General features: G+C 35.3%; 2 protein-coding genes across 4 annotated transcripts; both read right to left on the bottom strand.

Moving 5' to 3' along the window:
* Positions 1-25166: 25166 nt before the first annotated feature.
* Positions 25167-28726, bottom strand: LOC132635810 (probable glycosyltransferase At3g07620). Its single transcript, XM_060352347.1, has 5 exons — positions 28247-28726; positions 27210-27790; positions 26967-27097; positions 26096-26444; positions 25167-25888 (listed from the first exon to the last, which is right to left on the bottom strand). Exons 2-5 carry the CDS (start codon positions 27765-27767, stop codon positions 25235-25237), a joined length of 1692 nt encoding a protein of 563 aa, XP_060208330.1. The 5' UTR covers positions 27768-27790; positions 28247-28726; the 3' UTR covers positions 25167-25234.
* Positions 28727-29601: 875 nt separating this feature from the next.
* Positions 29602-33769, bottom strand: LOC132635809 (xylogalacturonan beta-1,3-xylosyltransferase-like). Of its 3 annotated transcripts, XM_060352345.1 has the most exons (6): positions 33602-33768; positions 33353-33466; positions 31703-32670; positions 31455-31585; positions 30960-31308; positions 29602-30471 (listed from the first exon to the last, which is right to left on the bottom strand). In XM_060352345.1, the coding sequence occupies exons 3-6, from the start codon at positions 32627-32629 to the stop codon at positions 29818-29820; spliced, it is 2061 nt and encodes a 686-aa protein (XP_060208328.1). In that variant the 5' UTR covers positions 32630-32670; positions 33353-33466; positions 33602-33768; the 3' UTR covers positions 29602-29817. The 3 variants fall into 3 exon arrangements, with proteins under 3 accessions (XP_060208328.1, XP_060208329.1, XP_060208327.1); XM_060352346.1 differs by lacking the exon at positions 33353-33466 and having other exon boundaries at positions 33602-33769; XM_060352344.1 differs by lacking the exon at positions 33602-33768 and having other exon boundaries at positions 33353-33595.
* Between the last annotated feature and the right edge of the window lie 38320 nt (positions 33770-72089).

The raw sequence follows: 72089 nt of genomic DNA, 5'->3' as shown, positions 1-72089 counted from the left end.
CATTAGTATTACTCATGCCTTACATACTCAGTACTTTGCTCGTACTGACGTCCTTTTCTTTTTGGACGCTGTATTTATGCCCACAGGTAGACAGGGGGATGAACCAGATCCTTAGGAGCATATTCAGCAGATACACAGGAGCACCCCTTTATTCTGGAGGTGCAGTTTTGACGTATTCTTTTGTGTAAATATTCGGACATGACGGGGTCCTGTCCCGTCCTAATGTTCAGTACTTCAGTTAGAGGCTCGTAGATACATACATGTGGGTAGTAGTTGATATGTGACTTCTTAGTGTATATCTTGTATATCATTTTCATAGCCATAAGGGCCTACGTATATATATGTATAGATATATGTATATATATATATATATATATACATAATATATATCTATATATATCTATATGTATGTATATATGTATATCTATGTATATATATATATATACACACATATATATAGATATGTATATATGTATATATATATACATAATATAATCTTACAAGATATACATATATCTATACATATATATACATATATATGTATACATATATCTATATGTATGTATGTATATATATATATGTATATGTATGTATGTATATATATATATATATATATATATATATATATATATATATATATATATATATATATATATATATATATATATATATATATATATATATATATATATATATATATATGTATATATGTCTTGGAAGTAATTCATGAGCAGTTTGTTATAGGTATTACCTTGAAGTTTATTTGCGTACAGGTTGAGTATTATAGTCAGTATGATAGGTGGTGTTCGGTAGCCAGTTCCGGGTACCAGTCATGGCCCTTCAGTTGGGTCGTGACAGGCCCAAATAATTTGCACAAAAATTGTGGCCTCAGGCCCAAGCAATACGTATGCATAAACTATGGCCTAGGGCCCAAAAATAGAGATACAGATATTCCACATTAAACAATTTATAAGACTGAGATTGGCTATAGCTGATAACATGATAACTGTTTCCTATTATGGAACTTAATCCAATATCTGATTATACACTGACTGAGACTCATGCAATGTCAATACACAAGTCTATAATGATTGTGTACTGAGTTCATGACATTCAAAATGATCACCATGAATGAATTATGAAACCATAACCCTAGAAGATAGCAGTTCTACAATTATTCAAGAAACTAAGGCTAAACTATATTCTGAGTCAAATTACTGATAAGCATGTAGAATGAGGCGTAGGGAGAATCATGAACATTCCCTAACGAAGATAGTTAGCCCCACATACTTGTATATGCTCCAAAATTTGCAAGAAGGGTTTGAACTTTGAGAAAAATCCCAAAAGCCCAAGTCTTGAACCCTTATATGGGTTTTCTTGAAATTCCTAGGTTAATAACAATGAATTCTTGCTTAATGTTCATAGATATATGTTAGAATCCATTTGGAACATGTTATGATTGCTTACCTTAGTGTTCTTGGTGATGGGGAATGAGAGCAGGTCATCCTCCTAGGGTTCAAGAATTTGAAAAAAAAAAGAAAAAAAAACTGAGTTTGCATATTTATATTGTTCACTGAAGCAGATGAAGCACAAGCGCCAAGTACGTCTCGTACTTTGAAGTACGGGCAGCACCTTGGGGCCTGTACCTGGAATGCCAAATTTCAGTGCGTAACTAATTTTCCTGGTGAAGTATGGGACAGAAGCACATCACGTCCTTCCAAGTGCGTCTCGCATTTGGATCCCGTACTTTGAAGTACGGCCCGTACTTTGACCTGTAAATTCCAATTTGCAGCTCCAACACTTTTGTTTGATTTTCTAAGTCTAGAATCATGGTCAAAGCTTAAGTTAAAGGTCTGAGCGGTTACATTATGTGAGGAGTTAAGGAGTAGCTAAATTCTTGAAATAACATGTAACACCTCATACCTTTGGGCTAAGGTTCGAGTCGTAAGATGATGATATAAAGAAACCAAGATAGAAGGTGTAGAAAGTGTTTTGAAAACTAATCAAGTGTGTTACATCCCGTATCACAGAACAAAGGTTAGACTTGTAGGGTTGGAGTTTAGTGAAGAATTTAAAAGTTTGTGCGTTTTGCGAAAATAGTCGACAAACCTACTTTTGGGCACCCATAACCCCTTGATTCGTTGAGAATTTGAGAAAACTTAAAACATAAAAGTTGTATCCCTTTGAAATATCTTTCCAACAGTATCTTGTGAAGCTCAAACGGAGCTCTGTACTAAGAGTTATTCTTGTTTTACTAATGCTGGTCAAAGCAGAATTTTTAGATTTTGGGTTACGTTTTGAGCCTTTTCCTACTCGAATTGGGACTCCTTATTTTATTAATTCATGAAGAAAAAAACGTCTCTAACAATATTCTAAACCCTAAGAGACAATGAAATGGAGAATGCTACTAATACAGAATCTGAAGCCAAGGCATTGCTTGAAGCTGCAAAGTATTGCTTATCTCAACATGTATATTCCTTCATATTGGAAACTGATTCACTCTTGATGAAGAACATTTTGGATAGGGAATGGAAGCCACCTTGGAACATTACCTTTGTGGTTGAAGAATTACTGGAAATTATTGAAAATGCAAATGTTCAGGTTTTGCATATCATGAGAGAGGGTAATCAATTAGTTGATCACTTGGCTAATTATGCTCTTGATCATGGGGAGGTGATTGTGAATTCCTTTGTAGAACTGGACCCAAACGGAAGAAAGATTCTGAATAGTGACAAGTTACAATGTCCCTATTTGAGAATAAGAACTCAGAAAAGATATTGATGTTGGTTCTTTAAAGTGGAAGAGTCCTTGCAATCTTACTCAAGTCCTATGGGAGGAGAGTAGGGTAGTATATCTTCCTACTTACCTATTTTTCTGTTTTTATGATAACCATGAAAGGAAGAGTAGGAGCAGCAGTTTAATTTTCACTATTATGTGTTGTGCTAATGATCTATGTCTCAATGGAAATGATTTGGTACAACAGTGGCTCAATAATGGTTCTATCATCTGTTTCTTTGATCCTTGCACAGAAAATGATATGAGAACAGTTAACATGGTGCAATTCAAGGTGTACAGGCTACTTTTAACTTCAGAGGTAGTTTTGACAAAAGCTGCAGATTGGAGTCTAATACTGATTACAACTGGATATTCTAGTGATTGCTATGACACAAGGAATGCAAATACTCAGATCTTTATTTGTGCCTTTGATCCTGTATCTGGATATGATTTGGTGCAAGTTTGGCTGCTGTTGAATTCTGGTGTGGTGCTGAGAAAGGATATATACCATTATGCTCAAATGGAGGAGGGCATAATGGTTTTATTTAATGCTAGAGTCATCAGGAAAAGGACCGAGGGAACATTTGGAAAGTTTGTGCAAATATGGTTGATGTTGGTTGTTAACTGTGAAGTCAGTGGTTAGTGTGTAGCAATGATCCAATTTTTGGAAATGATTTGGTGCATACCTGGAATTTAAAGACAGTTATAATTGCCATCAAGTTTGGTTGTTGCTGATGGCTAATGATTGGTTTATGCAAAAGTGGTTGTTGTTGGTGTCTGTTTGGTTTGCAAGTTACATTAGCTCCTTTGTGTTGAATGAAGCTTGGGATACATGGAAACATAGGCATACCATCAGTCTTGTTTAGTTGCTAGTGTTGACATCAGGGTGCTTCAAGATTTGGCTTATAATATTGGATCTGCTAGTTACAAATATTGTGCAGCATACTACTGTGCAGTACGATACAACTATCAAGATTTGTAAGGGGTCTCAACTAGTGAGATATGAGTTGGTATTATTCTAGTTCATTTGCTTCTATTCCATTGATTCCATAGAAAATGATAAGGGATGGGGCTTGGTGATAGGAAATGCTATATGGAGACATAAGGACATCAGATGGCCATGTAATGGTTTTTGGTTACTGATGTGAAAACAGGAGGTTTGAACTCAAGTATTGGTAAGAAATATGTGCAAAGATGAGAAAAAGATATGGTACAAGGCTGAATATAATAAGCAGTTCATTGATCCAAAGTCAGGAAGTGATATGACTGATATATGTTCTTCACTTAGGATATTGGTGCAGATGAGATTTGGTGGATGTTGGTTCTTGGTTGGTTTGAATATATCAGCCTTGAACACACCGGGGGAAAGGAAATATTGGGTAGACATGGTTTCTTTTTGGCTGCTGGTGTAGAGCAAACTTGGTGGCTGCTATTTTTGATAAAGGATCACTGCCATCATACTCAAATCCTCTGGGAGGAGAGTCTGGTGGTATTTCTTTACACTAACACAATTTTTTTTTTTTTGCAGGTTACACTAATTTGGAAAACATGGCCATCAGGATTGCTAATTGGAGATATGCTGAGAATGTTACTGATCCTAACCATGTAGGAAATGATGTGATACAAATATGGTCATACAAACTATGCTAAGGATAGTTGGAGCAAATTTACAGCTGACATATTACAGTTGTACATCATGGTTTACAATTTAATATGGACAGGTGGGGACAAGGTTGGTGTTACTGATCCTACTAAAATAGGAAATGATGTGACACAACAAAATTTTCTTAAAGACATGAAGACTAAATCTGAAATTTACTAATGTTCCATTGATTAAATCAACTGAACATGATATAGGACATAGCTGGTTTTTACAGTTACTGCTAAGGACTACCATTGATACTAGAGCATACATGAACTATTTATTTGTCTTATTTAAGTGGGTGGTATTAGTACCAAGTACTCATTCCTACTGAGGAAGTACCAGTGGATAGGAAGTGTAGTGACTCTAGTTTGGACAAGAATTTGATAGCAGGATTTGGTCTTTTACTCAAAATACAGAATATACAATTTTAGAACAGTGCAGCAGGTCATTTGAACTGTTGATGGGTTGTTGCTAAAATTTCAGTGCATCATAATGGCACTATGTTATTGGTACTAATGATAAATGCAGGTATACAAGTACAATCATGAATTGACAAAAGGAACAACACCATATGGATGTGCAGGCTTGATGATATCAACAATTTATTTTTTCAAGTTTTAGTTATTTGCCACTTTCATAATTTAGCAATTTGTAGCACCAACTTAGGACATCATATAAGTCTTAAGTTGGTCATTAGTTTATTTCGGGATTTTTTATTAGCTACAGTTGTAAAGACTTTATTTTTTTGCTTTTGAGAAAAATTTATAAAATTAGCCCTAGGCACACAGCCTAGTGGACTTTATTTAATAAAAAAAAACCCTAAGAGACTATTTGTTCTCCCTCTACCTCCATCTCTAAAGAACCTATGCACTCCAATCCTTCAAGAACCGAAAGAAACTCATTCTTGCAATCAAGAAAAATCAAGAAAAACCGTCAAGAGTTTGGTTTGACAATCTAGTTTCCTAAGGTTTCTCCAAGGTAAATCTTTCAATCAAGAACCTTTGAATTCTACAAGGTTACATCGTTTCTAAACACTAGAATAAATCCATCCACCCCGGTACCCTATAAATTCAAAAGTTGTAAAGAGTTAGAGAAAAACCCTAGTATTTTTCTGTTGACTTTCACTCCAACTAGCCATATTCAATTGGTGTTTGCTAATAATACAACCGTTGGATCGAGCCCAAATTTTAACTAAGTATTCATAACATATAAGTATAAAATCTGAATGGTAGAGATTGGATGTGGAGTTCCGGAGCAGTGCCCTTTAAGCCATGAACAGTAGCTACAAAAATCAGTGAAAAGTCAACTTTGGAGTTGTTTCATCAAGCTCGTTGCTTTAATATGTTTTTGCAGCAAACGAGGTATGTAGACGCTATCCACGTATGGGAACATCCTTGTTCTTCCCCATGCTTCAGTATTCCATGTTTACACACACTACGTTTAGGGTTCTAGGTATATTCATGATAAACCCTAGACACTTGAACCATGATATATTATATTGTCAGTTATAATTTCGTTTGATTAGTCTTAATTTACTATTTTGGTGATTGAGACTCAGTCCGTAATCTATGAAAAACCCATAACTTGCATCCCATGGGTTCTATAACACACGATATGAGATATTAGGCTTATTTCCATGAAAAGCTTGTATATATGTATTTGTTGTCATGTCTTCATGTATTCATGTTCATGTTAAGAATTATAAATCATGTCTTCAGTTATCTTTCATGTTCGGGAGTTGTATTAATATCGAGATGGCTCAGATAGCCTGAAACTATGTATGCCAACGGTAGGATAAGGATCGCTCCGTCCAGTTAGGACGATTCCTTCATGTTTTCCCCATTGAGGGATTTTGGATCCATTCATGTCATGTTCATGTCTTGTACCCTATCAAGGTACGAGATAGCTAATATCAGACTCCACGTTTCTCCCTGTGGTGGTTCATGGCGGTATTACAGTAACTATTATGTTTTGATCTTAGTTATAGATTATTTCATGCTTATAGTACTCATGTTCATGTTCAGTTTCAGTTTCAATTTCATGTCTATGTATCATGTGCCTACTTATTCTTTTATGTGTTTACATACCAGTACATTCAAAGTACTGACGTCCCCATTTTTTGCCTTGGGGGCCTGCATTTCATGATGCAGATACAAACTTACAGGACGACGCAGCTGCTCGCTAGGATCACTCGTATCAGCCCACTTGAGTGAGCCCCATTTCATTCAGGGCGAAGTTAGCCTTATTTATTTCATGTCATGTCTAGTTAGTTCAGTTTAAGGTATGACAGGGCTTTTGTCCTGGTAAACAGTTCAGTACTTAGTTGTCATGCTAGAGGTTTGATAGACTATCACAACAGTTATGTCATGTCAGATATTTCTCAGTTTGTAACCGTTTTGGCTCAGTACTATTATTATGGTTATTTCAGACTTACTTCGGCTTTATAAATCAGACTTCATGTTTTAGTATTCAGTTTATGTATGCTTTATGATGCCCATGCTGATTCAGAAAGTCATGTAGTTCGCTCGGTCACATGAAGCCAGGCACCGAGTGTCGTGTTACGCCCAGGCGATGGTTCGGGGCGTGACAAAATAGGGGCATAGTGACAAACTCCATAGTGCAAACTGTTACGAGAAGATGTTGAATTTATTATTAATGAAAGTAGTGAATGTTTGTAGTAACCGGGACATAGTAGTTAATTTCACCTATTGAATATTGAAGTGTTGCTGCTTCAAGCAAGATTTAAAGGGTTGTCTTGTAAGTATTCATGAAATCAGGACTAGCACGTGTCTATAAACGCATTAAAGCAATTAGTGGGTTTTCTAAGCTACTAAATAATATTATATATGTCATATTTGCGGTTTTGGCACAAGGAGTTGTGGTTAAAATCTTTAAAGATACCAATAATTTTATCAGAATTTTAAAGTATTCTCACTGATGGAAGGGTCAAATCTAGTATAAGATACTCTCCTGCATGCATAATATAATGAGAAATATTACAATCTAGTGGGGGATTGTTAGATAATGTATAATTTATAGATGTCTTAAATTGAGTAGACACATCTTTTTGTAAAAGGGCATGATTATTCTGAAAAGTCATCTCTTAAGTTTTATGAATATAAAGACACTCTTAAAGTAACATAAGAAAACTTTACAGGTATAAACATGGTATTTGTCATATCATGACCGAAATTACTTGTATTTTCCCCAATTTGTATATGGGTCAATGTCTTTTTAAGGAAAGTCGACTCTTCATGCCTCAAAGCCATTTCTGCTTCAATTATGGTTTCCTATTTTTCTAACAGTTTTCACCTCTAATAATAGTGGTGGTGACCCCTTTTCCACTTAGTTTCTGCAATCTTGTTTGCAATTTCCTATCTCCATTACATACTTTAAGATTTACTCTTTAGTTACACATTGAAGATAAACACTAACAACATATACAAAAATCAAATTGCACCCTCACCGGAAGATTAGAATAATAATAAACTCAATCTGGGCATCATCAAAGTGGCCGCTCAAAGGTGGTCATGTCTGCTGTTGAAGGGCAAACTCTGACATGAAGGTATTAATGGGTATGATTGTCGTAATGCCAGAATAAAATTTGAGGGCTCTCTGAAAAGGCTTGAAGTAAGTGATAGAGTGTTCGACCCTTAGAGTAGCTAAAGAACAAAAAGTCTCGTCACCACCTATTGGCTCGTTTATGGCGAGCCCAATTGCTATTGCTAGTGACTGTAATCCTAATTGTCACACCTTCTTAATTATTGTTGAGAGGTTGTACCATTTGAAAGATGGTGTATGTGTGGAGGTTCAAAAAGGGAAAATCCATCAGAGATAACGATCCCAAGAACATGTGAAAGATCGTCAATGGGGGCATTCATTGATTTCTTTGATTACTATAGAAGATCTTCCAACATATCGCTTTAGGCCTCTTGACAATACACTCTCATTATTATCATTGTAGAGATGGAGTTATATGTGGTGTTGATGGTAAAGTGCATATGTATGACTTGAATGTCGATGCAGACTACACACACAAAAATTTGAACAAGGACTTCCATTCATTTAAGAGTTTGCTTCTTCATTTTATCAACCTTATGTCATTACCAACTGAAGTGGTGCCTCCACCACGTACACTTGAGTGTTTATAACCCTCCTGTCTTTTGGAGCGCCAATCAAAGAGTTCTCTTTGTAAACATTAAGTCAAGGATCACGAGGCAACATCTTGGACATAGTAAACAAAAAAATGAAGATTCATTTATTCGCTTTCTTATGGATTTCGAATTATTTGGCCCAACTCACATTTACTCTTTAAAGCCCAAATAGCTTCTCACTAATTCGGTGGATACCATACAAACGAACTTAAAAAATGTAGCCTATTTGCATTTAGTTAGGCCTCCCAACAAACCTTCTTGCCAATTTTATTTACCACTTTCTTCTTTGAACAAATCTCCAATTCTCCTATGATTCACCGGCTAATCCCTGCGATCTCTTTCTCCGGCAATATCGAGTCTCTGGTTTTCTTCTTTCTATATCTGCCTTAAATCTCTTCTTCTTTTTTTATAAAACAACTTAAATTTATGGGAAAATAGGAAAAAATAAATACCTTTATGTCAAGATCTTCTGTAATTACAACAACATACCCAGTATAATACCACAAGTGATTTACAACCCTCCTGTCTTTTAGTGTTTTCTTTTTTGTTTTTTCATATTTGTTATTTTAATTTACTATTCTTAAAAGACATGGAGCTTTTACTTCACATACTAAGATTGTTATTTATAATAGTAAGGATTAACTCAAGTTAGTGAGATATTAGCCGTGTGTTTTCAATACATTACCTTGGATATTGTTGTAAAAATTTTATACATTAATATGAAGATTTGGGAGTTTAGTTCAAAGTTCTAGAATATTTTTGTTAAAATGATAAGTGACCGATATTGATCAAACTATGGCACAATTGGAGACAATGGCGGAAGAAAAAAGAGAAGACTATGCGGCTTTGTATCTCAAGCAAGACATTGATGTCATAGAAAAATTGTGTATTGTGAATATTTTAAAATTTAACTATGTAATTTGCGTGTAACTTAAAACCTATTTAGGAATCTAAAATTTTTGGTTTTTCGGTAAATAGAAATTCTTGAGTTAATAATGCTTATGACGTATTCTTCAATTTGTAGCATCATGGCTAACCAAAATTATGGTTATACGTTGTCACCTTTCGTAGCAAAATTTTAAAGATAAAATTAGCTATGATTTTATGTATTTTGTGGTAAAAAAAATGAATTCTTAGCTTCGTACAAAATTGTTTGTGGTAAATACTTCAATTCATAGCTATGGATTTCGAACTCGTAGCTAAATACACTATTATTATCACGAGACTAAAATATAAAGTAGCCACAAAGTTTGAATTTTCATAGCAAACAAATCAAGTCTTTTGCCACAATAGAATATATTGTGGCTACAATATAAAGATTGCCATAAATTTTATTTGTCGTGGCAAAAGAGAAACTATTTGCTACAAGTATATATTTCGTGGCAAGAATTGTTTACTATCACAGCTATAACTCAAAAAACAATTCGTAGAAATAAATATTAGTTCTTAGTCACGGACCATGTAAAGTTTGGAGCTAACTCTTAGTTACGCAACTTCTAGCTATGAATGCTACGGAAAAACAATTGTAGCTAAGTCACAAAAAAATTCATATTTAGCTACAATGTATTTCATAGATATATATATACTTTTAAAAGTAATAATTTTTTTTCTTTTTTTAATTACAAATTTTATACTTTTTTAACCATCTTCAATACTGTCTAAGAAAAAATAAAATCATAAAATTCATCATTAAAATATTTTGGGGCCTAAAACAAAAATTTTACTAGTCACACCCTTAATCCACCCCTAACCTCTATTCCAACAACAACTTGTCAAATTCAAACATCCCCATTGATCCATTTCATATCACGATTTTGTGATCTCAAAGGCATTGCTGAAAATATTTACAAAATCAACAAGGGTTGTGGTGTAGTGGCTGGTATTACTCCATCCTTAACTAAGAGGTCTCGTGTAATAGTCTCAAAGAATTACACTATTTTTTTGGGACAATTTTGGTTTATACTGATAACAGCTCGAAATTCTAATTACAAGAAGTAAAAGACAGAATTGAAATTACTAATACTACTAGTAGACTACTCCCAAATTATAACCGAGCTCCAAATATATTGATACCTGGAAGAGAGAAAAAAAAAAGTGTGAGGAAAAAGATAGATGAATAGAGATGAAAAAGAAGAATAAGGAAGTAGTGGGGAAGAAGAGAAGTAGAAGGAGAGAGAGAGATACCCAAAAATTAGTTGTCATGTGCTCTGCCAGGAGTTTGTTATAGCAACAGTTGCTTAAATCGTGGCCTTCCATCTTCATTAAAAGAGTATGGATCTGGAGCATCCACTTGCACTGCCACGTGTTATAATTTCTTTCGTTGCTTATTTATTCCTTCTTTAACCAATTCTTCAGCTTATGACATTCCCGGCTGCTTGAAACAACCTTTGACCTCAAGGATTATCTCTAAAATCAGGAAATTTATTAAGCAAATCAGTGTAATCCTCCCAAGTTGCATCCTCTGGTGGAAGATTTGTCCATTGCACAATACTTTCACAGCAGCCATGTTCCCACACTTCACCATTTATCTTTGAAGAATGGCTAATGGACTAACCAAAAGCTTTCCATCAGCATTAGTAATTGGTAGTTCAGTCTGTGCTAGTACTCTATTACCTACTTTTCTCTTTAGTAATGAAACATGAAAGACATGATGAATTCTACATTATGGGGGCAATGCTAGTTTATATGCTACTGCACCAATTTTCTCCAACACTGTAAAAGGACCATAAAACTTTGAACTTAACTTTAAATTTCTTCTCAGAGCTAAGGATGGCTGCCTATAAGGTTGAAGTTTAAGGAACACCTTATCACCAACTGCAAATTCCCTTTCGCTTCTATTTTGATCAGCATACATTTTCATTCTCTCTTGAGCCTGTACTATGATCCTTGAGAAGTTGTTGTAGTTGTCGCCTCTACATAAACAAGTCTTCCGCAGCAGTAACTATAGTCTCCAGCATAGGCCCTAGTGAAATATGAGGTGGAGTAAACCCATAGAGAGCCTCAAATGGAGTAAACTGAAGGCTGCATAGGTAGTTTGTATTGTACCACCACTCAGCTAGGGGCAACCATTGCTTTCATTGGACAAGTCTGTTCGATGTCATGCACCTTAAATATGTTTCCACACACCTATTGACCCTCTCAGTCTGGCCATCGGTTTGAGGGTGGTATGCAGTGCTAAACTTAAGCTGAGTTCCTACCAGCTTGAAGAACTCTTGCCAAAAATTACTTAAGAAAATCATATCCCTATCTGAGACAATGGATTTAGGAAATCCATAGAGAGTGTGCACCTTCTTTAAGAATTTTCTAGCCACCTATATAGCAGTGAAGGGATGTGACAATCTCATAAAATGGGCAAACTTGGTCATTCTGTCTACCACCACAAATATGACATCCTTCCCCTTAGATTTGGGAAATCCTTCTATAAAATCCATACAAATATGCCGCCAAGCTTGATCTGGAATAGGTAGGGACTGGAGAAGACCAGGATGTTGAACATTTTCATCTTTATTTCTTTGACATGCTTCACAACTAGCTACATAAGCATTTACCATTTCCTTCATTTTTGGCGGAAAAAAAACTTGAGACAACTTTTTTAGAGTACCTTGTTGGCCTGAATGACCTCCAATAGATGAATCATGGAAGGTTTGGAGCAGCTGTTTTCTTAAATTTCCAGCTTCCCCCACTACTATTTTTCCTTTCCTTCTGAGCACCCTTGAATTATAAATGTACAGGCTTGGACCTTGCTGATTGATAGTGAGTTGACCCATAAGTTCATTGATCATTGAGTCACCTTCATAACTTGAGTGTATATCTGTTACCCAACTAGGTATCACAGTGCTAATAGCCATTATAGTAGTATCCTGAGAAGTACCAAAAGTTGTATCCTCAAACTTCCTTGAGAGAGCATCTGCAACCCTATTCTCAGTCCCTTTCTTGAACTGCACCTCATAGTCAAGCCCGAATAGTTTGGTCAGACCCTTTTGTTGAATAGTAGTTGTCATTTTCTGCTCCTATAGATACTTAAGGCTATGGTGATCAGTCCTTACAATGAAATGTTTGTATTGAAGGTAATGCCTCCAATTATCAATGGTACTCAGTAATGCTAAAAACACTTTTTCATATATAGACTTGGCCCAATGTCTAGGAGAAGTACCTTGCTAAAATAAGTAATAGGCCTGCCCTGTTGCATGAGTACTCCTCCAATCCCAGTTTGGCTAGCATCAGTCTCTACAATGAGGGCCTGAGAATAATCAGGTAAATCTTTAAGTTGTTCAAAAGCAACATCAGCATCACTATTCTAGAGAAATGCATCTTTTTTAAGCAAGGCTGTTAAAGGCTTGCATATGACCCCATAACTAATAACATACTTCCTATAATACCTTGTGAGTCCCAAAAAAATCCTAAGTGCCTTGAGAGTTTTGGGAGTGGGCCAATCAACCATAGCTTGCACTTTACTGGGATCTGTGGCAACCCCTAGTGCATTGATTACATATCCTAAGTACTCTACTTGTGGCTGTCCAAAAGACCACTTAGATCTTTTGCTAGTAACCTCTGATCTCTCAATATGTCAAACACTGCCTCTAAGTGATGCAAGTGATCAATCATAGTTTTGCTATAAATAAGAATGTCATCAAAAAAGACTAAAACAAACCTCCTGAGTAGTGGCTGAAACAGTTGGTTCATCAATGCTTGGAAGGTGGCTGGAGCATTTGTGAGCTCAAATGGCATTACTCTGAACTCATAGTGGCCCATATGAGTCCTGAATGCTATCTTGTACACATCCTACGGTCTCATCTGAATTTAATGATAACCAGCTCTCAAGTCTATCTTTGAAAAAATTATTGCACCAGGAAGTTCATCCAATAGGCCATCCATAATTGGAATAGGGTATTTGTCCTTCATAGTAATTTCATTCAACCCTCTATAATCTATGCAAAACCTCCACGTCCCATCTTTTTTATTTACCAAAAGAGCAGGAGAAGAGAATGGGGACTAGCTGTGCTGGATAATGCCAGTGCCTAACATTTCTCTAACCTGTTTTGCCATTTCTTCTTTTTGGTCATGGTTATACCTATAAGGTCTCAAACTTACAGGATGAGCTCCTGGTTTTAAGGGAATACCATGGTCTAGAGCTCTAGTTGGGGGTAATGATTTAGGTTCAGCAAAAATGTCATCATATATTTGTAAAAGAGACAGCAGAGATTTATCTAACTCCTTCTGTTGGTGATTAATAGTTGTGGTTACCATAAATAGGTGAGCCATGATGCCTTGCCCTTTCTTTAGAAGTTTACCTATGGAACTGCTTGTAATCAAGTTAATTTTACCTTCTCTAGAGATGCCCTTCAACACCACCTTGGACCCTTTCCTACCAATGGTTACACACTGCTTCTCATGATCAAACTTAACTGGATTATATTTCTTCACCCAGTTGTTGCCCAGAACTATGTCAAACCCTCCCAAGTTAATGATTCCCAAATCTTCCCGAAATGTCTTTCCCTGCATAGTCCAATTAATTCCTTGGAAATGAAAGGTGCAATACATGTAATTACCATCAGCTACTGTAACCTTTATAGGAGGTGTATAAGTATGTTTGAAACCAGTTTCCTTGACAGTATTTGCGTCAATGAAACTGTGTGTGTTGCCAGAATCAATCATTATTGTAAGTGTCCTATTCTTGGTCTTGCCCTTGACCAGTATAGTATTTACCCCTTGGTTATCACCAGACAGTGCATTAAGAGAAATTGCCTCTTGCATCTCAGTTTCACCCCCTACAATTAGTGCTAATTCATCAGTTCCCTCTTGCATTTCCTGCAATTCATCTTGTTATCCAATGGTTTCACCAGTTTCACCCACAATACAATTCAACTGTCTAAACAGACATTGGTGCCCTGATACATATTTCTCTCCACACCTATAACATAATCGGTTGGCCCTTCTATAGTCATAGACCTCTTGACTAATTCTATAAGTGACCGGCTGGTTTGAGATTAGCATTCTTACCAGCAGTCACTGTAGGATTGAACTTGGTGATTGCCTGACTTCCTGATGTTTACCCACTCTTGGCTTCTGATTTATTTCTCTTATCCACAGCCTTCAGTGCTTTCTTTTGCATTCTAGCCTGTTCTATAGCAGCCTTCAAGCTTTGAGGCTTGAGCAACTTAATAGTGGCCTTAATTTCATCTTTAAGGAATCCAATAAAACTGGAAAGGAAGTGAGAATCATTGAGGGTAGGGTTACGGATCAGCATCCTAGCCTTCAACACTTCAAATTTTTCTAAGAATTCATCAACTGTTCCAACTAGCCTTAGCCTATTGAAACTTTCAATACCATCTTCTGATGGCTCATTGTTGAACCTATCACAAATTTCCTCCTTAAGCACCTCCCACCTATTCATTCCTTCCTCCAAATAATTGGACTGGTACCATGATTCAGCTGTGTCAATCAAATGAGCAGCTGCTATCTCCACCCTTTGCACCTCACTGATGTGAAAAACCTTGAAAAATTTCTCACATCTGCGCACCCACAGTTTTGGGTCCTTACCTCCAAACAATGGAAACTCAAACTTAGTAACGGGAATCTGCCAACCTTGTTGTCTATTACCACGACCTCCTTGAACCACTGCTGGTGGTGGTTCAACATCACCATCACCCCCTGGTTGTTGATTAACCCTCCTATTTTGCCTTGGAATTGGTAATAACCCATCACCCAACCTATTTTCTCGGATCTCTTGTTGTTGTTGACCTCCCATGGCTTCCAATCTCTCATTAATGCGATCCAGTGATTGAGTCACTACCGCGTGGTCTCTTGTCAAATTTATCTGAGACGCAGCGACTTCCCCCAATTTAGTGATCAATTCCTCTAGTATTTCACCATGTTTGACTATAGTTTCTTCGTTACGTGTGACTCATTCCTCTATTACCTTTGATCTAGTTCCTTCGTTTACCGTCATTAACCTTCCTACAGTCGCAGAATCATAACTCTGATGCCAATTTGTAATAGTCTCAAAGAATTACACTATTTTTTTGGGACAATTTTCGTTTATATTGATAACAGCTCAAAATTCAAATTAAAGGAGTAAAAGACAAAATTGAAATTACTACTACTACTACTAGTAGACTACTCCCGAATTATAACCGAGCTCCGAAGATATTGATACCTGGAAGAGAAAAAAAAAAGTGTGAGTAAGAAGATAGATGAACAGAGATGAAGAAGAAGAATAAGGAAGGAGGGGGGAAGAAGAGAAGTAGAAGGAGAGAGAGATACCCAAAAATTAGTTGTCATGTGCTCTGCTATGAGTTTGTTATAGCAACAGCTGCTTAAATCGTGGCCTTCCATCTTCATTAAAGGAGAATGGATCTGGAGCGTCCACTTGTACTGCCACGCGTTATAATTGCATTTGTGGCTTATTTATTCCTTCTTTAACCAATTCTTCAGCTTATGACATCTCGAGTTCGAGCTCCCTTGGGTACGGAGTCACCATTGTTAGGGAGTGATTTGTCCCCTAATGTGGGACTACCTGGCACAAATTCAGATTTAGTCGGGCCCAGTGCGGGTACCAGACATCAGATGGGAAACCGAAAAAAAAAATCTTTATAGAGTCTAATGTTGGACAATCTGCAGCACTCAAAATAATACTGTGGTGGGAGAAATGGATTTTTGGTCCTTTTCAAACTTTTTTTAGTTTTATGACCTTTTTATAGAAATCTTCATTTTTTACACATAAGAGATCTGAAAATAACACATAAGAGATTTGAAAAAGATATTTTCTTCTATTCAAATTGTAAGAGGTCAAGAGATCTTATTTCCTCAGTTAACGATGGGATATCTCACCTTATCCCATTAATCTTGAGATTATTTTATCCCACCTTTTAGATGAGATAAATTAATCTCAGGATTATAATACCTAGATAATTTGTCCGCGTACCAAACGATCATATCAGTGATAAATGAGTGACTTCAGGATTATAATACCTAGCTAATTTGTCCGCATACCAAACGACCCTATCAGTGATAAACGAGTGACTTGTGGGTAGTCACTGTAGTATTTAACCTTATTCTGTTATTAAGGGCCCGTTTGGCCATGAAAATTTTTCACTTTTTTCCTGAAAAAGTTTTCACTTTATTTGGAAATCAACATTTGGCCATGGAAATTCCAAATGCAACTTGAAGTTGTATTTGGAATTTGAAAACACCAAAAAACTTATTTTCACTTTCAATACATTCAAACAACCAAATATTTTTTGCAAAAACTATAACTAAACATAACTCCAACTCCAAAATACCAAATAAAGTGAAAAATATTTGGTTTTTATGACCAAATGCCTACTAAAAATGTTCAGAATTATATTTAAAGGACACAAATAAATCTACTCCCCATAAATAAAAGACAGGTGCTAAAGCTCTTTTCATTTGCATTCATTTGATTTGATTGAAGCTTCAAGAGTTGCAGAGGTGATAATTACTAGGCCCCACGATTCAATGCAGAATTTACACAAGAGTTGCACGCCGGAAGAATGAAACAATCACGCCTGTTTAATTGTTCAAAAATTTAGTCGGATGGATAAATTTGCATGTTATTCAATTGTTCACAGGTATTGTCAAGATCTAAAATTTGGTACTGTATAAATTTTACTTATCTTGTTAAATCATTACAAGTTTTGTCGGATGAAGAAAATTTGGTACTATTTTCACTCTACATATCTACCGTATTGACTTAGCCTACTGATGTTTAAGAATTTCAGTCGCAGTTTTAGTACTCAGATTTAGACTCGAATAATTAAATATTATTAATTATGTTGACCTTTCTAGTTAAAATAGACAATTGTGTCAAGTTATCTTACAATCAATTAGTTATAGGGGTTCTCTAGACGGTCTATTAGAGTCGGGTGTTAATCACATCCTACCCAATTTTGACGTCGTGACAAATATTTCTCTTTTACTTAAGTTAGAATATAATTTGTTTGCTCTTATTTCTTATTTCCTTTATAATTTTGCAAATACATGAGTAGATTGGCATAAAGTAGGGGTGTCAAATGGGCGGGTTGGGTTGAAATTGGTCCAATCAAAATGGGTTGGGTTAACATTGGCCCAAAAGTTACTTGGGCTGAATTGGGCTAAAAATGGGCTGGGTTATGACCCACCCAACTTGATCCAGTTTTTTTGAAGGGTCTATTTTCTAGAAAAATATTTTTCGCGAAAAATAGTTTTGAGGAAAACATTTTCCGTGGTAAATATTTTCGAGAAAAACATTTTTCGTGAAAAATATTTCCCTTCATATTAAACATATTTTCGTGAAAAATATTTCCCTTCATATTAAACAGACCATAAACTTGTAAGATACATGATACAAGAAAAGTGTATACATAAAAAAAATAAAGTAAATTTCAAACAATAAACCCAAATTTAAGTAAATCTTAAAAATGAGCTAGAATTGGGCTAAGATGGAGATTACTTTAAAATGAACTATGTTGGTTAGGCTAAAATCAGCCCAATATGAAATTATCTTAAGCCCAACCCATAAAATTTTAGGCGAATTGGGCGGGTCATCACCTTTTGGGCCAAATTTGACACCCCTAGCATGAAGTATGAACTCGCTGTAATTGAGGGTCCTATGCAAGCTGATATATTTGATTCCAACCATCTTACGCCCTCTTTTGGACTTTATATTTAGAGTGAAGCCCGCTTTACCTCTTTAACATATTGAGTTTGGGAAACAATACTCTTTTCACATCTAGAATGTGACAATAAACCCCCTTGATCTTAAATCAATGGCTAGAAATGAGTTAAACTATTTCATATATTTTTTAAATGTCAAAAACAACCTTCAATTAATATGAACTATAATATGTACTCTTTTAAATGATTAAAAGATTTAAGCACTAACATTGTATAAAAAATAAATTTCATACCCCTTTGTTTTTAAATCTTTTTCTTTTGATATTTAAAGTCTCATTTTGTTGCATGATTTTTTTATTTTTATTTTTGTAGACCTCCAAATTATCTTGACCATTTTATTTACTATTACTAGTATTGAAAACTTTATTTTATTGGACCAAAAAGAAAGAAAACTTTATTTCAACTATTCAATTTGTAAAGAAAGGTATTCTATTTTCATATCATTCTTCCATATCATAAGCCTAATAATTTTTTAAAAAATATATATAATATCCAAAATAACTTTCAATTTATAATAGACTTTTATACATTTTTCAAATCAAGAATGAACTATTACCAAATTAATATTCATCAAAATTGTATATAAGTGTATAAATTTTATTTAATAATCCTAAAAATTTGAGATGAGAAAATAATACCTCGTTCATCTCTTGTATTATGAAATAAAAAACTTATTTGAGTTAATATTTCAAGTACTTGCCAAAAAGAAAAAATTAAATATAATATCAGTTATTAACTATATGTATATTAGAGATTATTAGTTTTTATTCAAGGTATTAACAATAAAATACTTTACAAAATAATTAGACTATGAGTATGTAAGTATACATGAAAATAGAAAAATGTTTTACAAAAATTTAGTTGTTGTAGTAATTTAAATATTGATTATAATATAAATAACGAAATATATCAAGACATTTTTAAAATTTGAGCTCTAAAATAAAATAAATATACGATGAAGGCTAATGGAAGGGTTTTAAAAACCAAAAGGAAAAAAAAGGATGTATAAATTAAGTTATAAAATACCATTACTTAAATGTCTTAATTACTGAAAAATATGTCACAATTTATACCACTGAGGGTCATTTTTTGACATCTAAAAAATATATGAAATAATTCAATTCATTTTAGTCGTTGATTTAAGATCGGAGGTTTATTATCCCATTCAAAATATGAAGGGGTTATTGTTTTCCAAACTCAATATGTTAAGGACTTCACTGTATCAAGTCAAATCTCAAATATAAGACCATATCGATAAACTTTTAGGGGTCGTTTGGTAGTTGGTTAGGATTATGCAGGTACTCGCAATGCAGGTACTCGCAATGTAGGTATTAGTTATGCAGGTATTAGTAATGTAGGTATTAGTTATGCAGATATTAGTTATATAGGTATTAGTTATGTAGGGTTTACTTATGCATGGTTTAGTTATGCATAAATTCTTTTTGAATGTTGGTTTGTTATATCAAAAGTTAATAAATATTATATATTTTTTAACATTAAAATATTTGTTTACAATTAAAATTAAAATATTATATATTTTTTACAAAATATTAAAATATTATATTAAAAATTATATAAAAATATTTGTTTAGAATATTTAAGTGGGAAGTGATAAGGGTAATGTAGTCATTTCAACTTTTTATTCATGTATTAGTTATTCCATCTTCTATCCCACATAAAATAATACATAGATTCCCTCATTACTTATACTTGTATTACTTATGCGGATTTCGAAATTGCAAACCAAACGTCGTACTAATTTTATACATAAATAACTTACTTCCTAACTAGCTACCAAACGCAATATAAGTATGCAGAAATTAATATATGAATAAATAAGGTGGCATCTACTAGCTACCAAAGGTCGTATTAGTTATGCAGAGAGTAATACATGAATAAGTGCTCTCTTAACCAACTACCAAATGACCGCCTATTGGTTGACATTCCATACATGATACACCATACTCCTTTTTTTCTGGCCAGAATGAACACAAGCTGAAGATAGAATTTGAACTTTGAAGCTTTAATCAACTCAAGAGCATATATTCTGTCATGAAAGTTACAGTAATATTGTCTAGAGAATGAAAGGGACAGAAGCATTAATGGACTAAAGGTCAAACATTTTGTGCCAAAAGAAATTGAAATTACTTTTTGGACTATAAATACAGAACCAAGAAGAAGAAAATAGTTCCCAACTCATCTCAAGGCATTCAAGAGAAACTAAAATGTAAAGAAGAGGAGTCCGGCGCCTAAATGACACATTTTTTAAGCAAAAATTTCAAAAGGGATCCGGAGCTACGCGATAAATCAAAGCTCTCCACGAGTTACACCTAGTATTAACGGTTAACTTACCGTCTATCTCTTGGGCTTTATATTTAATAAAAAAAATTAATAACAAATCGTGTAACTCTCCACAGTTTGCTATTTGCACCTCGTGGCATTTGCACAAATAGCAAATCGTGCAACTAGCAGTGAAAAGTCATTGTTTACTAGCTAAGGATGACTTGCCTACATACCCTCCTCCCAAAAGGGTATTATTTCTTAATTTAGCAACTTTTCTTACCCTTTTGGGGTTGCTGTGCTAGGCAGTTATCCTGGCTAGCATGTTAGGCCTCTTCTCACAATTGCTTAACATATCATATTGAATTTTGATATTGTGAAAAATGACTATCATTTTGCCCAATTAAGTAGGCATTTGGAAATGTGATATGAAATCATGATTGTGATTTAAAATCATCATTTTTTTATGCAATTTGCACAAAATTTCAACTTCAACTTCATATCATGATTTCAAATCCCAGATCATCCAAAAATGCATGATGGGATTCCAAATCATGATTTCAAATTTTCTAAATGTAAAACTTGACCCATAAGTTTATATTTTGTAAAATAATATCCATAAGTTGGTAGATATATTCACCAACCATGTTTACCAACTATTTCTATCAACTATTAAAAGATCTGCAAGTTGATAGTATATTTATAACAAATTTACTCTTACCGACCATGTGGGAGGATTATATTAAAAAGTAGTTACACTACAACTCATGTTCAATTTTCTTTTTTATTGAACTAAAGCTTGATCAATTGATGTTGTATTTTTTAGAAAGGCCTTCTAGTAGCGTATTAATTTTGTTATGAACTATGATTTGCTCATTTGATAAGTTTGTATAAGAATTGGAAAAAATTTGATGGTTTTCACAACCTGTGGCTTTTTAGTTCTCTGAGAAAAATTACAACTAAAGAAATTAAAATTGTATGTCCAAACAAAACTTCAAATTCAAATCATCATGATTTCAAATCACTGATTTCATATCATGATTTCAAATCATGTCCAAACAACTCTAAGTGTACAAACTTCATACATATAATAGGTCAATGAGAGGGGGCAAAGCAAGTGATCCTATGTCTTTCCCTGTTGTTTTTTATATTGCTTCTCTTTTTTAGCTAAATAAGAGATAGATACTGTAAATCATAATAGAGCCAGCGTCACTATAAAAAATGGGTAATATGCGGAGGTTAAAACCTACGCGAATTGTAATTTTCAACTCCGCTAGTTGCTAGAGAAGGCTAAAACCTACGCGAATTGTAATTTTCAACTCCGCAAATTACCCATTATTTTGTAGTGTGTGGTGGAACATAAATTAAGAACATAGCTTAATTTAGTTATTGTTATTTAAATGTGTATTGGAAATTATCTTTTCTGCTCATGGTAACCTCTAAACCTGAAAGACTGAGAGAATCCAAGAGTCTTCTAGCATGTGCCTACGGTAAAGATATACTAGCTCAGATTGAAGAAGTCACGTGCAGTATATATTTATATATGGCCAAAATAGCAAACTGGGAGATAATTGAATTTTGATTAATTACTTATATATGGGCCACATTAAAATCTCCCAAGGAGACGTAATTTCTAAAAATAGATGCATGCAGATCCGAGTTTCAGGTTTTGTTCAACTGGTCTACAGGCTACAATAGTTCCATGGTGCCACATTGACAAGATTAAAAACCACGGATGAAGTCTTTAGACATCACCGATCTGCTGGTTACTTCGAATGAAAGATAATCATAATTTATATAATTTTCAAAAAAATTTAGCCTGCCTGAATTAGATAAGAGTCGTTCACGTCATTGACAATGTTAAAGCTTGAGTCAAGAATGTTATATGTAAGACAAATAACAAAAGGTGCTATAAGATGGAAAATTTGCCGAACGTTATGACTAATTAAGAGTTACCAAAATCTACCAATTCAACTCTTTAAAATTGTGTGTTCTTAGTTTCCAGTAGGGCAAGTTACCCCCTAGGAGCAGTAGTCTATATGGTCAAAAGGGCTAGAAATTGCACCGGAAAACAACCAACATTTTGCTTATTTTCAATAACAAAATGTGATTATCATGCAATTAGAAGGAGAAAATAAACAAAAAGGGAAAAGAAGTTGTTCTTTTGCGTTGAGTGATTCAAAAACTTGTTGTACCTAATGCAAGAGTAATGATTTTCAACAATTTCATATTAGAACTTTCACAAGAGAGATATGGCGTAGTTAGCTAGAAGCATACAAATGTGGCTGATGTTTGAAGTTGGCAAAGCGTTTGATATACCTTTGAAGAATTCATCTACTAGACAACTTTTTATGAAAAGGGTCAAAATTGCCCCTCAACTATTGAAAAGAGAAATTATACCCTCCGTTTGATTTTGGTATAAAATTACCCAAGCCACTAACATATTGGCTCAGATCTGTCCCTGAAAAGTGAAAACTAACAGACTTCCATGCGTGATTTTAAGCCATTTAAAAATATTTATTTCCTGAGATGGCTATCCAAAATCAATGGCTAGGTATATTTTTTTATTTTAAAATAAGGCCACATGATGATGGTACTTTTATACAGATCCAATAGAGGGGCAGTTTTGGCCCTTTTTAGGATATTAAATCATCAAATTCATGCAACTCTTAATAAAATCATTCTAAAACAAAATAACAATATAAATAACAACAATAAGTACAGGCATTGTTGAAATGCGGATAATGGGAACAAAAACAAGGTATATGGTAGAGTTAAATAAATTGTTAGGATAAAGAGTAAAATATTAGTATTAAATAATAAGTAACCCCTATAATGGCTGAAGAACAATAAGGTAACAACGCAATCACATCAAATCAGTTGTTATATAAAAAGAATTTTTTCATCGTCGACGGATTTCACAGTATAATACGATAAATTTTAAATAACATCCAACACATACATTTATCTAAAGTAACAATACAATACACCATGTAGTCATGAGGCCGCAAACTTATTTTTGATAAATCCTTGGATCAAGATACTATTCTAAGGCCTATTAAATTGATGGTGGCGCGGTGATTTGATATAGAAAACACCACATTACAGTATTTGATTATCTTAATAAATTTGAAAAGTTACAAAAGTCATACAAAAAATATAATATTATCAGACGTTCCCTGTTTATCTCAAACAAACACATTTTTCAGTTTAGAAAATTCTTTTGAAAAGCTTCTAAATTCTTTTGTATAGTTTTGCAAATTCATGACCAAATTGGCGTGTGTTATAAACTGACAATTAGCTTAAAGTCGTATGCAGCAATACATCTTTGAAAGGTTCTTGATGTTCAACTTGCTATCAGGCTGGTATTTGATTCCCGACCAATTTTCATCACTTTTTGAGCTTAAGATTTGGTCAAAATCTCAGATAAAAAGCTAGTACTATATGCTAAAATCTTATTAGTTGACATTCCATACTCCCTATTTTTTGGTCAGAATGAAGCAGATAACTTTGAAGCTTAAATTCCTTGAAAGAATATATTCTTGCAGGAAGGCGACAGAACTGTGTAGAAAAGGAGACTGAAGCACTTTTTAGATTAATCAAATTGGCAATGAAAGGTCAAATACTTGGTGCCAAAATGAAGCTGAAATTCCATTTTGGGCTATAAATACAGAAACAATAAGAGAATAATTACACACAACTCATTTTAAGGCATTTCAGAGGAACTAAGATGTTAAGAAGAGAGGCCTTACCTGAAGTGAAAAGTCATTGTTTATTAGCCAAGGATGACTTGCCTACATACCCTCCTCCCAAAAGGGTATTATTGTCTTAATTTTCCTTTTGGGGTTGCTATGTTAGGCGGTTATCCTGGCTATATTGACAGGCTATTCTACATCATGTTAGGCCTTTTCTTCTCACAATTGTTCAACATATCGTACAAATTCTGATCTTATTGGTATATTGCTATATTCCTTCCACAATTTAACTTTAGACAGAGAGTAACTGAGAGGTGCAATGTAAGTAGTCCTACTTCGTCCCTCTTAGTCTCAACAAGCCTCACGGTATTGTCACTTGAGTTATGTGACATCGAGTCCAAAAACACGCGTATCATGTGAACTTGTAATTTATCTTGTATAAAACTTTACTTTTTCTCCTTTCCGGCGTGGGAACTGTCTAAAATGCCATATGCACCCCTTTTTAAGAAGTTTGTCAGCTTAGAACCCTGTCAGTCCTTCTTCTTGACCTACCCTCATATGCCTACCCCCGTCATGTGTGTCATATGTGCATCTAAGTTCAAATTGCATGAGGTGATGTTAACTTGAAATGTACTTATGATTATCAGCTCTAGCTCATGTTTTCATTTTCCACAACACAACAAAAGTTTAAATCCCACACTCCTGTTTCCTTAAGTCTTTCTCTCTCTTGGGTGTGGGGATGTGGGATAAGAGTGTAAGCAAAATCTCATTCATGATGTTTATCCCATCGCTTACTAACATGCACAGATCTATTCAAGTACACAAATATTTTAAGAATTTGTTCAACCAGACTGCAATAATCACAAGGCGGAGCATTGACGTGTGATTGTAAGAGCACCAATTTGCTGGTTATATACTACACAAGTTAAAAGTGAAGCAAAATGAATGAATATCTAATGCAAGCCATTTATTATTTTAACTTCAAGTCTACTAGTGTATATGTACATTTATCACCTCGGTCTTATTCCAAAAACTCTGTTGTGCCAAACTGAATGGAGTATCATGTGGAAAACATCATATTTAGAAGGCTTAATGTGCCAGAGAAAATGCTGCTGCACCTGCTTAACTCTACGATGCATCTGCTTATATTTCTTATCCGGAATGGACAGTAGTATCTTTTTCAAATTTGGAATGTCCTTCTCCTGGACAAATACAGCAAAAGCTTCCCAGTTTAGAGTCTCAAAGAGAGGGGGCACATAGTTATCGGATAAGATCACCGGAATACACCCATAGTAAATGGCTTCTACCACTCTAGGTGAGTTGACTTGAGAACCTCTAGCACATATGCAGTATTTGCTGCTCTTCATGTACCGTATATAGCTTGCCTTAGTTATTTCACCATAAATCCTCATGTCAGGATCTTTATTTTCCCAGTGCTTCAGTAGTATAGGGCGGAGATAACCATGCATATGTCCAGCAAAGAAAGCAAGGGTACGCCGTTTGGAAGCTGGCTTTCCTCCAAGTTCAGCAAGAGGGTTCGTCCTCAAGCGAATGTTCGGTTGTGGTAGAGACACATCTTTACCAAACTGGAAGCCACCTCTCAGGTCAGCATTGCATAAAGATCTTATGCAATTACTCATAATTTTATTCGTCTCTGCAGGTGCCTGAGATGAAAACAGCACTTATGTATAGCTGCTATTATAGAAACTCTATTTCATTCTATTATTCCAGAATCTGACATTAGAAATCATGACGTTTGCAACGAAAGAGATTTCAACGAATTATGCAAAATATGAACAAATTTAAGAAGGATGAGATGCTTCTTTAACTATTACAGGATTTTAGATAACAGGAAAGAATCAGACACATACCCAATCATGGCAGGCAACAATAAAATGGTCAGCTCCACCGGTTCTGTTCCAGAAATGATATTTTTGTGCGATCATGTCAACATAGTTATGTAAGGATTGAATCATATTGGTACGATTGTGAGAATCAGGCACGTATAAGGTCACCTTTAGTTTACGGAAACTAATAGGTAAATAAAACAGGTGAGCCTTTTTGGGATTTTTGGTGACAAATATTTTGTTTTCTTGAAGCAGCTTTATGAACCAACCCTCTGAAGCATATATTCCATCAAGAGGTCCAGAATGGAATATAGGTCTTTCCCCTTCAGCATAGATGTAAACCTTGAGAGTCTTCTCCATCAATTCATAACTCCTGCATTTGGTATTACCACATCAATAGCAAAAAACTTTGTAACATTACTTAAGAAGTTCCAAAATCTTCTTCACAGCTGTGTTGTCCATGACTCAATAGAGTACTAATAATGTAACCAACTCTTAGAAGGACATGAAATAAATAGAAAGTCCAAGTTCGTCAAAGATAAATCAATCTGTTAACCCTGATAATTTTACAGGTTATACCTCTTCTACAGTATTTTCGTTGAGATTATACAGTACCCGGTTACTCAATTGGCGATGCAAGGAAATTTATTCCAATAGTTTCACCGCATATAGCTTGCACTTTCATGGTACAGAAAACTGTAGTTAATAATGTCGAGCATTCAGAAAAGTCATAGAATTTCAATATAGGTTTGTGGAATAGCACGAAATGTGGTAAAGTGAAATGAAGAAGGTAGTAAGAGGCATCACAATGCTTGAAAAATAATTATTCTTGGAACATTTAAGCACATCAACATGAACAAAACCCACAACTGATGTATATTATGGAGTTGCTAACCTTTTAAACATGGACAGATTTCTAAATAGAGAAGCATATAGCCCAGTTTCACTTTGTAAGAGAGGCGCATTCTCTATCAGAGCTTTTGCACGTAATAGTTCTTGATCTACAACCGAGGACCATCGTGGTTTCTATGCAGAAATTTCAATCAGAAAAGAAATAGACAAGAGTAAGTTCAACGCTCTATAAACAAACTAATCAAATCATTCCCCTTAATAAAACTGAATTGAAGCACTAACATACCATTGAACAAAATGAAGTTCGACTTTGTAAATTCATTTGAGATATTGATGCCACACTTTTTCTTGCTCTGTTAGACCTTTCAATCACAACAGGAATATTCCTCAGGCAAGGGTGATTATCAACATTAAATTCAGAACCATGAGAAACCTGCGGTGGAAATAAGCTAATATTCTTTTCTAAACTCACTGCTGGCAAGTTGTTTAACACTTTTTTAGTATCCTCATTCGTGGTAATATTAGAGTCTTTAGCGGTTCCATCACTTGTCTTTGGCAGCTCAGTTTTGGCTGTTCCTTCATGAATAACATTTGTGGCAGTAGTGTTTAGAACACTAGCAAAGGTCAGGTTTCTCGACATACTAGAATTACCAGATGATTCTCCAGGTTGAAAGCTGCCTAAAAATGCTACTTGACCTTTGCTGGAAGAAAATAATGAGGGTACAACATAAACATTTGGGAATCCAAAATTCTGAATCATCAAAACCATAACAAAAATGGATGCCACTAGCCATAGCAGTCTTTTAGTCTCCAAGAAACTTGCATATCGAAGTTCAGTTCCCATGTTCAAGCAAATCACTCCATTACCTGGAAAATTTTGCAATTCCAAATTTAGCATCCAACAAAGCAGTCCTCTAAACTTCAAAGATTCACTCATTTTTTTAATGCTACTTGAGAAGTGATGCTAACTTTTCAGTACAAGAACATTGATTCAAAGTTCAATTAAAATTGTGCAGCTATATTTGAATATTCTTATTACATTAAACAAACACCAAATCTTAACAACTGAAAAAAAGGATTTTTCTAATGAATAGCATAAAGCAATTTAGATGACACTTTAAAAGTGTCACCCAAAATCAAAGCAATCACATATATAAGAAGCAAAACATCAGAATTCTTTTCTTTCTACTTCTCAAGTACAGTTGAAGCTCATAAAACTACAACACACACAAAAAAGAAGGCCAAATCCTGAGACACCATATAATTGGGAACTACTGAAGAAGGTTAAGTAAGAAACTGAAAAGAAAAAGGAAGAGATCTCACAGAAATGATCAGCTTCAGGTTTGGCTAAACTTTCTGCTCAGCTGCACTTCATTTATCACAAACTAAACACCAACTTGATATATTTTGCATGATTGATGAACAAGGCATGCTTTGTACTATGTTTTTTTTTTCTTTTCTTTTTCCTGTTAAAGCCAGTTGAGGGAGTGAGAAACAAAGACAGGAAAGGAAAAGAAAAGAAAGGTAAGGTCCCACTATTGGTTTTGTTACTAGTCATATGCAGTAATAGTTGGAAAGTGTTTCTTCATTAAATTGATAGTTTCTTATCAAATCTTCAACGTTATCATTATTTCTAAACAGTGTCTTTTGGAGTGGACTCTGTAGTATGATATCAACTGCTCTATCTTCCTATTTTATGCCCTCTTTCCCCCTAGTGTCTGCTCATTTACTTAAAATCCTAAAATAAAGGTAATACTATTATTGAACTTGGTAGAACTTCTCTTTTCATGTGGCTGTCTATAGTGTTGGAGAACATTAATGTATTTAAAGGACTATGTATACTGCAGGACAGACAAAACAAACCCAAATTTGAAAATAGAATTTACAAATTAGAAAGGTAACTATAGTAAGGTTCCAAATCCATCCCAACCTCATCAGCTGTAAGAAGTAACAAAAGAACATTACTTTTAAAGTTGCATCTTGCTAGCACAACTTTCTCGTCCAATTAGATAGACAGTGAAAAGGTAGAGAAAGAATAATTACTTTTGTCAAGAAATATAAAGAGGAACAGGAAGTGGGTCATTTTCATAAAGGAACAGGAAGGAAGTGGGTCATTTTCATAACCAAGTGTAGAAGACAAAATTAACTATTCTGCAAATAAATATTTTTTGTCAAGAAATATAAATAGGAACTGTTAATGGGTCATTTTCACGACCAAGTCTAGAAGACAAAATGAATTATTTTGCAAATGCCTTAAGCCACTGTTTGAAAGGTGAATGATTGAATACTTTATTCCCAAAAAGTCAGCAATCATTTTCCTTCACTCTGTATTATAACCAAATTTCACCTAAGATATTTTGCATAAATAATCATACGTCTCTGCTTTAATTATTCTACCCTGCAATCAATGTTTGGAATGAAATTCCTTTTCTGCAATAACAGAGAGAAACAAAAAACAATTTTGTGACGAATGTTTATCACGTTTAGCGGAAACTCACGGCTATCTTGCAAAAGTTTTTCTTATCGGCGGTACACTCAATGTATTGAGTGTATCTGTATTTATATAAAGCTTCAATTGTTGTGCTCATCTTAATTATTCGTTTAGCATATCCATGACCAAAGAGGTAAGAATGGTCTACGTCCAATTTAGCTACAAATTTGGGCCCACGCAGCAACACTTGTAAATCACAAAGATTGTACTATAGATTTGTCCAAATAAGAGAAAAAAGAAACAAATAGAGGTACGCCAGAAAAAGAAACAAATTGTCTCTTCTCAAGTTATGTACAGGAAATAATCAGATACGTTCCTCCTAGCGTATTCATGCAACTTATTACATCTTTCTCAAAAGAATGCTGCACTAAAACATCTAAAACTATCTATTCGTGTACATTTGTCACCTAGGAGTTACTCCATAAACTCTGTTGTGCCATATTGAATGGAGTGTCATGTAGAAAATATCATACTTCACTGGCTTGACGTGCCAAAGGAAATGCTGCTGGACCAGCTTAACCCTCCGCTGCATCTCACGATACCTCTTCTCTGGGATCGATACGAGTATGTCTTTCAATTTCGGGATGTCCTTCTCTGGAACAAATATGGCAAAAGCCTCCCAGTTCAAAATCTCGAAAAAAGGGGGTATGAAATTATCAGATATAATCACTGGGACACATTCGTAGAAAATGGCCTCCACTACTCGAGGACTATTGACTTCGTAACCTTTTGCACATATGCAGTACTTGCTGCTCTTCATGTAATTGACATAGCTTACTGTACTGATTTTTCCAAAAATCTTCATGTCAGGATCTTTGTTTTCCCAGTAGTTCAATAAGATAGGGCGAAGGTAACCATGCATGTTGCCAGCAAAGAAAGCAAGGGTCCGTCTCTTAGAAAGACGCTTTCCCCCAATTTCTCTAAGGGGATTCTTAGCTGTACGCACATATGTTTCTGGAAGCGATACATCTTTACCGAATTGGAAGCCTTCTTTGATGTCAGCATTGCACAAAGCTCTTATGCAATTAGCCATGATTCTTTTTGTTTCTGCAGGGGCCTGAGTTAGCAAATTTTCATTTCAGGATCCGACAAAGATTCATATAACTTAACTACAAAAAGAATGTATATTCATCCGTGACACAAAAATTATAAGACGAGCTTGTGTGTAAAGAAGGGTGCACACATTCAGAAAGATAAGCCCCAGTCCAAACTCCAAACTAAGAAAAAATGTGCACACATCAGAGCACTCCATTAAAGGTGAATACAAAAGATCTTGACAGAAACGAAGTGTGGAGCTGTTGTCCATCGGCCAAAATTAATTATGGTTGCTAGCCAAAATACACATAACATATACACTGATTATGTATATGCTATGTATATTATATAAATACATTTATGTATACTACTACTACATTACATATACTTTTGCCAGCTATTATTTTAAGAGCAGTACAAAAATGTAATTATCCCAATTCAATGAGAATCAAAATGGATCTTGTAATATAGGTTTAGGAACTCAGATTAAAGGAAGAATCCAAAACTTACCCAATCATGGCAGGCAACAAGAAAATGGTCGGCTCCAGCAGTTCTGTTCCAAAAATTATGTCTTTGGATAATGGTGTTGAGATAATCACTTAGGTATCTTACTAAGTTCCTACGACTGTGAGAATTGGGTACATATAAGGTCTCCTCTAGCATACGGGAGCTGAACGGTAGATAAAATAGGTGAGCCTTTTTGGGGTTCTTGGTAACAAATTTCTTGTCTCTTTTCAGGAGCTTCATAAACCACCCCTCAGAAGCATATATTCCTTTAAGAACTGGTGTATGGAATACCGGTCTTTCGCCTTCTGTATAAATGTAAACTTTGAGAATTTGCTCCATCAATTCATAGCTCCTACATATGATGTATGTCACATCAGAAATATGTGCCTTAAGCATATTGAAAGACAAATAAATGCAAAGCTTCAGCAAATGAAGTGGGAAAAAGCTACATTACACTAGGGCGGACTCATCATATGCATCACCATTTTTGTCTATTACCTCTTAAACATTGACAAATTTCTGTACAATGGAGCATATAAGCCAGGTTCATTTCCTGCCGGAGGGGCATTCTCGATGAGACTTTTTGTACGTAGAAGTTCTTGATCTACATCTGCGGACCACCATGGTTTCTACAGAAAAGATCAAAAGAACATTAGAAGAGGGAAATAATTAGAATAATTAAGCAACTATTCGTCAATTACACAAGTCTATATCCCACGAGGAGAGTACCAAACTAACATACATACCATTGAACGAAATGAAGTGCAACTCTGTTGCTGCATTATGTTCATTTCAGCTATTGATACTATACTATCTTTTGGCTTGTCAGACTCCTTCATAACAGGACTGTTGCTTATAGAAGAATGACTGACTGAAGGAGCATGGTCAGTGTGACTGACTGAAGGAGCATGGTCAGTGACCATTTGCCCAGGCACTTTTCCTTTTTCAAATACTTGGCCTGTATTTCCTTCTTTTGCAGATATGTTCTGATAGACAGATACCAAAGGCGCTCCATTATTTGCATCAGCATTGACCTGAGGTATCATAACCATTGGTGGTGGTGCAACCGACATTTCTGTGGGACTGATATCCAACGATTGAGCTTCCATCGGTGCTGGAGAAATACTGCCGCCCCCATGAGTATTAAACACACTCGACGAAGAATTTTCAGATGTACCATTTGAAGCTTGTAAATCATATTCAGAGTCAGCAGCCTTATCTGGAGGTAAGCTACTATTACTTCCTAACTTTTTAACCGTTGACTTGTTGCCTGTTTCTGAATCCTTAAAAGGGGATTCATCTTCAGGGTCAACGTCCTCAGTTAAGGTATCACCAGAGCGCTCATTCATTGGGGTCATAGAATCATCCTCTATCTTTTCATTTTTCCCATCAGAGAGCTTGGTCTCATTACTTGCTTCATACAGAAGATTTGTATTAGTAGCGTTCACGACACTAGCATGTGTCATGTTTCCTGACCCACTTAAGTTACCAGATTGATCTACTCTTTGCGAGCTGCTTATTTGACCCACATTGGCAGTAAACAAAGAGGACAGGGCATAACCATATGGAAAACCAAAATACTGAATCATCAAAACGATGGCGAAAACCACACCCGATAGCCATACTAGTCGTCTAGTCTCTAACAGACCAAGATATCGAATTTCAGAGCCCATGTTCAAGCAGCACCCTGATTGAAGAAAGCACAGCACTATCCCTGGATAATTTTGAAATCCCACATTCAGTAGTATTTTTCTACTTATTTCATAATAAGCTGTACTTGAATAACACAATAAAACACTACCAGTACAAAGAGGGAATTAGATTAAATAAAAATATCAGAAATCATTCCTTCAAACAGTTGTACCTCCTTAACAACCACAATTCTCAACTTGAACTAATGCTCAACAGGGCAGATCTAGAGGGTCAGTAACGGGTTCAAGTGAACCCATTACCCTGAATATATATGTAAAGAAATTCAGTAAATATCTATAAATATTTGACTGTACTCTTATTTAGTACTATTAACATGAGACAACGGTCGAACCCATAAACTTCAAATCCTGTATCGACCTAGTGCTCAAGCAGATGTTTTCACCATTAAGAGCCAAAAACAGAAACATAAATTCCACTCTGTTACTAAATTAATCAACCAGGAAAACACAAACACTTAGAAATACAAGAGCTGTTTGGTTAATAACTAACAAAACAAAAACAGGAAACACCAAAAAGAAAGTAATATCATCATCAAATCACCAAACAAGAAAAAACAAGTCAAATTAATCATCCAACAAGAAAAGAAAAAACCAACCAAACCACTGAAGCTAATTAACTGTAATATGAAAACCAGACAATATATACACCAGCAAATGAACTACAATCATGTGAGCTTCAATTACCAGATCAAAAGTCGACAAAGAACTGTTTCAGCTTCTAAGGCCCCGTTTGGCTACTCAGTGAACACAACAGAGAGGATAAAAATCCAACATATTTAGCAGCCTTCATCTGGTAAACTAGTTGGAAAAGTTGGTTTTCAATTGAGTTGACCAATTGCAATAATATTTCGTACATTAGAAACCCAAACGACACCTAATAAAATATGCATAGCTTATGAGTCAATATACAGTAAAATAAGATTCTTTTAGTACCTCTATAAGATTTGGAAACATCATAGCCAATTAAAGGGGGATTCTGCTGAGCTTTCCTTTTCTATTTCTTGGGACCCTTCTTCTTCTTTATTTTTTTTTATTTTTTTTTCTGTTTTTTCCAGTTATGATAGCAGTAAAGTGGAAAAAGAATAGGAAAAAAAAAGGAAGGATATGAGTAGGCTTTGATTAACAAATCTAAGTCATAGTTAGGTGACGTGTTCGGAGAAATATGCCCACCCTTTTTTGGAGAAATTGCATAAGTGGCAAGTGCAGGTACAGCTATTAGTTTTTTCACGTAAAATTAGTACGAAGCATATTGCCCCCTCGCAGATGAGAGCGTGGCTTGTAATCTATTTTAGTACTATCAACTATGTCTAAGGAATTTTCTATTAGTTGTATAACAATGCTCTTCTGTTTACGTTTTAATGTCTACTATAAACGAGGATAAAAACTAATTAACGATATATGCATTATTTGATACTTATTAGTACTACTCCCTATGTTTCATAATTTATGTGATACACTTTTTTCTTTAATCTGTCTAAAAAAAATGATATATTTTCTTATTTGAAAATAATTTAACTTTAAACTTTGTCTTTTAAGCTTAACGAGATGATCTATAACCATACAAATATTTTTGAATTGTTTTAGACCATAAAATTCAAAAGTCTTCTTTTTTTTTCTTAAAATTCATGTCCAATTAAATTATATCACATAAATTGAGACAAAGGAATGGTTATTGAGAAAGTCTATAAGCGTTCATATATATATATATATATGATGCACTCTTCTTTTGATGAATCAAAAATTAAAGTGAACCACTCATTAGTTTTAGACAAAAAGTGGAATTCGACTTTATTTGCGCTCAAGATGGTTTTAGAGCGCCAATAGCGCATTGGATCCCAATTTAGTATTCGTTCATTTTAGGTGGGTCAAATCTTAGGATTAACTCATGCAACGGTCAGTATACATTTTTTTGACGGAAAAGGGTCAGATTTGTCCTTGTACTCGCACAAATAAGTTATATTTATCTTTCGTTATATTTTTTTGATATATTCGCCCTTATCATTCAGGATCATATTTACCTCTGTCATCTAACTTTATGGTCATATTTTCCGTTTTTTTAACAATGAAGCGGGTGCAACGTGCAAGTGGCAGAATAAAATGAGATATTAGTGTTAGAGTTTGTCCTGAATTTTCTACCTTATTTGAATTTTATCATAATTGTACTTTACTTAAAAAGAGATTTTCTTGGTGAAAAATGTATTTTTTTTAAAGGATTCTACCATATCTATCGTTTTCTTGTAGGGGAAGTTTTAAATTTTTATAAATATAAGATCGTTTCTTCGCATAAACAACACAAGAGCTTCCACAATGTAGTCATTAAAAGAGTTTCGTTTGGTGGGATTATTCTCTCGTAGTTTTTATTAAATGCTTTTGTTTATTAGTTTTCACAATATGTAGGTCAATTGACCATATCATATTAAATATTATATTTCTTTTAGTATAGTTTCTTTGTCGTTTGATTTATCCTGTTCAAGATTTGCAATCAATAGTTTCGGCATGACGACCTGATTATTTCTAACCCAAAAATTAGCATGGTGTACTAACATAAGTATATTACTGGCATCAAATGGCAATCCTTTAAAATCTTGGTACTAAACAGCCAAGACTCATGTTTTGGAATATTATTTTGGGACAAAGACATAAATGGTCATCCGATGAAACTATTGACAACTGGATAGCTCAAGAAGCTTAATAGACATTTTTAGTTTTTTTTTTTTAAATAATTTCATTTTGTAGCCTTTTTAAAATTAATTCCAGCATACGTATAGAACTGTATCATTATTGTATAGAATATGTATCACTATTGTATATGTATAGAAAATGTATCACATATAACAAACCTATATCATTACTTTATAGAATATGTATCCCTACGTATGTGCATAGAAAAAGTATCATTATTGTATAATTTGTGTATAATAAATGTACAATCAACGTATAATCAGTGTATAATGTATACGCACTAATGATACACATATTATACAATTATTATACACTATTGACACACAGGCAAGGATTATGAGAGAAAAAATGGAGAATGTAGAAAACATTTATCTGGCCAGATCTGTATCAAATGACCATAGATCTAATGATTTCGCCGCTTTTATATGAATTCCGACGACACAGATCTAGCCAGAGAAGTTCGAAGATCATGTCCTCTGACGACTGCAATCATGTCCTTCGACGACCGCAAGCTTCAAGAGAGAGGAGAGAGCCACCAGATCCGATGATTCCTCCGGCGACCGCGAGCTTCAAGCTGCGATGAAGCAGCAAAACCCACAGATCTTGCCGGAGGCGACCACAAACTTCAAGCTCCGATGAAGCAGCAAAACCCACGAATCTGGCCGGAGGAGTTCGAAGATCTTATCCTCCAATGACCACGAGCTTCAAGAGAGAGGAGAGAACCACCAAATCCAGTGACTCCTCCGATGACCGAGAGCTTTAAGCTTCGACGAAGCAACAAAATCCACAAATCTAGCCAGAGGCAATCGTGAGCTTCAAGATAGAGGAGAACCACTAGCTCCGGTGACTAGGTATTGACATTAATTTGCTCCTAAAGTCCGATTCGGGTACTTACTTCAACTTAGTGCTAAAATTTGTCTTATGAATTCCTAAAAGTCACCTGGTCTCCTTTTCCCTATTATTTTTATATTACATGACCAATAAGCTTGCCCGAATTTTTAGCTTCACTGTCACGACCCAAGCTAGATGGGCCATGACGGGCACTCGAGTCCTACCTGCTGAGCACCACTAAACATACATATGTCTCATAGTCATAACTGAGTGGGCCATAATTCTAACTCATAGATATCATAAGTTGTATGGGACACAAGCCCAATGATAATATACATATTTCATCAAGCTAATTCCAAGTATATAAGCCGACAAGGCTATCAAAATGATGATACAACAAAACATGGACCGAGAAGGTCATGGAACATCTGACTGTGCATATTTGTCTACGAGCCTCTATTGGAGTGCATAACATAATAAGGACGGAACAGGTCTGTCACGCCCCGAACCATGGCCTGGGCGTAACACGGCACTCGGTGCCTGTCTGCATGTTACCAAGCGAACCAATTGGCTGGCTTGATCAACATGTGGTATACTAATATCTAAGTATGATAAACACATGCTAATCGAGTGAGAATAACTGACTGAAATATAACCGTGCGGAAGAAATACTAAAAGTATGCATTACTGAATAAGTAGTAGCCAAAGGGCTAACTCAATAATCTAACAAAATACTGAAATATCTGACTGACTGTAATCTATGAAGCCTGTACTGAATAAGGAAATACTGACTGACTACCGGGACAAGGCCCCCGGCATACCTTAATACTAAAATACTGTCTGCTAACTGACTGAATATAAAGATGAAGGTAGGGCCTCGGAGAATTGAGGCTCACCACTGACTAGCTGAATCTGAAAGCCTCCTAGCGAGCTACGTCTGTACCCTGCATATCAGCAACTGCCTCATGAGATGAAGACCCCGAGCAAATGGGACATCAGTACACTAGAATTGTATTGGTATGTAAAGCAACTTAATGAAATAATAAGCTGAACTGAAACTGAGCTGAAATGCTGATAACTGGACTGAAACAGAGACGTAAAGATATGGATACTCCCTGTCCTGAATAATGAATAACCTATTGAATGTCTGTGACCTTAGGTCCAATAATAATAATAATATGCATGCAAAATCTGTGGCATGATGCCTAAGTATACGTATACATAATCTGTAACCTTAGGTCCATATCTGTGGGCCTGATGCCCTAATACAGGTATTCAATAACAAGCATTGAGATTGAGATATAACTGATAACATCATACTGATTTCTGATTATGAAGACAAAACTGGTAACTATTCATAATAATTCTAAGTATTCATACTGAGACTCATGAGATACAATTCACAAGTCTATATTGATTACGCACTGAGTTCATTATATTCAAATTAATCACCATGAACGAATTCTAAAACTATAAGCCTACAAGATAACAGTTCTACAACTATTCAAGAAACTAGGGCTAAACTGTATTCTGAGTCAATTTACTGATAAGTATGAAGAATAAGGCGTAGGTAGAATCATCAACATTCCCTAACGTAGATAGTTAGCGTCACGTACTTTAGTTGTTTCACAATCCTCTATCCAAAAGTCTGAATTCTGAGAAGAACCCAAAAGCCTGTGTCTCAAACCTTATCTGTGGGTTTTCATGAAAACCCTAGGTTAAGAACAATGAATTCTATCTTAGATTATCTAAATACATGATAGAATTCGATTGGAATGTGTAGAACTTGCTTACCTTAGAGTTTTTGGAGTTGGAGAGGAGAAATAAGTCGTGCTAGGGTTTTAGGAACTTGTAAAAATAAAATTAGAACTGAAACCAGGTATTTATATGTTCTGGTGCGGGCTGAGAAATACGGACCAAAATACAGTCCGCATTCTGAATTACGTTCCGTAAACCTGGACCATAATTAAGCATGTTCAACGGACAGAAACACTGAACAAACTCCTTACCAAATACGGCCCGTATTTAACTATAAAATTTCCTAAGCCAATTTCTAGAATGCACAGTGATTTAGATGCCAAATTACGATTTGAAATACGAGTCGTATACTGAAATACGGTGCGTATTCTGGGGCGTAAATCCTCATCTGACAACATTAAAGAAATTTCCAATTCCCACATTCTTTATCTGATTATCTAAATCTAGAATCATGGTCAAAGCTTAAGTTAAAGGTCTGAGGTGTTACAAGGTCACTGCCATACCCGTCTATACACAAAAGAACCATACCAACTAAACTATAACTTTGGAACAAGTGGAGTGCTCCTGTACAAGTGCTGAGAAGTCAGCCTAAGGGTCTGAATCGTCTCCCTGTCTACCTGCGGGCATGAACGCATCGTCACAAACAAAATGATGTCAATACGAATAATGTACCGAGTATGTAAGGCAATGGAATAACTAAACTGAAACTTAACTAAAAATAATATAATCGGGAGGCTAAGGAATGTCCTAAACATCTCACCTGATCTGTCTCATTTGAAATGCAACATAATAGTATTATATATCTCACTGACCAAGTGGCCAAGCAACTGAAATATATATATATATATATATATATATATATATATATATATATATATATATATTGAAGTGACGTTTTGAAAATTGAAGTGACGTTTTGAAAAGGAATTATTTCTTTGTTACAGAGTCACCACTTGGAATTGAGTTTTGGTGTTCCAAGTCACCTTATTGAATTCCTGATCAAAAGGAAAATTGACTCTTTAATGATTGGTCTGCGAAAACAAAAGTCCGGGTAAGGAATTATGTTGACTGGGGAGAAGGTATGAGGCATTCCCCGAGTCCCGTGGTTCTAGCACGGTCGCTTTATCAACTTGTGTTCGGCTTAAATAATTTTGGATAAAATGTATTTATTTAGCTGTGCCTATGATTCGCTCATGATATTGTTGAACTTTTATTAGTCTTAACTAAGACGTATAGTTGCGACCTCAGCCTCGACATACACCGGTCAAGACGCGTAAATGCGAGCTTAACTTGCGTATCGCACCTAGAATTTTGAGCCTATTCGTCTTGCTTAAACCATGATGATTATTTGGTCCCTTTTCCACTCTTTTACAGTGGGTTTTGAAGACAATTCGCAAACCATCTCATTCCCTCGCACTAGTAATTAATTAATTAGGCCTTTGAATGATTTAGGCCCCAAGTAAATTTCCCATACTTGAAATCAAATATTTGGTCTAATTCGAAGTAGTTCGTATATCTTTTTAATTCAATCACATTCAAGCACGGATGAAAAATTAACATTAACTCTACTTTTAATTATCAGTAGTGAACTAATACCCAACAAATTGAATACTGCAACTTTAATTAAAAAAATTATTTTTTCAAAACATCTCAAGTAAACAAATAAATCTTGCATTTAAATATTGTAATGAGAGTAGAATTATAAATAAAGAATGACTAAAACAAACACACGGAGACCTTAAATACCAAATCAAATTCATGTGTCAAATGAATGATTTAGCACAATGGGGAGGGGCGAAAAATATTCACAATGCTATCTAAATCATGATATGGACTAAATAGAATATATATATATATATATCACCGACAACAAACAACGTAGAAATTAAAGAGATATATGCAAGGAAATGTACCAACGTACAGGAAGTTTCCATATTTTAAGTATCATATTGAATAACCCAGGAACATGAAACTAAAGGAAGGTTAAGGAATAGATCTCAATGGAGTAAAAAGGTCCTCTTCAGTGTATTAATAAAGAGGAAACATACCGGCTAAATATGAAAGCAAACACGACGTTTACCGGGAAAACCCGCCGGTGACTTTGAATGGAACCGACGACCAGAGACCCCAACGTTAAACCTCAAACGGACCAGTCGACTGTTTTTGAAGTTACAAAAATGGAGTTTTCAAGGCGATTATATGGTGGGTAAAGTGAGCATGAGGAAGCTGAAAGGTGGTGTTTTGGTGGTTGTTTTAGTGGTTACTCACCATGAAGATGAACATGCATTTCTTAAGGTTATTTTGCTCTCTGTTTTTCTTTGTATTCTGTGCGTTTGTTCTTCTTTGCTCTATGTTGTTCTCCTCTTTTGTACGCGTAGGTGTGTGTTTATATAGGTATATATGTGTGTTGTGTGTTGCCGTATTAAAGGAAAGACGTGAGGGAGTAGGACTTTGAGAGATAATGTTTTGTTTGAGAGTTTCAAGGGTTAAAGAAGTTGATTTTATTTAGGAGAGGTTTAAAGGAGTTTGGTTTTGTTTAGAATAAGGTTTTGTTAAGAGAAAGAAAAAAATACGTGAGGGAATAAGGGATGGGATTTAAGGGTAGTTAGAAAAAAAGTGGGGAGAGAGGACGTGAGGAAGAGGGAGTATTTTGTTTTTCTGAGAGTTTTGTAGGGGTTCAGGGAATTAGTTTTTGGGTTTGCAGGTTAGTATTAGGTTAGTAATTTTTCTTTCCTTTTTTTTTTTGTAATATATATAGAAAAGAACTTTAAATAACTAAACTAAGATAAAATTAAGCTAAGAAAAATGGAAAATCACTAGCTTATTTATTAAAACCTAAATTAGAAGAAAAATATATTTTTTGTAAATTTTCTATTCTTTGGAAATGAGGGCAAAACTTACCCTAAAATGTGACTATTTTTTGTTGCTTTCGATCTTTAAATGCAAAACTTACTAAAAAATGAGATAAAAATTAAAATATCTAACTAAACCTAAAAGAAATATTTAAACGTTAAAAATGGTGTAAAAACTTGTGTTCGGTCAAAAATTAAGTGTTCACAATATATATATATATATATATATATATATATATATATATATATATATATATATATATATATATATATATATATATATATATATTTAAGTTCTCACTGGCCATAAGGCTACTCAATCTGTCTCACTGACCCATCGGCCAGGCAATCTGACTCACTGACCCATCGACCAGGCATATCTGTCTCACTGACCCGTCGGCCAAGCAATCTGTCTCACTGACCCGTAGGCCAGGCATAGCTGTCTCACTGACCCGTAGGTCAAGCATATCTGTCTCGCTAACCGTAAGGTTTTGTTAAGAGAAAGAAAAAAAAACGTGAGGGAATAAGGGATGGGATTTGAGGGTAGTTAGAAAAAAAGTGGGGAGAGAGGACGTGAGGAAGAGGGAGTATTTTATTTTTTTGAGAATTTGTAGGGGTTCGGGGAATTGGTTTTTGGGTTTGCAGGTTAGTATTAGGTTAGTAATTTTTCTTTCCTTTTTTTTTTTTGTAATATATATAAAAAAGAACTTTAAATAACTAAACTAAGATAAAATTAAGCTAAGAAAAATGGAAAATCACTAGCTTATTTATTAAATCCTAAATTAGAAGAAAAATATATTTTTTGTAAATTTTCTGTTCTTTGGAAGTGGGGGCAAAACTTACCCTAAAATGTGACTATTTTTTGTAGCTTTTGATCTTTAAATGCAAAACTTACTAAAAAAAATGAGATAAAAATTAAAATATCTAACTAAACCTAAAAGAAATATTTAAACGCTAAAAATGGTATAAAACTTGTGTTCGGTCAAAAATTAGGTGTTCACAGAATGTCCCTCTTTGCTTGGAAACATGAAGAGTTTTCAGGCAAAGAAGTGAACACTGTGACTGATTTTTGACCTGACCATTATTTGAAAGGCGAAAAGATATATAAAAAAAAAAGGATGTGACCGAGTCCTGGTTTCGGGCATCCTACATATCCCGGGTTATAAGGAAATCAGGTCACGTGTAGTTCAAGTGGGTAAAAGGATGGAATGATGAGTTGGATGATCGAGTGAGGTCCCTTCGAGATTCCGGTTCGTGGCTCCTATTATTACATTAAAGAAATGAAAAATACAACAAAAGAAGAAAGGAAATACAAGATCCTATTTACTCTACTTGTCTTGAATCTTCCTATAGACCTTCACTTGGATCTTCAGTTATCACCTCACCTTCTTTCGGTGGGTACCTTGATCTCAAAGTACGATCTTAAAGTTAGAATTTGTGACTTGAACGTGCAACTTGGAGTGAATTGTTGATTATCTTCCAAGTAACAGTTCGCAGAATATTCTTGGATGCTTGTTTCTTGATTAGAGGCTGAGAAGATGAATCTTGAGATGTTGGGCTGCTTTATATGTCATAGCCGACTCTAACAATCCTTACGATTGAGCATTCTTCTTATCTCTGACTAATGATGGAACTTCATTCTTGAATATCAATTATGTGCTTCACGGGAGAACCTGCAAGCCATCAAAGACAAATAAAAACGAACAAATTTTTCTGCCCCAATTTGCACTAGGAAAATTTTGTGAGTGTTAGCAAAATCATACACCACTTGGGACTATATTCGGAGGTAGTCAACTCGAAATTTAAAAACATGACTTTATTTTGAGGTAGTCGACCTGAAAGCATGACTATATTCTGAGGGTAGTCAACCGAAAATTTAAAAATATGATTGTATTTGGAAGCAGTCAACCCAAAGTTTTAAAAATATGATTGTATTTGGAGGTAGTCAACCTGAAATTTAAAAACGTGACTTTATTCTGAAGTAGTCAACCTATGAAAATATGACTTTATTCGGAGGTAGTCAACTTGAATTTTAAATATGTGACTGTATTCTGAGGTAGTCAACTTGAAAATATGACTTTATTTGGAGGTAGTCAACCTGAATTTTAATTACGTGATTGTATTCTGAGGTAGTCAACCTGAAAATATGACTTTATTTGGAAGTAGTCAACCTGAAATTTAAAAACATGGCTTTACTCTGAGGCAGTCAACCTATGAAAATATGACTTTATTTGGAGGTAGTCAACCTGAATTTTAACTATGTGACTTTATTGTGAGGTAGTCAACCTAAAAATATGACTTTATTTGGAGGTAGTCAACCAGAAATTTTAAAAACATGACTTTATTCTGAGGTAGTCAACCTATGAAAATATGACTTTATTCGGAGGAAATCAACCTGAAATTTAAATACGTGACTGTATTCTGAGATAGTCAACCTGAAAATATGACTTTATTTGGAGGTAGTCAACCTGAAATTTAAAAACATGACTTTATTCTGAGGCAGTCAACGATGAAAATATGACTTTGTTTGGAGGTAGTCAATCTGAAATTTAAAAATATGACTTTATTGTGAGGCAGTCAACCTAAAAGCATGAGAAAAGCAGGGATTTTTGTTCCCTAAAATGCAACCAGGGAATGTCGTACCCTATGAAGACATGAAAAGAAATTGGGGTTTTTGTTCCCTCAAATGCAACCAGGGAATGTCGTACCCTGTGAAGGCATGAAAAAAGTAGGGTCTCTAAAATGCAACCAGGGATTGTTGTACCCTGTGAAGGCATGAAAAGAAGTAGGGGTTTTAGTTCCCTAAATTGCAACCAGGGAATGTCGTACCCTGTGAAGGCATGAAAAGAAATAGGGGGATTTGTTCCCTAAAATGCAACCACGGAATGTCGTACCCTGTGAAGTCATGAAAAAGGGTAGGATTTTTGTTCCCTAAAAATGCAACCAGGGAGTGTCGTACCCTGTGAAGTCATGAAAAAAAAGTAGGGGTTTTTATTCCCTAAAATGCAATCAGGGATTGTCGTACCCTGTGAAGGCATGAAAAGAAACAGGGTTTTTTTTTTTTTTAAAATACCCCAGTTTTTGAAACTGAGGAACTTTGAATTTTTTTTTTTTATTTTTTTTTTTGGTTTGTTTTGAAATGATTTTTTTTTTTAAATGTCCCAGTTTTGATCTTTTGGGGATATGAGACTTATTATTGAGTGAGACCGAGCCCCAATCTAGGACTGCCTATGTATCCTGCCGTAGCAAGAATCAGGTCAAACGTAGTTCATAAAAAGCTAAGTTTTTTTTTTTTTTCAAAAGGGTGTCTCTTATAAGGAGCACCAGAGGATGAAAACAAAGAAATCAATTCATCGGTTTAGTATATCTTGACTTTAGTTGGCACCAACTATTAGTATTATGCATCGAAAATTACCATCAATGACTCTCGGACGAACCAGAGGCCAAATTAGAAGTGACTCCCATAGTTTCAAATGGTACCTCAAACATACCTAAGTATTGACATGATCTATTCATTTTGCATCAATTAGAGATTTTGAATTATTCCTATCCTCATGTTTCAAGTGCCCTTACTACAAGTAAACTCCTAATTCACACTCAATTTAAGCATTTAGATCTTAGGACGTTCAAGAAGTAAACTCACACTCAGAAGGATATTCAATGCGTGCAATTGAGATACCATATGCTTGGCCTTCATGTAAGTATCCACTAATGTGAGGACACTCAGAATGAGATCAAGTAGGACTTGTTATTGGCTTGTAATGTAGGCTTACAAATGGGTAGGATATATATATTTGTGATAAAGTGACTATTCCCTCCTTGACCATAACACTATACTTCTATATATTTTTTTGATGTTCGCACTGGATCTTTATTTGCTTTGCTGCTTCTTCTTTTTTTCTTTAACTTTCTTCTTTCTTTTTTTTTTGAGCTTTCCTCCATTTTTTGGAGCTTTTTTTTTTCTTTTCTTTTGCAGCTCTTCTTTTGTCGTTGTAATTTACTTAGACTTTTGCATTTTTCACCTTTCCACTTTGCCAGCTTAGATTTTGTTAGTGCGCTCAGGGAGGTGGGACCAAAAGAGGGATAGTGCACTTATGCACTCGAAAGGATATAGGCTAAATTGTGGTTTATCCAAAGAAAATGTTTTAGGCTCAAAGGGTAACACTAGGGATCACATGTCATTTGGTAGGCTTGAAAGACACAATCGGGTCGAAGAAAGCCTACAATCCTTTCTCAAACCAAGTGTTGCTCAATATTTCGCCTCAACAAACATTCGGGTCAAGTTCTAGATCAACAAAGCAATGTTATTGAATTTTCAATCTAAAGCTCACCACACAATGCACATGAAACGATGAGGTCGGATTAATTTTGACCATAAATTTTAGCGAAAGAATTTGTCAAGTGTCACGTAGGTATAATCAAGAGGTACCAAAAGAATCTATGGTTCACAACAAAGTTGGTCCTCTCTATCATCCTCATTCTTTTAACTCTTGTTTTTTTTTATCATGCACACTCCTAAATATGTTGATAACTACCGAGTCAAGATATTTTCTTATTCATTTTTTTATGGGACCGAACCGTAAAGAAGGGTTGCCTACGTATCTTGTTGAAACAAGAATCAGGTCAGACGTAGTTCATGACAATATATAAATAATTTTTTTTATTTATTTTGGGATAAGAAAATAAGATCTCTTTTTTTTTTCTTTTTTCTTTTTTTTTTTTTGTAAAAGAGTAACAACTCCTTTTTTTTTTAGATTTTTCTTTTTGAACAAGGAATACCGAACCCAAGAAGGGCTGCCTACGTATCTCATCACAATGAGAATCAGGTGTGCGTAGTTCGTGAAGATAATGGAAACGTATTATTTTCTTGAATTTCTCTTCTTTTTTTTATAAGAAAAGAAATTTTCTTTTTCAATATTTGAAGGAATGAACAAAGAAGGAATAAAAGAAAATATTTTTGGTATTTTTTAGTGTTTGAATTTTCTACAAAGAATAACCCTAAAAAATAAGGTAAAATCTTTTTGGATTTTCTGAATAAGGAATAAAAATCTTTTTTTTTTTTTTAGAATTTTTGAATAATGATCACCAAACCCGAGAAGAGCTGCCTACGTATCTCATCGAGATGAGAATCAGGTGTGCGTATGAAAACTACTACAAGAAAGGATTTTTTTTTAAGGACTCGTTTTTTTTTTTTTTTTTTTTGGGGGGGGGGGGGGGGGGGGAACAGTTGTGAAAAGACAGAAACTAGACTCTTTTTCTTTGTTTATGAAAAATGGGTATATAATAAATCTCTGTCTTTTGTTTTACTAATCACCCTAAAAGTCGGTCATCAATGAACAGTCATTCCGAATAATATTACAAATAGCACATATGATGCACATGTTGGTCATGAGAAACAAGTGCCTATCTTAGACGGACTCAGCTCCTGTGCCGAGCCCCACTAGGTCAAATGCAAGTGATGCAAACAAAGTGCGGCCTACTAGGGATACCATGTCTATGTTCCAGTTCTACTAAGGTTAAACCTGATGGAGAATGGTATTTAAACTGGCTGTAAAACGAGTGGACAACTCGAGTCGGGCGAGGGAAAACACACCGATAGCAGCGCTTTCCGGCTTTGTTAAGGGTCCTCCCCATCCTAAACATGTGTGACTATAAATCCTTCACCAGGGACCGAGGGCCCACTAGCTTTATCTTAGCAGATGTGGGGTGCGTAATCGCAATTCCCGTTTTTGTGGCAAAAATGTATTATTGAAGACTCAAAAGGGGTGCACGAGAGAAGACAATTATATTGCAATTCACCAATATCAAAGTAGTAAATAAGCAGGCATAGAGCACATTAGTCCCATATGTACAAAATATAACAGAAAAAATAAATAAATAACACAAGCCAAACATAAGTCAATATACAAAGCTCGAATTCTGGTTATCCCCAGTGAAATCGCCATCTGTCACACCCCTTTTTTTTCCACCCCGCGCTTAAAGGGATTTTAAAAGAGTTTTTTCCAATTGAAGTGACGTTTTGAAAAGGGATTATTTCTTTGTTACAGAGCCGCCACTTGGAATTTAGTTTTTGGTGTTCCAAGTCACCTTATTGAATCCCTGATCAAAAGGAAAATTGACTCTTTAATTATTGGTCTGTGAAAACAAAAGTCCGGGTAAGGAATTCTGTTGACTGGGGAGAAGGTATGAGGCATTCCCCGAGTCCCGTGGTTCTAGCACGGTCGCTTTATCAACTTGTGTTCGGCTTAAATAATTTTGGATAAAATGTATTTATTTAGCTGTGCCTATGATTCGCTCATGATATTGTTGAACTTTTATTAGTCTTAACTAATACGTATAGTTGCGACCTCAGCCTCGACATACACCGGTCAAGACGCGTAAATGCGAGCTTAACTTGCGTATCGCACCTAGAATTTTGAGCCTATTCGTCTTGCTTAAACCATGATGATTATTTGGTCCCTTTTCCACTCTTTTACAGTGGGTTTTGAAGACAATTCGCAAACCATCTCATTCCCTCGCACTAGTAATTAATTAATTAGGCCTTTGAATTATTTAGGCCCCAAGTAAATTTCCCATACTTGAAATCAAATATTTGGTCTAATTCGAAGTAGTTCGTATATCTTTTTAATTCAATCACATTCAGAACAAGCACGGATGAACAATTAACATTAACTCTACTTTTAATTATCAGTAGTGAACTAATACCCAACAAATTGAATACTGCAACTTTAATTAAAAAAATCATTTTTTCAAAACATCTCAAGTAAACAAATAAATCTTGCATTTAAATATTGTAATGAGAGTAGAATTATAAGTAAATAATGACTAAAACAAACACACGGAGACCTTAAATACCAAATCAAATTCATGTGTCAAATGAATGATTTAACACAATGGGGAGGGGCGAAAAATATTCACAATGCTATCTAAATCATGATATGGACTAAATAGAATATATATATATCACCAACAACAAACAACGTAGAAATTAAAGAGATATATGCAAGGAAATGTACCAACGTACAGGAAGTTTCCATATTTTGAGTATCATATTGAATAACCCAGGAACATGAAACTAAAGGAAGGTTAAGGAATAGGTTAGTAATTTTTCTTTCCTTTTTTTTTTTTTTTGTAATATGTATAGAAAAGAACTTTAAATAACTAAACTAAGATAAAATTAAGCTAAGAAAAATGGAAAATCACTAGCTTATTTATTAAAATCTAAATTAGAAGAAAAATATATTTTTTATAAATTTTCTATTCTTTGGAAATGAGGGCAAAACTTACCCTAAAATGTGACTATTTTTTGTAGCTTTCGATCTTTAAATGCAAAACTTACTAAAAAATGAGATAAAAATTAAAATATCTAACTAAACCTAAAAGAAATATTTAAACGCTAAAAATAGTGTAAAAACTTGTGTTCGGTCAAAAATTAAGTGTTCACAATATGTATATATTTAAGTTCTCACTGGCCATAAGGCTAGGCAATTTGTCTCACTGACCCATCGGCCAGGCAATCTGACTCACTGACCCATCGACCAGGCATATCTGTCTCACTGACCCGTCGGCCAAGCAATCTGTCTCACTGAACCATCGGCCAAGCAATATATCTCACTGACCCGTAGGCCAGGCATATCTGTCTCACTGACTCGTAGGTCAAGCTTATCTGTCTCGCTAACCAAGTGGCCAGGCTAAAGAAAATGTCTCACTGACCAAGTGGCCAGGCTAAATAAAATATATCTATAGCATGCTGCATATCATGTATAAACTGAAATGTCTGGGGATGTCAACATGTCTCTTTCTGACTCTTCTATTAACAATGAACTAAGGAGCGGAAAGAAAATCCCTCAGAAGATATAATATCACACCTAAATCGTTACACTCTATGACAACTTTAAAAAATAGTTCTCTTTCTTTAAGATTCGATAAACGCTTATTATCTAAGGATCATGCTAAGAAAAGATAGGATAGCCATTACATACCTCAAGTCGCCCAAGTAACCCAACAATCGAGCTATTTACAACTAGGACATCAATCCTATAACAAGGAATACATATACAAACTTAAATGACGCTAGTATATCACGTGTATCAACAATAACTTGATTCTAAAACGGAATGGATAACTTTTCCCCTATTTCTTATTCATTACCGCAAGGACCACAACCAACAATTTACACAACAACTCCATATGACCTTCTTTAACCATAAATTCTCCATATCTAAAGATATACCATTAAGCAACCTCATATACACTTGTATACAACATTTCCTCAACATTACTATTATCCCTCATAACAAAATTATACTCAAAACAAGCTAACAATAATAGCTCAAGTTAATTTACAACTCAAAATATCATCAAATTCATATTTGGACTTTTCCTCCAATTTCTTATCCTCAAATTTTAACATAATTACTAGATAAACATGAAACTATGATGAAATCTTACCTCAAAATTCAAGAACACGTCAATTCCCAAGTCACTCACCTTAAAATACCCTCCAAAGCTTTTACAAGAACAAGAGACAAGCTTCAACCTCACTTTGAAACCCTAAGCACCTTAATCTTCACTCTGATCTTTGATTTAGGCTTGGAGATGTGTTTGAAAGTGTTTTGGAGAAGTCTCTAGAGCTTTCTTGAACTTGGGGTTATGTTTAAAATGATTAAAATGAAGAGGGTTCATCATACTTTAAATCTGGAAAATTCCACTGACTTACAAAATACTGGCCGTATAAATTATATGGTCCGTATCTCCGGTCGTATAATTTTATATGGGCCGTAACTTTGGTCGTATTTCTCGGATTTGCAATCTGTCAGTTTCATTAGAAAGAAGACTCTCTGAACTTGAATTTACATACGTTATGCATTCTATAACTCCTCATATGCTAAGAGATATACATCCCTCAAGTTGGACCAAAAATCCTGTCTAGAATTCTATCAAGTTTTCCCCAAAGTTTCGATAAACTTAATTTCTTTGACTCGCTTGATCCCAGAACCTTTAAATACTTTCTTAACATTTGTTAAAAGTCTTTCTTAATCTTATAAGGGTTCCATGGCCTCTCTGACTTACGCTAGTTTACCTCTGACACAACCAACGTGAAAATTTTCGAGGTGTAACATCATATATATATATATATACACACACACACACACTGTCCGTATCCTTGGACGTTGGCCGTATAAAATTACACGATCCGTATAGTTGGCCGTATAATACCATCTCCAAAATTGCCTGCTCTGGAAATTTTTTAAAATCTTTAAATACGGTCCATATCTCAAAATACGGATCATATCTCAATTACACGGTCCACATTCTATATTTTTCAGAAATAACTTTTAACGAACGTTTCTACTTCGATTCACTTATCCTCTAATCCTTCCGTAACTTACCAAACATGAACTTAAACACTTATAAGCATAAGCTAAACATGTCCAACCTCATATAACCTCGAAGGCAAATCCCAGTGTCAAAATTAAGACAGCTAAAATACGATGAATCTTAATGTAGAAAACTACAAGGTGTAACATTCACATTGCCGCATCTTACCTTTTTTTATTATTTTTTTAATTCTTTTTCCTTACCTCTCCTTAAATTTCTTAATCAAACCCGTAAAAATCCATCAAAGTGTGTTCCAGATTTTCGCTATATCCATATCAATGTTGTTGCTATTGTATTTTTTATATACATATTGTAGGATTTTTCAAGATTTTGAGCAATTTCAAATTTCTCAAGGTTCTAGAGCGATTTCGGATTTTTTTTAGGAACTCGATTTCAGAACTTTAATTGATCATCATTTACCGAATAATGATGTTTGTATCTTTGAAGATAGCTTGTATCCCTATTTCTTGTATCTCTATCATGTGTGGGTGGTGAATTCCAAATTTATATTTCGATATGATTTATCTTGTTGTGCAAAATGCGGTGAAAATGGACCAGTTATTTGTTAATGAAATATTATTCTTGTGTATTTACTCATGTTTGGAGAAGGGCACGTTTGATGTCATTGAACACTCGTTGAGGACCTTCTCATCAATAATTATGGCATTGCCCATCTTAGAGAGCAAAAAAGTTTTGTCTTTTCTTGATATGCTAAAGTGGACAAGTCAAAGTGAAAATTTATTTTAGTATAGTGAACAAGTAAAAGTGAACAGAGGGAGCACATATTGGTATACATTGATATGTGTTCATATAATAACTTGATATACATTTGTTTTCATTGTTACCCATTGGTTCATATTCACCTAACAAATTGATATACATTTGTTTGCAATAGTATCTATTGATCTGTATACACGTGTATACATTAGTATAATGTGTACGGAGCAAATAATGAGCGGAATGAGTTCTATACAAGTCATGATATAAAAATATGAAGTTAAAGACATAACTTTTATTGATATGAAAAAAAATTCAATGTTCCTACAATAACATGAAATTAGGGAAACAAAATAATAGAATCCGGAATTTTAGGGATATCCAACGTAAAATAAGGATTTTTTTTTTTTTAGTTATTTTGACTAATACTTACTCCAAATAAAAAGGGACAACATGAAAACTGGATCCCCAGTTTTAGGGATATCTATTGTAAGTTGAAGAATAAGAATGGAGAATTTTCTGTCTATTCATTTGATCGGCTGTGATCATATTTATACACGTATATTTGTGCAAAGAAAATATCTACAATGCAAAAATGTAAATTATCTTGGTTGTACACTTGTCCTTATCCTATGTATTGTACTATGCCTATGTAACAAATTTGATTCCTTTCTCTGTCTTCTCATGTGTGTCTCATGCGTTCTCTCTAATATTAATCACATAGCCAAAAATGCATCCATCAGGAAATGGGATGGATGGTTTGATTGTTGCCACGTATCCTTCATAGATGGCTTTGTCATTTGGTAAAGTGGAGTCAATTTTGACTAACAAAGTACTTGTCTCTTTTCTCTGATTTGCAATTTTCCTTTGCTTCGATATTGTCTTCTTTCTTGAGCTAATGGAAACAACAATCAATGGCTTCTTATCTTGTATTTCAACATCCCCCCTCAAGTTGGAGGGGAGGGAACGAACACCCAACTTGGATAATATGCTTTGATGAGAAGCCCCTGAAAGTGATTTTGGGAACAAATCGGCAAGCTAGTTCTCCGATGGAACGAATTGAAGGCAAATTACTACTGTCGCACAAAATGACAGTCAAGTTCCACGTTCTTTATTCTCTTATGAAAAATCGGGTTACTGGCGATGTGAATTACCGCTTAACTATCAAAATGTACCGGCACTGGAGATAGCAAGGATATCGAGAGATCTTCGAGTAAACGAAGCAACTATGTGAGTTCAGTTGTCACCTTGCGCATGGAATGATACTCAGCTTCTTCTGAGGAAAGAGAAATCGAGGTCTGTTTCTTCTATTTCCAAGAGATCGGAGAGCCACGAAGCGTGATAAAGAACCCACTCACAAATCTACGAGTGTCTAAGCAAGATGCCCAATCGACATCGCAGTAAGCCAAAAGGGACAAACTTGGATTTGAAGATAAAAGAATACCTTGACCTGGATCGAGTTGAAGGTACTTCAACACTCGCATGGCAGTAAGGAAATGGGATTGACACGGTCTTTGCATGTGTTGATTGAGCTTGAGCACTGGAAAAGCCAAGTCGGATCGAGTATGAGTAAGGTAATTTAATTTCCCCACTAGATGTCTAAAAATAGTAGGATCTTGCATAGGAGTGTCCATATTTGTTGATGGTTTAGTAGAGGGGTCAAGAGTAGAAGTTACTTTGGAAATGAAACTGTAATCAAATTCATTTAGTAGATCTAAAGTAAACTTCCTCTGACTGATTATGAATCCTTATAGTTCCTTGATAATTTCCAGCCAAAGAAAGTAATGAATATGCCCAAGACCTTTAACTCTGAATTTTGAGTGAAGGAACTCTTTGATGTTGTTTATTTCTGTAATATCATCCCCTATTAGTAATATATCATCAACATAGACAGCCAGGATTGAAATGAGACCACCTGATCTTTTAACAAAAAATAAATAGCCATTCAAGGATGTTGTATATCCCTTGAAAATTAGAGCACTTGATAATCTAGAATACCATTGTCTTGATGCTTGTTTAAGACCATATAGAGATTTTTGTAATAGGCAAACATGTTTAGGAGAAGGAGGAATAAGACCTAGGGGAAACTTCAGGAAAACCTCCTCTTCCAAAGTACCATGCAGAAATGCATTATGAATATCTAGTTGAGAAACAAACCAATTTTTCTTGATTGCCATAACTAAGAGACACCTGATTGTAGTTATTTTCACAACAGGTGAAAATGTTTCATTATAGTCAACACCTTGCTTTTGAATGTCCCCCCTTACAACTAACCTGGCTTTAAGTTTTCCAACTGATCCATGAGACAAATGCTTTAATTTGTAGACCCATTTACAAGGTAAAGCTTTCTTACTAATTGGTAATTCAACTACATCCCAAGTGTGGTTGAGTTGAAGAGCCTGTATTTCATCAGCCATGGCTGCTTGCCATCCAGGATGAGATGCATCCTTTGAGAAACTGGTAGGTTCAGAAATAAGAGAAAGAGATTTAAGAATGTGTTGATTTGTAGAAGAAAATGAAGTAAAAGCATAGGAAGGTGATTTTGAAGGGTAGGCTAAACAAGAGTTAATGAAATCAGTCAGTATGACACTGTTGCAAATGAAGTCATTTAGATATTGTTGACACCTAATTTTCACCTTATAAGATGCGTATTTTAATTTTTAAAATTTTCGAGTCAAAGACGAAGCAAGGATATACCCTCAAAATATTAAAATTTCAAAATCACGAGAAAATTGCAAAAATTGACGTTTAACTATTATTCTGTAAAAAATTGATAATTGCAAGAAAATTACGAGTTATTAGTTTTCATAAATATAATTCAAAAATGAAATACATATCCCGCTTCGTCTAATTAGGAAAAATTGTTAATTAAGATGACGTATAAATTACCGCTCATTTTTACCGCATTTGTTTTTCATTTTTTAAATAGTGCTCAAGAGTATATCAATATTGGGCTCGTTTTGAAGCTCGTATTTTAAAACGACGTATTATAATTTTTATTTCATCAAAATATTATTTTACGAGGGCGTTTTAAGCTAATTAATTTAAACTATATGCTATATTTTTAAAATATGTGTTATATTTTAAAAGGGAGGGAGTAAATAGTATACTTACACCCCCCCCCCCCAATTTATTTTTCGTTTATACGCGTCATTTTTTTTGCCCTAAAACGTTCCCTTCTCTCTCTTTGAGAGAACCCGATGGCGGTGCTAGGGTTTCCACCACTAGCCACCGTTCCACCACCTTTCCTCCACCATTTTTGGCTGATTGTTGGGTATTTCCCCACCACCTCTCGTGGTGTGGGATGCCCATAGATTCATACTTTTTACTGATTTGTAAGGTTTGGATTGATTTACAATGGTCCTTTTTGGATTGATTCTCGGGTACAATTTGTTTGTTTGTGCGATTAGGGGCACGATTTGGGATTTCTGTTATTTTTGTACACTAATTTGGGTTTGTTTTTGTCCCTCTGGTGTACTATCACGCGTGATTTTTGGGATTGGTACGATTTGGATAAAATTCCTGTTGTCTTTACTTGATTTTGAAATAATCGGATAGGGTTTGTTGAAACTGGGGGGGGGGGGGGGGGGATCTGAATTTTATTTTGGTCATTTTTGTCCCTAGGGTTGAGATTTTCATTTCTATAAATGGAAGATGTTTGTGACATATGAGGGGTCCGAATTTTTTTTGAAAAATAGCTAGGGTTTTGGATAATCACACTGATTTTTCCAAATTTTCCTGTTATATTTAGAATATATTATATAAAATATAAATACTATCACTAATATACTATTATTACTTCGAAAAAATACTATACTATACTACGAAATTAAATAACAAAAGGGTTGCTTTGAGGATTTAAGTGTTGGTGTTGATTTGTTCATCTAATCCCTCGTTTGATCTTTAGGTTGCCCTACAAAGAGGTAAAGCCTATTCTAGTTTATTTCATTCTTGTTTTAGCTTATCTGTATGCATTAGCTTGTTTATGGTAGTTTGAAAGTTGTTTTAGTTTCTGTTTTGTGGAATCTAGTTCATGTATGTACATTAATATTGCTTGTATATATGTTTAAAAGCTGCTTAGTCACTGTTTTTGCCAAGTTTATTAAGTCATTGTGTTATAATGATTAATATGATTAAGAACAAAGGCTTCCTAGGTGTTAACTAATAAGTATTAAGGCTAGAAACAGGTTTAAAATAGGGGCAAATCATTAGTTTTGGTTGGTTCTTGTTTACTGTTTTAATTGGTTAATATTAAGGTGATGGGGTGTTACCCCCCTTCTTTGGGACTGCTTGGTTATGGTTCTAGGGAGGCTTTCAGTATCCTTAGTCCCATTTTGACTGCTTTAGTTCATTTTAGTTTGTTAAATGGTTTTGAATAAAGTTATGGACTATTTGACTGGATTTAGGGATGGTTGTCAATATTTTATCCCTAAAACTGTGTAAAATCTTAAAAATTAAGCTTATGTTCTCATGTTCATTGCCAATAGTTGAAACCTAGTCTAAATGATGTCTTGAAATGACATCTCAAATGGTTAAGTGATCTTTAAATAGGAACTGGCCTTAAAATGAACTTAAGTCTTTATTTTCTTTTAAAAGTAACCTGTTTGAGTACATCTCTAAGGTTCTGTCTTAGATTTGCCTTATTAAAATCTTGGATGACCCTCTAGGAGTATTTAGGTTTAAAAAAAGACTTTGAAACCACAGAACATGATGCTTATTCTTTATTTTTGTATATTTGAACTTTAAGACACTTAAATCTCTGCTTGCTTTGTGTCATATGTGCTGAAACTTGTTTTCACTCTTTTGGAATTAGTTTTCTTTCAAAAATCTATAAGGACTGGTATCTAAACCCCCTTGAATCTACTATTTTGAAATTAAATGGTTGTTAAGACCATAAAAGGAAAAAATGATTTTTGCTTGCTTTAGTAACTATTCTGCCTCACTTATATGCATTTGTCATGTTTGAACCATGTAAGCATTTGAAAGGGTGAAAATGATTCCACGTGAACTCTGAAATTGCTAAAAAATGGCCTGAAATTCTTAAACTAGACATAGTGATAATTCATGTCTTTCATTCCTTCCTTCTCTAGGTGCTTAGTCTTGAAACTTGCATACCTTGTTCCCTACCCATTGTATGAACCATATATGTGTTTTGATACATTATCATTCAACTTAAGATTACGTATTATTACCTTGTTTCCTTGATATACCCTTCAAACTAGATACTGAGCCTTTCCCTACTTGAATTCTTAGTTGTTGTGACCTGCATTTACACTTTACATCTTCATTTAGATTGTTTGTGCATTATGGAGAACCAACTTGTAACTAAAACAATGTTTTGACCTTTCCTTGTGTCATGTTTAAACTGATTAACTGCTGAACCATCTTAGGTTGTTTTTAGAATCAAATTTGTAGGATTTAGAACCTGAGGACCTGTTGCACTTACAGAACTTACATCCTATCTATCATTTTGACCTGCTTCTTAGTTTTAAAACTGCTTTTGGTCAAATCTTCCTACCTGAGGCTATAATGTGAAAGTTGGATCTTAAATGAATTTAGTATAATGTAAAAAATTGAAGCTGAGTGGCCTTTAAAGGAGCAGATACAGCACTTGCACACTTGTGCCTATCTTGTAGTTTGTTTTGGAACTTTCTGAGGTTCTCATATATGTGATTCCTACTCTTGCTTGCTTGCTTGAGCTAAAATATGCTTGACACTCCCTTATTTGACCTAGAACAGGTGGTATCAACTTCTTCTAGTTATGATTTAGATTTCCATGGATCTGTAACTATTCTTATATGTGTTTTCTGTCGTTTATGACCTAATTGACTGCATTTGAGTCATGTTTGCACCTAGGGTAGTACCATGCCCCCTTTTATCTCATTGTGGACCTGCTGATTACCCATTGCAATCTCTGCTTGGTCCCATACTTGTATAAGACCTCTGTGTTTAAACTTTGAGAGTAGGATTATATGTATGCTACCATTATGAGATTTTGAGGTTTTGTATGACTCTGCATTTTGGTTTTGTTTGAAAATTTTGAGAGTTTAATGTCAAAATAGGCTGAAGATGACCCTTAGCCTACAACATGTTCTTTGTCAAGTTAAGTGAGGAGATTAAAAGGTTTAGGAGTCTAAGTTATGTTTAAAAAAAATTAAAAATTAAAAATAGGTCCAAATTAGTTTGTTGGGACTGATAGTTTCTACCTGTGAATTTGCTCTTGTCCTTCTACTTGTCTTGTGTCTAAAGTCCTCTAAATCGTTTTTTTTTATGATCTGTATTCTTTAAAAAATTAAGTCTCTGGATCATAGTTTTGAGAATCAACAACATTTGGGGGCCTCTTGTCTCTGTCTGTTGTTTGAACTATGCTAAACAGCAATATATCATCAATGACCTTAGGGCAGTATCATGTTCCCTTCATCCTATTATGAACTTGTTAAGATTGAAATTTTGCTGAATCTAGTGTAATGCCAGAAAATTGAAACTAAAAATGCTTTGAAAGGGCAAAAAGCAGTATTTGCCTATTGGCATTTGACTTTGTAACTTGCTTGTGGACTTTTGTGGATCCCATACATGACCTCTCACTCCTCCCCTTTTAGTTGTTATGCTATGACATGTTTGAAAATGATGCTTTAGACCTAGGACAGTGTCATGTCTCTACCAATGTTATTTGGAATCTTTACTTGCTACCTGTGTAGTTTCTGTGCAAATTCTGTAAAATGGACTAAGTGTGAACTATTTTGGGACCCTACTAATGCTTTAATGAGCCTGTAACTTGCCTATCTTGCTATCTTTGAACTTGCTGGGATCAAAACTAAGCTAAAATGACCATGGACTTGTATTTTTTGCTTCTGTAACATTCTTGTTGACAAAAAATAGACTTAAAAAATGGTTTTTGGTATTTAAATTGGTTCATCACTGGATAGGTGTGACTTCCAAGTCATTTAACCTCTAGTTCTACTACTTCTTTGATTGCTGACTCTTTAAAACTGGAAATAGAAATATGAAGGTGTGTTTGGTAGTTTGTTTGTGTATCTCTCCATTTTGTTGTGCCTGATTTTATATTCCCTTGTCCCCTTATCCTTTTGAAGTAGCTATTGCTTGTTTCCTTAGCCATTTTAACACCCCCCGTGACTCATTAGCCTAAGTTACATTACCAAAAATTGTTGAACTATGTGGCTTTTGTTTTGCTTGTTGTTGCTATTTGGATCATCCTCTTTGTTTGCTTGCTTCTGGGAATTTGCATTCCTCCTAAACCAACTAAAGACTTAAACACTGGTCCTAGAATGAATGTGAAGTGGTTTTTGACTTTTTCTGAAAAATCTGTTTAAGTTAAAAAAAATGGTTATTAAGTGAATTGGGAAGGTATGCCTTAAGATTTTGCTATCCCGTGGTGCGTATAAGGAGTGTATATTAGGTATATGGAGAGTATGCCATATAGGTTTTGCTCACCATTAGTCATATATCATTGGAGTATACCTCGTATACACAATCTTGATACTTAGAAATTTTGAGACAAGATTGAGTGGTATACTGATAGTATATCATGTATACTAGAGTTCTGATACTTAGGAGGAATTTTTTAAAAAATAGAATAGTATACTAGTAGTATATCTCGTATACACAGTCTTGACACTTGCAAAAAAATTTAGGAGAGAATGGCTTGGGCTTGGGCCTTGTCATCAGTGTTTCCATACTTGACTTACTATTACTACTATGCTGGGCCTATTTTACTTGGACCATCTGATTATCTACTGCTGTCAGTTATAATAAATGGGTTTGGCCCAATAATGTTGTAATTCATTTTTGGCTATGTAATAATTATTCTAGGCTTTAATTTTTGTAGTTAGTTTAATTTACGAGTGTATTCTAATGTCTTGTCTACTCATTTGTATATTTGTTCATCCAAACCTGTTGTTGGGGCCTACTAACGTATCTATATCGAGTTAACCTTTTCTCTTGGAGCAAAATGGAGCATATGTCGGACGTAAGGCGAACCCGATTGCATAAATACTTTCCTTTGGTTCTTGGTCGGCCCAAACTTTCTATCTCCTTTAATTATGTACTTTAAATTATTATTTGCGCAAATATTATGTCAATTGGAGCCCTTATAAGATTATCACGCAATTTAAAGTCGCCAAAAATGAATTTGTTACAAAAATTAAGACTAATTTTGAGATGTTAAACGCAAACATGAGGCTGGTTTGGACAGAAGGACTAAAACTGCTGATTTTTATAAAATTAAGGACTGATTTAAACATTTATGAAACCTGTGGACTTATGACATATGGACTGATTTGGACTAATGTTCAGAACTTGTGGGACTAATTGTTACTATTAGACTTAGACTAAAAAAAAAAACTTGGCTAAAACTTGACCAAAAATAGAATAAAATGGACTATACATGTAGAATACGATTAATATATGGACTATAATAGTATGTCTAAAACTATTTTTTCTAAAAAAATTACTTTCTATACTTAAAAATATTTTTTCAAAACTATTTTGGGTGGACTTACGTAAGGTTCTACTTGGGTTAAGAGCCTTCGAGTATTAGCTTGTGTGTTCTAGTCTGACACCCCAAACGCCCAATTCGGGGCAAAATTTTACCATTTTCGTTTCTTGAAACATGATATATCTCGCATGAATGACCAAATTCTTTGTTGTGAAAATATAAGCCGAAATAATTTTTTCACTATAAACAATTCATATCTACAAAAGCATACTATTAGAACCCATAGGTCAACCGTATTTTATGGATCCTTAATACCGGGGTGCCTAACACCTTCCCCAGTGGATCACCACAACCCTTACCCATACTTTGGTTAGATTAGGATTCTTTTAAAATTTAACCGTTTTGAATGAACCCTTTTCGAACTGATTTTCATAATTTCCTAAAAATTAGGTGGCGATTATAAAATAAAGTCCATTTAGAGCACCATCCACGAAAGAAGTATATTTTTTCCTTTTTCCCGGTACGATTGACAACCGTACTTCCCCGAGATACTTTCCTTTTTTAAATAAGGCAAGTGCAAATACGAATCGAAAAAAATATCGAACCGCTATAGCTATGTAAGTTGGTGTCTCAGTCTGGTAAATTCTCTGGGTGGAGATGCAGATGGACTTGTAATGGATGAGACATGGGCAGGAGAAATAGATTCTAGGTGATCTGGTGGACGAGAGTAGGGTTAGAAGGAGGAGAGATAAAAGGTGAGGGTGAAGAAAGTTCAGTGTTGGAAGAAGAAAATGGATTATTGTTGAAATCATTAGAAAGATCCTCAGGATGAATAGCAGGACATTGTAGAGAAAAGAGAGAATAATTAGATTGTGTTGAGGAGAAAGGAAATATAGTTTCATGTAAGCAGACATCTCTAGATATAAACACATTTTTTGTTTGAAGATCCAAGACCTTGTATCCCTTTTGTTGTTAAGGATAGCCTAGAAAAACACACTTAGTGGCCCTAGGATCAAACTTTCCTCTTCCTTGACATAAAGTAGAAGTGTAACATAAGCATCCAAAAGATCTAAAGTAGTTATAAGAAGGAACAACCCCAAAAAGAACTTCATGTGGACACTTTCCTTTGAGAACCTTGGATGGCAATAAGTTGATTAGATGAGTTGCAGTTAGAACACATTCACCCCAGTAGGATATAGGCAAATTTGACTGAAAATACAGTGCCTTAGCAATCTCCAACAAGTGTCTATGCTTTCTTTCCACTAACTCCATTTTGTTGGGGAGTGGAAACACAACTTCTTTGATGTAAATTTCTTTGAGTATTGCGGAAAAATACTTCTGCTGATCCTGAACCCAACTCCAATGCATTATCAGACCTGATACACTTCACTTTCATGTTGAACTGTCTTTCTGCCATAAATAATGTAACACCTCAGACCTTTAACTTAAGTTTTGACCATGATTCTAGACTTAGAAAACTAGATAAAGAATGTGGGAATTGAAAATTTCTCTTCAGTTGTCAGATTAGGATTTACGCCCTAGAATACAGACCGTATTTCAGTATACGACCCGTATACTAAATCGTAACTTGGCATCTAAATCACTGTGCATTCTGAAAATTGGCTCAGGAAAATTTATAGTTAAATACAGACCGTATTTTGAAATACGGCCTATATTTGATGGACGTATTTGGTAAGGAGTTGTACAGTGTTTCTGTCTGTTGAACATGCTTAATTAAGGTCTAAGTTTACGGACCGTAATTTAGAATACGAATCGTAATTTGGTCCATATTTCTCAGCCCGCACTAGGACCTATAAATACCTGATTTCAGTTCGAATTTTATTTTTACCAGTTCCTAAAACCCTAGCACGACTTGTTTCTCCTCTACAACCGCAAGAACTCTAAGGTAAGCAAGTTCTACCCATTCTAATCAAATTCTACCATGTATTTAGATAATCTAAGATAGAATTCATTGTTCTTAACCAAGGGTTTTCATGAAAACCCACAGATAAGGTTTGAGACACAGGCTTTTGGGTTCATCTCAGAATTCAGACTTTTGGATTGAGGATTGTGAAGCAAATAAGGTATGTGAGGCTAACTATCTACGTTAGGGAATGTTCATGATTCTTCCTATGCCTCATTCTTCATACTTATCAGTAAATTGACTCAGAATACAGTTTATCCCTAGTTTCTTGAATCGTTATAGAACTGTTATCTTCTAGGATTATAGTTTCAGAATTCGTTCATGGTGATTAATTTGAATATCATAAACTCAGTACGTAATCAATATAGACTTGTGAATTGTATCTCATGAGTCTCAGTATGAATACTTAGAATTATTATGAACAGTTACCAATTTTATCTTCATAATCAGTAATCAGTATTATGTTATTAGTTATATCTCAGTCTCAGTGCTTGTTATTGAATACTTGTATTAGGGCATCAGACCCACATATATGGACCTAAGGTCACAGATTATGTATACGTATACTTAGGCATCATGCCACATATTTTGCATGCATATTATTATTATTCGACCTAAGGTCATTAGACAGTAAACAGGTTATTCATTACTCAGGACAGGGAGTATCCATATCTTTACTTCTCTGTTCAGTCCAGTTATTAGCATTTCAGTTCCATTTTCAGTTCAGCTTATTATTTCATTCAGTTGCTTTACATACCAGTACAATTCCAGTGTACTGACGTCCCATTTGCTTGGGGCCTGCATCTCATGATATAGATAACGATATACAAGGTGCAAACGCAGCTCGCTAAGAGGCTTTCAGATTCAGCTAGTTAGTGGTGAGCCTCAGTTCTCCGAGGCCCTATCTTTATCTTTATATTCAGTCAGTTAGCAGACAGTATTTCAATATTAAGGTATGCCGAGGGCCTTATCCGGGTAGTCAGTCAATAATTCCTTACTCAGTAGAGGCTTCATAGATTACAGTCAGTTAGATATTTCAGTATTTTTGTGGATTATTGAGTTAGCCCTTTTGGCTACTACTTATTCAGTATTGCAGACTTTTACTATTACCTCTGCACAGTATATTTCAGTCAGCTATTCTCACTCGATTAGCATTTGTTTATCATACCTAGATATCAGTATACCACATGTTGATCCAGCCAGCTAGTTGGTTCGGTCGGTCACACGCAAACAGGCACCGAGTTCCGTGTTACTCCCAGGCCATGGTTCGGGGGGCGTAACAAAGCTTGGTATCATAGCCTAGGTTCAAGAGTCTTAGGGAGTCAATGAAATCGTGTCTAGTGGGGTCTCATTTATGTGTATGTGTGCACGCCACACATGTAAATAGTTAGCCACCAAGACATGTAGGATTGTTTCACTTCTTTCATACTCTAGATTGTGCAGTTAGAACAGTACCTCAAGAAAGTCTTCTAACTTTATAAAATTTCGTATTTAAAAAAAACATGCTTGCAAAGAGAAAGTACATCAAAAAGACTGCAGCTACTAATCAGGAGGCTTTCATCGAAGCCGATCAAACTACAGATTCACAGGCTCGAAGATCAAACTACAAATTCACAAGCTCGAGGGATGCGCATAAGGGCTCAGGATTCAGACCTCCCCAGCTCAGGGGAACCCTCCAAGGGCTGTGCCCCCAACTGCACCTCCCCAGGCGCCAGCTCAGACTCCCCGCTCTTCTGAGACGGATGTTGGTGGAGCTATTCAGTTGCTCACTCAGTTGGTAGCTGCTTAAGCCCAGCGTCTGGGGTCATCATGGTACAGCTCTAAGACTCAGGAATTTTTGCGCATGAAGCCCAAGGATTTCACAGGAACAGACCTAGATGCAGACCCTCAGAATTTTATCGATGAGTTGCAGAAGATTTTCAGGGTCATGTAAGCTACAAACAAGGAAGAAGTGAAGTTTGGTACCTTCCAACTCAAGGATGTAGCTCACTTATGGTATGAGTCATGGGAGATGTCCCGCGGTGAGGATGCTTCTCATGCTACTTAGGAGGAGTTTGAGACCACCTTCATGGACCATTTTCAGCCAGAGGAAGCTAGAGAGGCTAAAGCCTGGGAATTTGAGCGCTTGAGATAAGATGGTATAAGTGTGACCGAATATTATGTCAAGTTCTCATCACTGGCCAGGTATGCTCCTCACATGGTCAAAGACATGAGAGCCGAAGTCCAGCACTTTGTGTTAGGACTCAGTCCAGAGCTTTACGGTCCTGCAAAGATAGTGGCTCAGAACAAAGACATGACCATCACTAAGATGTTGACTTTTGTGGAAGAGAATGAAGATGATATGATAGCAGTAGAGGCGAGACAGGAAGAACAAGATAGAGAGTTCGCAAAAAGGGCCAAATCCACAGGCCATTTCAGTCAGGGATGTGGTGGCAGACCATTTCAAAAAGGTAAATCAGCCGGGCTTGCCCCACCTGTAGCCAGTGCCCCAGTCCCGAAATTCAGGAATGATCAGAAAAATAGGAATTCTATAGCAGCAGGCACCCAATCTCAGTCCAGTGTGGGTAACAAGGGTTTTCAGCACCCCGTCTGCAGTAAGTGCAACAAAAGGCATCCGGGAGTATGTCATTCAGGTATGGATGGTTGCTTCGGATGTGGGTAGTCAGGGCACTTCTTGAGAGACTGCCCATCAGCAAAGCAGGGCAGCGCAGCACAGTCCACTAGTTCAGCGGCCCCTCGTGCTTGCCAGGACCAGTCAGGGCGTGGTGCGGCTAAGTCTGGTAACACAGGATGCATGTATGCTTTAGCCGATCGTCAGGACACAAAGGCTCGTGCAAACGTAGTCACAGGTATTCTATCAGTCTTCAGTTTCAGTGTTTTTGCCCTTATAGACCCAAGCTCTACTCTTTCTTTCGTAACCCCTTTCATTTCTAAAAAGTTTAGGGTAGAACTCAAAAAGTTTCATGAACCTTATGAAGTGTCTACTCTAGTTGGAGAATCAATTTTAGCCAGACGTATCTATAGGGGTTGTCCAGTCAGAGTTTATCATCGTCTTACCACAACAGATCTAGCAGAACTATAAATAGTATACTTTAATGTAATCATGGGCATGGATTGGTTAGCCTCCTATTATGCCACAGTAGATTGTAGAGCCAAAACAGTTCAGTTCAGATTTTCTAATGAGCCAGTCTTAGAGTTGAGTTCAGTTACACACAGGGGTAGATTTATTTCCTATCTTAGAGCCAAAAAGATGATTTCCAAGGGGTATATTTACCATTTAGTCCGAGTCAGGGATGCAGATGCCCAGACTCCAACTCTCCAGTCAGTACTAGTTGTCTGTGAGTTTCCATAAGTCTTTCCAGATGATCTACCCGGAGTCCCTCCCGATAGGGAAATTGACTTTGGGATTGACCTGTTTCCTCGCACTAAGCCGATATCTATTCCGTTGTACAGAATGGCCCCAGCAGAGTTAAAAGAGTTAAAAGTCCAGTTGAAGGATATTCTTGATAAGGGATTTATAAGGCCAAGTCTCTCACCTTGGGGCGCACCGATCTTGTTTGTCTGAAAGAAAGATGGGTCTTTACGTATGTGCATAGACTATTACCAGTTGAACAAAGTCACTATTAAGAATAAGTATCCTCTTCCCAGAATAGACGATTTATTTGATCAACTTTAGGGTGCTCAGTGTTCTTCCAAGATTGACCTCAGATTAGGCTACCATCAGTTAAAGGTTAAGGGAGTTGAAATCCCGAAAATCGCTTTTAGAAGTCGTTATGGTCATTTTGAGTTTCTTGTCATGTCCTTTGGGTTGACGAATGCACCAACAACTTTCATGGATCTTATGAATAAGGTTTTCAAGCCGTATCTTGATTTGTTTGTCATTGTATTTATTGATGATATCCTGGTATACTCCCGTAGTGAGGCTGACCATGCAGACAACCTCAGAATAGTATTGCAAACACTCAAGGATCACGAACTTTATGCAAAATTCTCAAAGTGTGAGTTTTGGCTAAAGTCAGTGGCATTCTTAAGCCACATAATTTCAGAAGAGTGTGTTAAAGTCGATTCCCAAAAAATTGACGCTGTTAAGAATTGGTCCAGACCCACATCAGCATCAGATATCAGAAGTTTCTTGGGTCTAGCAGGCTACTACAAGCGTTTTGTAGAGGGGTTTTCCTCAATCTCAGCTCCTTGACTAAGTTGACTCAGAAAAAGTTTAAGTTTCAATGGTCCGATGCATGCAAGCAGAGTTTCGAAGATTTAAAGAAAAGGTTGACTTTTGCTCCAGTTTTGACGCTACCAGAGGGAATCGAAGGGTTCGTAGTCTATTGCGATGCTTTAGGAGTTGGTCTTGGTTGTGTTTTCATACAGCATGGTAAGGTTGTAGATTACGTATCTAGATAGCTTAAAGCTCATGAAAAGAATTATCCAACTCATGATATAGAAATGGCAGCAATAATCTTTACACTGAAGATATGGCGTCACTATTTGTATGTGGTGTATGTTGATATCTTCACCGATCATAAAAGTCTGTAGTATATCTTCAGGCAAAGAGTGTTGAATCTCAGACAGAGAAGATGGCTCAAATTTCTTAAAGACTATGATGTAGATATTCTCTATCATCCAGGGAAAACGAATATTGTAGCCGATGCTCTCAGTCAGCGTTCTATGGGAAGTTTAGCCTATGTTGATGCAGATAAGAGAATTATGACCAAAGAAGTTCACCGTTTGGCCAGTCTTGGGGTTCGACTTTTGGACTCCGAGGATGGTAGTGTTGTTGTTCAGAATAGAGCTTTTTCCTCCTTAGTGGTTGAAGTCAAAGAGAAACAGTTTCGTGATCCCTACCTGTTGCAGCTGAAGGAGGGGATTCAAAAGCATAAAACGACGGCTTTTGAACAAGGGGGAGATGATGGTACCTTGAGGTACCGAGGCAGATTATGTGTTCCAGACTTTGATGGGCTTAGAGAGCGAATTATGACAAAAGCTCACAACTTCAGGTATTCCATCACTCAGGTTCCACTAAGATGTACCATGATCTTAAGGAGATTTATTGGTGGAATGATATGAAGAATAATGTGGCATATTTTGTAGCAAAGTATCTGAATTGTCAGCAAGTGAAAGCCGAACACCAGAGGCCTGGTGGCTTGGCTCAGAATATTGATATTCCTGTCTAGAAATGGGAAATGATCAATATGGACTTTGTATTAGGTCTACCTCGTTCACTTAGGAGGCATGACTCTACGGCTCACTAAGTCGGCGCACTTTTTGTTAGTCAAGACCACAGATTCAGCAAAAGATTATGCAAAGTTGTATGTTAATGAAATTGTCAGATAGCATGGGACCCCAGTTTCTATTATTTCAGATCGTGGTGCTCAGTTTACAGCAAACTTCTGGAAATTATTTCAGAAAGGATTAGGTACTAAGGTGAACCTCACCATAGCTTTTCATCCGCAGACAGATGGTCAGGCAAAGGGCACTATTCAGGCTTTGGAGGATATGTTGAGAGCATATGTCTTAGATTTCAAAGGTAATTGGGATGATCAACTACCCCTCATTGAGTTTTCTTATAATAAAAGTTATCATGCGAGCATTGGCATGGCATCGTTTGAAGCTCTGTATGGGCGAAGGTGTAGATCACTAATTGGTTGGTTCGAAGTTGGTGAAGCAGAATTGTTAGGGTCAGATTTAGTTTATCTGGCTATGGAGAAAGTCAAGTTAATACAGGAGCATTAACGGCTCAGATCTCCAGAAGTCTTACACAGATGTGCGGCGAAGGGACTTAGAATTTCAAGTCAATAACTGGGTGTTCCTTAAGGTTTCGCCTATGAAGGGTGTTATGAGATTTGGCAAGAAAGGTAAACTCAGTCCCAGATATATTGGACCTTATAGAATTCTGCGAAAGGTCGGTCTAGTAGCTTATGAACTTGAGTTGCCACAAAAGTTGGCTGTTGTACATCCAGTGTTTGATGTGTCCATGTTGATGAAGTGTGTAGGAGACCCGTCGTTGGTTGTTCCTGCGGATACTATAACAATTAAGGATGGTTTGACTTATGAGGAAGTCCCAATAGAAATCCTTGATCGTCAGGTTCGCAAATTGAAAACTAAGGAAGTAGCATCAGTAAAGGTTTTGTGGAGAAGTCAGAAAGTCGAAGAGGCTACATGGGAAGCCGAAGAAGACATGAAGCCCAGATACCCCTATCTCTTTGAAGAGTCAGCAGAAGCTGGTGAAGGTAACGTACTTTCTCCTCTCAGATCTATCCTTCTATAGTTTCTGTGTTCTCAATATTCAGCCAGTTAGACAGTCAGCTTAGTAGTAATTCAGTTTAGCAGAAAATTCAGTTCAGCCCCTTTCAATTCAGTTTGCATATGCTCATGCCAGTTAGTGTGCACATGTTTCAGCAGTTACCTTTAAAGAAAATCTATCATTCAAGGACGAATAATCCCAAGGGGGAGATATTGTAACACCTCAGACCTTTAACTTAAGTTTTGTCCATGATTCTAGACTTAGAAAACCAGATAAAAAATATGGGAATTGAAAATTTCTTTTCAGTTGTCAGATGGGGATTTACGCCCCAGAATGCGGACCATATTTCAGTATACGTCTCGTATACCAAATCGTAACTTGGTACCTAAATCACTGTACATTTTGGAAATTTCCTCAGGAAAATTTATAGTTACATACGGACTGTATTTTGAAATACGGCCCGTATTTGATGGTCGTATTTAGTAAGGAGTTGTACAGTGTTTCTGTCTGTTGAACATGCTTAATTACGGTCTAAGTTTACGGACCGTATTTCTCAGCCCGCACCAGAACCTATAAATACCTGGTTTCAGTTCTAATTTTATTTTTACCAGTTCCTAAAACCCTAGCTCGACTTGTTTCTCCTCTCCAACCCCAAGAACTCTAAGGTAAGCAAGTTCTACCCATTCCAATCAAATTCTATCATGTATTTAGATAATCTAAGATAGAATTCATTGTTCTTAACCTAGGGTTTTCATGAAAACCCACAGATAAGGTTTGAGACACAGGCTTTTGAATTCTTCTCAAAATTCAAACTTTTGGATTGAGGATTGTGAAGCAAATAAGGTATATGAGGCTAACTATCTACGTTAGGGAATGTTCATGATTCTCCCTACGCCTCATTCTTCATACTTATCAGTAAATTGACTCAGAATACAGTTTAGCCCTAATTTCTTGAAGAGTTATAGAACTGTTATCTTCTAGGCTTATAGTTTCAGAATTCGTTCATGGTGATTAATTTGAATATCATGAACTCTGTATGTAATCAATATAGACTTGTGAATTGTATCACATGAGTCTCAGTATGAATACATAGAATTATTATGAACAGTTACCAGTTTTATCTTCATAATCAATAATCAGTATCATGTTATTAGTTATATCTCAGTCTCAGTGCTTGTTATTGAATACCTGTATTAGGACATCAGACCCACAGATATAGACCTAAGGTCACAGATTATGTATACGTATACTTAGGCATCATGCCACAGATTTTGCATGCATACTATTATTATTCGACCTAAGGTCACAAACAGTAAACAGGCTATTCATTACTCAGGACAGGGAGTATCCATATCTTTACTTCTCTGTTCAGTCCAGTTATCAGCATTTCAGTTCCGTTTTCAGTTCAGCTTATTATTTCATTCAGTTTCTTTACATACTAATACAATTCCAGTGTACTGATGTCCCATTTGCTCGGGGCTTGTATCTCATGATGCAGATACTAATATACAGGGTGCAGACGCAGCTCGCTAGGTGGATTTTAGATTCAACTAGTCAGTAGTGAGCCTCAGTTCTCCGAGGCCCTATCTTTATCTTTATATTCAGTCGGTTAGCAGATAATATTTCAGTATTAGGTATATCGGGGGCCTTATCCCGGTAGTCAGTCAGTAATTCCTTACTCAGTGGAGGTTTCACAGATTACAGTCAGTCAGATATTTCAGTATTTTGTTGGATTATTGAGTTAGCCCTTTTGGCTACTACTTATTCAGTATTGCAGACTTTTACTCTTACCTCTGCACATATATATTTCAGTCAGTTATTCTCACTCGATTAGCATGTGTTTATCATACTTAGATATCAGTATAGCACATGTTGATCCAGCCAGCCAATTGGTTTGCTCGGTCACATGCTGACAGGCACCGAGTGTCGTGTTACGCCCAGGCCATGGTTCGGGGCGTGACAGATAAGAAGCACTTCAAGACTTGAAAAGCATTGCTCTTGGTGCTAAGTAGAAAATTCCATGTACCCCTACTATAATCATCTACTATGGTCAAAAACTACTTAAAACCAATGTAAGTAGTATGTTTATAGGGTCCCCAAGTATCAATGTGTATTAAATCAAATATATCTTTACTTCTTATTTGACTTATTGGGAAAGAAGATCTGGTTTGCTTAGCTTGAGGACAAATATGACACACATAATCAGAAACAGTTGGAACTTTGATAAAACTGAAATGTTTCATTACATAGAATGGCAAATGTCCAAGTCTCATGTGCCATAGATTTACATCAGAACTAACAATAGCAGGAATTGCTTCCTTTTTGAAAAGAAACTACATTGCTGTTGATATGAGAAGTAGACTTAAGACAAGAAGGCTGCAATAAGTACAATCCTTCCTTGACTTCACCAAAAGCTTCTAAGGACCCTGCAAAATGCACCCACTGATTGTAAATAAAAGGTGACAAATAATTTGAACACATAATCTTTTGACCGATAGTAAATTGTACTTGAAAGAAGGAACATATAACACATTTTTAAGAGTAAGGTTAGGCCGAATTGGAACACTCCCTGTGTGAGTGACAAGTAGTTTGAAAGAGTTAGACAAACTTATGCTTAGAGGAACAGGGAGAGGAAGGAGAGAACTGAAAGAAGTTGCATTAAAACACATATGCTCAGAAGCACTTGAATCAATTATCCAAGTGTTAGAATTAAAAATTGAGAAACAAGTTCCTGAATATTTAAGTGTGGTACCAGCTATGGCATGTAGATCTGGACCTGAAGGTGGTAACTGTAACATCTGCATTTGTTTGAACATCTATGCTATCTCAGTCCTTTGTTCTTTTTTAAAAATGTTGCAAATTGTTGCAAATTTCCTGCCTAGAAAAAGGATCATTTGACTCCTGGTTTTCTTCATTTATCACTCCTGCATTTGCTTTTGCTATGTTTTGAGTATTCTTGCCTTTGTTAAACTGAAAATCATCTTGAAAACCAATAAGTCTGTAACAATCATCTACCCAATGTCCAGTTTCGAGACAATAAGTACAAGTAGCATTAGAGTCATATTTTCCCCTTTTTCCTTCCTAACAGGGAAACATCAAAATAACTTAAACATAGACAATATTTAATATAAATTCATTTATCTTAACCTTGATCAACAGAGTTCTCTAGTATTTCTTTCTTTTAAATTTAAGTAATGCTATTTTCCTATTAGCTCATTAAGAAAAGAATTATTTTGTTTTTATATTTGAAAATAATTGACTTTACGCTTTTCATTTCACTCTTAATGTGAAGTTTTTATAGCCACGCAAATATATTATTACATTTAAGGCCACAAATGTCAAACAAAAAAAAATCTTTTTCTTGAACTCCACATCAAATCATACATGTCACGTAACTTATATAGAAAAAACAATTTACTATATATATATATATATATATATATATATATATATATATATATATATAATCTGATGAATTAATTGATATGGAATCAGAAAATGCAAATAATGTAACACCAATAAGCTCACCTTATATTAAAGAAATTCCTTTATTTAGATATAAAAGAATAAGTTTACCTACTTACACTATACTATTGTATTATTTTGAAATGGAAATTCAATTAATCCCTCTGTCTCAATTTATGTGACACAGTTTGGATTTCGAGAGCCAACTAATTTAATTTTGATCGCGAATTCAGGCATAGAATCTTTAAGTTTTTTGAAATAATATTTTTATAATTAAAAATTACGTAAAAAAAATTATAAGTCACAAAATCACAATAATTAACAATTAAAAATATTTAAAAGATATATAAAAAATTATAGTCTTATTTGAATTTCAAAATTCGAAAGGTCTCACATAAATTGAGATGGAGCTACAATATTTAAAACCCACCTTACCTTTAGCTAGGTCTCTGCCACTGTTATGAGGGGGAAAACAACAAAGAAAGCGAGGGTGGAGCGGCGTTGTCTTTGGCATTCCATCTATGAATTATTATGTCATGCAAATCTAACACCTAATTCATGGTTTTCTGTGACTGCCAGCATACCATTTATTTGTATCTCATGCGTTGGTTCTTTGTCAGGACCTCAACTGCAATCCCTTTTTTCTTTTCTTTTTTCACAGTATTCATGTTCTGGAAGGATGTGGACTTGGAGAAAGCAACAATGTATTACTCTTTCTATCCCCATTTATGTGATACATTACGGCTTTTGAAAGTCAAACAAGAAATTTTTTTTACCGTGATTTATTCGTATGCCTTATAAATATTTCAAATTATTAATTATTATACCTTATAATGATTTTTAAATATGTAAATTAGTCATGAGTGTTCGAATTCACAGTGAAAATAAAAAAGTTTGACTTTTAAAATTCAAGATGTTTCACTTAAATTGAATAGAGGGAGTAGGTTGACAAATTAAAGTTCGATTCCGGAACCAAAATGCCTCAAAAAAATCATTTTGAACCAAAATACCTCAACAAAAAAAATGTAACAAAAGTACCTTTAGCGCAGTAATTTATTGCGCTAAAGCACTTCACGGAGACGGCTCCGTTAAGTGCTATAGCGCAGTATTTT

This window comes from Lycium barbarum, chromosome 4, assembly GCF_019175385.1.
Source record: "Lycium barbarum isolate Lr01 chromosome 4, ASM1917538v2, whole genome shotgun sequence".
Lineage (NCBI taxonomy): Eukaryota > Viridiplantae > Streptophyta > Magnoliopsida > Solanales > Solanaceae > Lycium > Lycium barbarum.
The sequence above is the reverse complement of the archived record's forward strand: the minus strand, read 5'-3'. Positions and strand labels throughout refer to the sequence as shown.

Coding starts and splice junctions, on each gene's coding strand:
- LOC132635809 (XM_060352346.1), bottom strand. CDS start 32,629: ATGGGCTCTGAAATTCGATATCTTGGTCTGTTAGAGACTAGACGACTA. Junction 31,586..31,702: donor GCACTTCATTTCGTTCAATG/GTATGTATGTTA, acceptor TCTTTTCTGTAG/AAACCATGGTGGTCCGCAGA. Junction 31,309..31,454: donor AATTTGTCAATGTTTAAGAG/GTAATAGACAAA, acceptor CATCATATGTAG/GAGCTATGAATTGATGGAGC.
- LOC132635810 (XM_060352347.1), bottom strand. CDS start 27,767: ATGGGAACTGAACTTCGATATGCAAGTTTCTTGGAGACTAAAAGACTG. Junction 27,098..27,209: donor GAACTTCATTTTGTTCAATG/GTATGTTAGTGC, acceptor ATTTCTGCATAG/AAACCACGATGGTCCTCGGT. Junction 25,889..26,095: donor TTGTTGCCTGCCATGATTGG/GTATGTGTCTGA, acceptor TTTTCATCTCAG/GCACCTGCAGAGACGAATAA.